The following is a 65,401-nucleotide window of genomic DNA, read 5'->3' on the forward strand; positions in this document are numbered from 1 at the left end:
GAGTAATTCTGCTAGTGATGGGAAGGTTTCAGTTTATGAAACATCTCCTTAATAATAAATTTGTTTATTGTTAGGAAGTGGTAGTGGTATGTTTGCATGCAAATTGACGTAGAAAGGGCAACAGAAAAATACATGCAATAATATCTCAGATTCATTCGAACCACAAGGACAACATCTCTCAGTGAATGGGGTCCTCCTGTGTCTCCCATTAAGTACTGCTGATAAAGCTCCAGGATGTGCTGGGCAAACAAGGCTGAATAACTACCCTGAGGGTATAAAAGGTTTCCAGATTGGAACCCACCCCTAAAAGTGGACTACAGCACCCAAATCTGTCTGCTGTGCAACATCAAAGATTCTTTGACAGATGTTGTCTTTTACTCTCTCTAAACCTAGAGACAACAAGAGGGTTGATAGAAAGGTCACAATAACACAGATTAGCTGAGATATTTTTTCTTTCCAGCTTGATGAAAAGCCATCAAAGAGAACTGATGGAGCCAATGAACCAAGGGAAAACAAGAGTTTAAGGCAAAAGGAGGATTAGCAAACGTGGAGTCTCACTTCCAGTGAATCATACCTGTTTCCATGTGGATTAAAGCATTCAAAACACAACATGGAGTGGGGAAGAATGCTTGTAAAAACAATGTCCAAGGGTTTTTAATCAATGTAGGCCCAGACCTGTACACCGTACATCATTTGGGATATAGTTTTAGTTTTAAAAGTCTTCATGGTGGCAGGTATGCATCTCCTCCATTTAGAACTTTTTTTTTTTTTTTTAATAAAGCTAAGTTTGCCTGGCACTACTGTTAACTTTGACAGAGGTGGCTCTAATCTGTTCTGACCAAACTCTGGAGCCTTGAAAAATCACACCAACATATTTAAGAGCTGGAACTTGTCCAATTTTATTTTTTTTCAATTTTGCCATTGATGCTTGTGGCAATTAGGTCTTCCTGTGGAAACCATAATTTTGGTCTTATCTTAGAAAGTCCTGTTTAATCCAATGAATTTAACAGGACTTTCTGCCAAGTGTCGTAGGATTTTAAGCCAAGCTCATGCATGTCTTCTCAAGTAAATGCAATTGAGTTCAAGTGACCGTGACACATAAATGCAGGGAATTGGTTACTAAAAATTACTGGTAGAATTTCAGATCCTCTTTAGGAAAAAAAATAATTGTTACTGAGTTTGCCATTAAACAGCAGCAACAACAAAAACCTGCTTCTGGTCTAACCTGAATTTGTCTACTTTTAAACTGCAGCCCCGGTGATCCTTGCTTCTAATTTTTATTACTAATATTAAAGTTATCCCTTTTCAATGCTTTTGCTGCAGCCTAGCAAAGGAGTGAGCTTTCGTTCATCATCCCGCTGAAAGCTGGGTTGCTTGGTTTAAATTACCTGCTGGATAGAAGGCAGGCGAACCGGAAAATCCAGCTTTGCGTAACTTCGGAGCGAAAGGTTGCTTTTCTCGATTCGATAGAAACAGCGGGGACTTCCTGTCTTTCTTTATTGATTTACCAGAAGCATCTTGGAAAACGTTTGTCAGACATTACACCGTTTTATTTGTTTTCAAATCATCTTGAATCATGGCAACACTGGAGCCCCACTCTGTTTTTTACTTTCGTTTTCTTCCACTCTCTGTATCAACGTAATCGACTCTGGACATGTAAAGGAAGTCGCTATTTTCCCGTTGACATAGCCTCTGATCCTGGGGGAAAAAAACAATCGGCCATGGATGCAGGGAATGGCCTCGTCCCCGCGCAAAATCAGCCGGACATTGAGTTACTCCGAAAAGACGAAGAAAGAGAGGAAGAAAGCGAGCTTCTGCAGAGTATAACCTCCCCTCCCGTTGCGGTAAGACCCTGCATACTTCACTTCCTCTTTTCGTTTTTTGTAAAGGTTTGCTTTATTCCCAAGATATGAAACAGAAATTACTTTATCAGAATCACGTTTAACGCAAGAAGGAATTTACTTCGGAGTTGCTTGAACCCGGAAAGTTTAATTCTAATGCAATGCTGGGGGAGGAGGGGGCGTTATGAAATCCACTGGGAAACAACGGAGTGTGAATGAGTCAACTCTGTGCCTATGTAGTCGATGCAGCAACTACCCCGTCACCATGTTTACTCATTTCAGGCGTCCACCTGATTTGAAATCAGGGGATATGTATTTATTTCACTAGTAGAATACTGCACATCTTTGTTAAAAAGAGGCACTTTTCTGAGCTCTGATATTTTAAAAATGTTGAACTGTGTGGTCCTGTCAAAGTGAATCTACCATCTGCCATTGACTCAGAGTCCTTCCTCCATTTGTCATAAATAGTAATGATTTGACTTGTGGGCTTAGAAAGGTTATAAGAACTTATACAATTTATATCCCCCTTTCTCTGGAGAGTTCAAGGTGGCTTCAGTGGCAGTTTCTCCTTATTTTATCTTACAAGACCAACCCTATAAGGTAGGTAGGCTGAAAGAGGGCAACGGGTCCAATGTCACCCAGAAAATTGCAGGACAGAGTCAGGACTTACACTTCAGTCTCTTTGCTCTTCATGCCCCCAAGCTTAACCAATATGCTATCCTGGCTTTAAAAGGAATATAAATACATCCTCATTCTTAAAGCCTTTTACATTTCTGTCACTGAGACAGATGAAACTGTATGAGTTCCCAGGCACGTTGTTCAAGAGTTGCAAGACTTTTTGATTTGGATTACACCTATTGTTGCCCAAACTGACTGCAATCAGTTTTTACTTATTCCCAAGAAAAATGAAAGTTGGCTGGAGTAGGTGATATTAACTGTTTGCTTAGATTAAGCAAACACCAGTGTTGGCCCAAGGTGCAATGATTTGCTCAGAGTGTTAGAAGTCTAGCATGACTTCTATTGCTTATTAGGTTTGAAGTTTTGATGTCTCTTTTTGGATTTCTGATTATCTTTTCTCTCTTCTCCCTCTGTCTGCAGGTTTTCCATGAAGCTTTTTGTCCTGTTTTTCATTCTTTAAATCCAGCTTGGTGCATTCTATCATTGCCTGCTGCTTGAAACCCTGAAAAACTGTTACTAGTCATCGTTGATCATACTGAGCTGGTTGGAGTAATGACTTAGTATGACACAGCTTCTTAGTCCCTAAATCATAATGTTCCTTATTGGGGAAAGGATATACCTGGGTAGTACTGCATCTGATTTGCATGCAAAATATTCTAGGTTCCTTTATTGACATTTCTAAGTAGTGGTGGCTGAAACCTTGGTTGAAAACGCAGGAAGTCACCATCAGTCAGCAAAGATAAGTCGAGACATACAGGGCAGTGATTAAGTGGAAAACACCTTCCTTTATTCCATCAGTATTATGGTGTGTGTCTGTTTGAATATTTTCAGCCTAAGAACATTAACATGCTTTTCATTTTTTCTTTTTATCCCTTGCATCTTTAGGAGACAACCAGCTTAAAAGTATGTTCTTCAATTGTTTTTTGGAAATGCAAACTCTGGATGGTTATAACATCTGCTTTTCTATTGTTGATCCTTGTGACCATTTTAAGTTTAATTTTGTATTCAGGTTTGTACTCTTTTTGGATGTGATTTTTTCAGATGTATAACTGGGTCAAAAGATTTGGGGGATGTTTTCCTAATTTAGTGCAGAGTCCTGATTCAGTTGAAGCTGGTGTGATTAAATATTACTGATGTTCATAGAACACTGGAATTTTTCACACATCATGCTTAATCAGAAAGAGGGAATACGCCATGTAATGTATTTTCTATTTCCTAATAGTGACATATATTATGGAAACACAAAATGATGACTATTTTCCTCTTGCTGTTTTTTTTAATGTTTTAATGTTTCTTTCTTTAATTAAGTAAAACAAAACAAAAAAGCAAAAGCAAAGCAAACAGAAATGCATACACACACATAAAATAAACTTTACACTAGAGCAAAGGTTGAAGTGAAAACCTGATGATTATTTTAAAAAAAGTTTAAAAGGCAAAACCAATTAAAGGAAAAAGTATATATATATATATATATATATATATATATATACATACGCACGCACGCACGCACGCACGCATGCACGCACACACTGCCCATCTCACTATCAGTGACTCTCTGTCTGTCTGTCTGTCTGTCTCTCTCTCTATATATATATACACACATATACAAAAGCATTCTAGTACCACCCCCATCTATTTATTAAAATTAAACTAACCTACTGGTGCCATTACTTTAAGTAGCTATTAAGTCACTCACTATTTGCTCCCAAACCAAATTCCATTCTCAACTCTCATCCCATCTCTTTGTAATATATCCCATAACACTAAATCACTATTAATAAAACCAGAAAAGAGAAGCAGTTTCTACCCATTAAGATCCCAAACAATTGTTTTTATTTAGTACCCATACCTCAACAGGACACAGTCCAGTCACAACAAAAAACAAAGACTAAACAGCAATTGCAACAAAATGAATGAAATCAATGTATACCATAATATATTTAAAATCACAATGAAAATGATACTATACAATCATAAAAGCTTAAACCTACCTATCAGCCAACTAATTTTATTAATAAGATTTGCAGTAAAGAAGTCCCACCACCATCATCAGTATCTATGCACAACCACTTCCACTGATCAGTCTGCTTTACTGAATAAGTAGGTTTTTAAATCCTAAAATGCATCCAAGAATGCGTGGAACCTTAAGTGGGAGGGGGAACAAAATTCCAATCAAGGACCCAGATTCTGAAATATATGCAAATGAGAAGGAGCAGCAAGCAAAAAGGGAGTGGAAAGAAGCCCTTTCCATGTTGACCATGTTGTATACATAGGATCATTCCAAGATAGGAGCTGGGAAAGGTAGTGGGAAGCAGCTAACCACATAAAGAACTCTCTCCAATTCATTAGGAAGTCAAACAAGTTAAGTTACCCTGAAGGCTCCCAAAAGGTCAACCCAACTTTGGGTTAACCCCTTCAATACCAAACCTACTATCATGGACAGTGTTCCTTTTTTAGTCAGGGAACAGATAGATGATGCAATATCTATATAACTGGGAACAGCTTTAGAAGACCTGGTCCTCTAAAAAGAGATAACAGGCAATTATTATCTGTAGTGGCTTCTCTTTCAGTCACTACCTATTTGGACAATGGGCAAAGTCTTCCCACATGGCAGCTTTCACTTACAGTAGGGTCTTCAAATTTTAATTTAAAAAGTTTGTTGACTTCTGGCCTGGATGAAATAAGACGCTGAGTTGCTATAGTCACCTTTAGGCTATGTGCCTAAATAACTAATTTTATCCCCTTTTGTTATTTTAGAGACTTACATAGATGAAGATGAATATTGGGATCCTGAATTAATTGCAGGTGGTAAACAACACAATTTCTCAGGAGTAGTAAATATTAATTGTCCAAATCCTAATGCGCTTCTCTCAGAATCTGCATATGATATATTTTCTAAAAATCTTAATAAGAGGGTAAGTTCATTTAGCTATCTAGAACTGCCTTATGAGGGATTGTGAAGTAAAAAAACATTGGTGGTTTGGAATCTCCCTAGACTTATCATCAGGGATACAGTATACTAAGGGATTCTTTCTTCTATCTTTGAACATTTGCTTTCACTATTAAAATAGACAGCTAAGACTTATCTGTAGTTTGGAAAGGTAATAGTTTTGGGTTAGAAATGTTTGCCCTTGGGTATAAGATGTTGTATGGTATTTCAGTAAGAGTACCATTTTACTAATTCTAGCTGAAGCTCTTAATAAGAATACATAGTATCTGTTTGTAGCATTCTGCTAGATAACCATATGCAATGGTAGAGTGAATTTTCTCCTTAGATGAAGAAAAGCAGGTTCTGCTCTAGGTTACATAAAAAGCTGAAAACTAGTTTTTCAAATTGTACTTAGCTATAAGTTAATTGCAGACTAAATGAAAGAGTTCTTTCCATATTGTGTAAGACTGATCATGATTGGGTTTTTTTTCCTTTCAAGCTTAAAGATGTATACAGTTATTCACCTGCATTGGGGCGATATTTTATCTCAGCTGAAGTTATTTCCTTCAGGTATGAAAGGCAAAACAAAAAACAAAAACAAAAGCCACCACATATATTTAATTATGTAATTTTAGGGGAAAGAATTTCATCTTGATGGTCATGTGTGGACTGGGGAGAGTAAAGGAAAGAGGGAATGAAGGGATGAAGATTTTCTGGGCAGTTTGTGGTATGTTGAAATGCAATTAAGGTTTATGATTATAAGCATTTATTTCAGCCATGCAGCCTATCCCCACTCCTATCCTCTTCAAGACTGTAGTCAGACATGCCATTTTATATGAATATGGAAAATGTAAAGAAATCCAGCAGCATTTAATGGTTATTGAATTTGTTCAGTCTTTTTTACCTTGTAACTGAACTTCTTAATGATGAAGTGAGAAGTTTGTCCAATGTGAAAGACTTAGAGAACCCAATTCCTGCTAAGTTGCTCCTAGCAGGAAATAAATTAGGCATTTAAAAAAAAATATTGCTTTCCTTATTCAGCTGTTTTTCCCCTTTTAGAACCATTTCCATTCTGCTGTGTACAGTGAGAGGGAATGTATATCTGATTCACGTATGGCAGCAATTAGATACTATTTGAAGCCATGTCTGTGAGATGATGTCTTTGGTTGCTGCACACCAACAGCCCCTTTGGTTCCTTAAATAATCTCTCAGAGGCTCTAGATCCAAGAGACTTCAAACTCCCAACTCAAACTACCTCCTTAATGTTGGAGTTCTTGTGTCAAAATAATTGGCTTTGGAGGCTGATGCCGGGACCAGGATGTTTGAAGTTTCTGAAATCAGGCTGCAGATCTTGTACAAATGAACCACATCCATTTACCAGAGTCATCCTGTAGATTGGTAATTGTAGCAGCAACTGTAGAGAGTAAGGAAAATTACCTTGACAGATATAAATTGGATCCATTACTAAAGTGATGAGAAGAAAAACATATCTTAAGTCAAAAACAAGCAGTAAGTATGTGTAAGTAACTCAGACACCTCCCTAATTTACATGTGTGTAAGAAGGGGAGGAGGCACAGCACAATCAGACTTGCAGTATTCTGTTGTTATGGCCACTCAATAAAAGTATATTCAATAAAAGTAGTCTAGCCTTTCTGTGACGTTGATTCTTGGTCTATTCTACCTCGTGGAGCTCATAGCAACAAATTTTTGAAAAACACTTAGAACGTGTTAGGTGAAAACCTTAGAAACATCAGTGATGGAATTGTTTATAACCCTTTGGCTTTTCATTCTCTCTTCCTCTTATTTCTTCAGCGGAGAAAACAATACAGCATCATATTACTTGCAGTTCTTGGTGCCACCTGAGAGTGATGACTTCATGAAGTATAGGATGAATAAAGACTTTGTAATGAATATTTTAAGACAAGATATATATGGCCAGCAACGTATTTCTGACTTGGATATACCTGAATGTACAAATGTAATACTTGATCCATCTTCTGTTACAATAACATGTAAGTGCTTAAGAAAGTGAATAATAAATTTATATACTTTTTGGGGAGAAAACTTATTTATTTATTTAATTAATTTCTCACCCGCCCATCTCCCCCCAATGGGGGACCTTTGGTGACTCACAACAAACATTAAAAACATAAATATATAAAACATCAGTTAAAAGCAATACTAAAAAGGGGAAGGAGAGTCCAAGAAGATGAAAAATCTGAGACTGAAAATAGGAGGCCTCTATGGGGCTAGCCATCCCCATGCTTGAGGTATTCCCTCCCCACCCCAGGCCAAGTGGCAGAACCAGATCTTCAAAGCCTTACAGAAGGCCAGGAGTGAAGGGGCCAGTCGCACTTCCAGGTTAAATTAAAAGGCATTTATGCTGCTAATCCATGACCTCTGGTCCAACAATCTAGGAACTATAGATTCTCTCTTCCAAACTTGGTAATGGGTTGTAACCAATGAGGCAATCTCTCACCATCCTGGTATCTTAGCCATTTATGGCTAAGTTTTCAAATGCCAAGAAACACAGATATTGGAGAGCCTAAAAAAGAGCATGGGGACAGAGAAGGGAGGGAGAGTTTTGGACACTGGTTGCAAGGGGACCTATAGTACAGAAAAGTCTGCCTAGATCTGTGCATACCTCTGTTGCAAAGGGAATTTAATCCAGTCCTGATCCTGATCTAATTTAATTCCCTTCCATTATTAATAATAGAAGGGAAGAATTTAAAAAGAAAGACATCATTAAAAGCAGTGAACACTTTGCCTCCTTTACTTCTTACATGTGCTATTGATTTATCTCACCTACTTGCTGAGAAGGTGTTCCTAAATGAATTCCCAAAGTATAAAATAATATCCTTATTTGTTCTCTTGAATGGTCTTAATAATTGCTGTTTCATATTACTGAATAATATTTTATCAGAATTAAGAGATAATATTTTTGTGTTAAGGATCTGTACCTCACATTTGTCTCACAACTGGTTATACTGTATACATAAATAAATATATCTGGGTTGGATGTAATATAAAAATGATATAAAATGATATAAAAATAATGAATAATGAATAATTTTAGAAATGTTTTCTTTTTCTTACTTTTGAAATACACATCTTTTTGTTTTAAAGAAATGTAGATAGTCAATACAGGAGGAAGAACTGAATGGAGATTTCAAGAGTGACTTTGGAGGATTCCTCTGATCATCTTGTGAATTTTTTATATTGCAACAGCAGGAAAATATGACTGTATCAAGCAATTATACATGATGACAGCTTTAGGTGATGGGAACGAACTACCTATCTTACAAATTCAAATTTAGAACAACAGTGTACTCATTGAACAGCAACCATAGCACAAATGACATTTGTAATATACTACAAGAAATTGAAACAACAACTTTGTAAGAGGAGAAATGTTCCAGATGTCAGATAAGTAAAACCCTATTCAGCATAAATCCTTAGTTTTGGTGAAATAGGAGGAAGGACATTTTTCTGATTATTTTGAGATCTAGTTAGGCTTGTACAAAAAATATAATATTTTTTTTAAAAAACAGCAGACCCACAATTGTATAGAAACGTTGCTTTTATTATTGCTTATTATTTTTGATACAGTGTAGATTGCTTTGAGAGTGTTGGCTTTAACCGACTAATAAATCATAACAAAATTGATAATTAGTCACACTAATTCTAATATGGAAAATACATGTAGGGATGGACAAATCTGACAGTTTTACTTTATTTTATATACATTGTGATATTACAATGACTGAATGAAAAAACCTGCACATTTTGGTAATTCCCTAGCAAATATAGCTAACAATATATCTCCAAACAATATAATTCTCAATCCTTTCTACCAGACAAGCTATTTCTTCATGGGAAGGGCCTCTTTTATCTGCTTCCCTATTACTGTTAAAGATGAAGAGCTTGGCTTACCATTTTTTTAAAGTGAAAACTAATTCAGCAATATAAGTATGATTGAATATACACAAGCAATTAAAGCCTGAAGCAGTTAAAGCCTTCTGCTAGGATTGACAAAATTGTTAGTTTTGCTTTTGAATTTTAGATGCCATTTTGGTTACAACTTTCCAAAACTGGAAAATTTCTTCATTGAAAGATAAAGTATACACTGATTTGATGTTTTTCTGCAGCATTTTTTTTAATTAAATGATATTTTACCTTTTTATTAAAAAAATGCAAACTTTGGAAAGCACTTATTAAAAAAGTCATCTAAAATTTAGTTATGCCCTTGGCTGCTGTATGCTGCTGTATTTGAAATCCAAAGACACATGGAAAGGGTTTTAGGGAGTACTGGTTGCCTGCTAAAGCATGTGGCATTGTGACCAAATTCAACATTCCTAGAAAAGGGCAAAGTTGCCTTGCTACCTTAGGGTTGCACTCCTGAGGATTGCCAAAATCTCTCAATCCATGTTCAGGATTGAATCTAGGCATACCCTCAAACTGCAAACATCTATCTCTAAGAGAGGATTCCACATAGAATTCTTACTTGTTGGGTTGACACTGCAAGAGTTGTTTTAACTGGCAATGCAGCATTTATCTCCTCCAAAGTAGGATTGGGTCTCCACTGTGCAATCCCATCATCCTTGCACCTGAAAATGTCAATAGTTTAAGTCCCCTGCACCAAAGAAAAAAAAATTGGCTACATAGTAAACAGAACTGTTTTCCCCAATCACTTGAATGTTGCTTGAATCTTTCCCTCCACACCCACACCCCATATGTGTTTTGTATTTCTGTTCCTTTTGCTGTTCCCAACATTGTGTATCTCTTCCCAGCCATTGTTGAAATGATATAAAGCCTGTCTTCACTTCTGTTATATCAGCCCAGAAATCTTTGGATGACACAATTCATTGCTGGTGAGAAACTGGCTTCTTTGCTTTTCCTGTCTCATAGTTTATGCCCCCTCTCATATCTCCTCAGATTAGCACACTCAAAGTAGACTTTGAATCTTTTTTTTCAATAAAGCTACGGACAAACCCTCTTTCAAAGCTAATATTTCTCTGGGTGGATTTTCAAAGGTGGGAATTTCCTTTCGATGCAAATTCTTCAGAGACAGGGGCTTTCCTTCTATTGTAGCAGGTGAAGCAAGTGTTAATTCCTCCCTTCCCCACCTCCTGTAAACTTAGTAACACCCTTGGCGGAAGCAATTTGCATGCTCAAGAAGCTGAATGTTCAATTCAAAGGTACACCTATTATATGCAACAATTCTAATTTAGAACCTGAAAAGTACCTCCAAACTCTGGGCAATTTCATGGGTAGCCCTTCCTTACCCAGAAGATCAAGCACCGGGGTTGTTATTCATCTATAAGATGGTGGAGGCTCCCTGCTAAAGTAAGAGAAGCTGCCCTGCTTCACCGGACAGTTTTCCCTCCAACCATGATCCAAGGGATGGTGGAGGTTGCCTGTGATGGAGTTCCCTGAACCTAGGAATAATGAAAATGGATGTTTCCAAAACATTACAGGACAAGAACAGAGGGACATTTTTGTGGAATCAAGTAGTTAGCATCTTCCCCATTAAATAAGTTTCTATGAACCCCCATCTTAATGTACTTATTGATAAATGAGAGTCAAAATACACATACCTCATCTTCAAGATTCTGTAACCTAACTCTTTGCTCATTGCAGTAAACATGCTACTTTGAATCTCTTGCTTTCTTGATTGTGAGCTGCTATAACAGACTGACACTGCCCAGTAAAGCATATGTATAGATGGCTATTTACCCAGCAGTGCTCTGATTCTGCAGGTAAAGAGTGATCTCTCCCAGATTCTACCCGGGCTGAAGGAGTGGCAGGGTAAGTGAGTGATTCTGTCAACCAACAACCCTCCGGCCCTCAAAAAAAAGCTGACAGCTGCTGGAAGAGTAACAGAGATACCACTTCACCAAACCACACACACAAACACAGAGTATCTACCATATGATTCAGGCTATTTTTAAATATGGGTTTAGTGCTCTTCCTTCCCACTTCACCTCTCAACAGTCATCTCCCCATCATGTTTGTCAGCTGGTTTTTAACTATTTTTAACTAACAATGTGTTCTACATTCTTCTAAAGAAATCCTACTTCATGAGGTAGCTAACCCCAGGACCTACCAACTGTTTTTCTAGTTGGTTGACAGGTTCTGGTAGGTCAGGACTGATACAGGTGGCAGGAGAAGTGGGGAGAGCAGCTCTTTATCCATGTGATCACCAATCATGTAAAGTTTACTATGGAATCAGAGTTCACCATGGGATCAGAGACCTGGTGGATAAAGTGTCATCTCTCCCAGATTTCCATATAATTGAAAACCTGGCAAATATTAATATTGAGCATTTCATATTAATAACTCACAGTGCAGTGGTGGGGATGTGTTCTCCCTGTGAAAGCTACTGTTTGGACTGATCCAGCTGGAGTCTTGGAAGGTACAGGTGAAGAGCCTGGTTTGATCAGCACTTTGGGGCAGTATAAATATCACCATAGAACACCATGAAATATTGAGGATCCTAGAAACTGCTCTAGTAGTTTGAGGGAGAAAATTATTGACAGTACACACATACGTATCTCACCATCATACTTAAAAGAACTTACAGGAGGATACTGTATATACAGCATGCAAGGATATTTGGGGAATGATAACAGTGCAAACTTTATTACATCATAAAATATGATTTGAAAAAAAAATGCAATCAGAATGGCTTTTCCAAAGAGAACAACTCTAAGCAGACAGCATAAAGCAACTCCTAATTCATTAGTACATAATCATAATCATCACTGTCTTCTTGGCTGGCAACAGTCACTGTTTTGGAAAGAATGGTGATATCATCATAGTCAGTCATTGTGCTTGATGCCTTTATGTTACTACTGGCAGTTTCTGCAAAGTCAATAGTAGTATAGTGTAATTCAGAATGGCTGTCTGGTATTTTGTAAACAGTGTTCTCCTGATAAAAAGAGATTCATGTTATTATTTTTGCATATTACCATTGTACTAAATGCTATAGGTATGTTTCCTACATCTTAATTTAATTACTGTTCTTAATATAACCACAGTTCTTCCAATAATTTTCATTAATGTGACTATCCTTATTGTGGTTACTCAAGGGACTAAATCCCAGATGTTAGTTTAATCTAGACTTGGTTAGTATTAATTAGAATAAATTAAAACCAATGAAAATAAATGTAAAAGAATTGTAAGCTATGTGTATGCAAAACCCAGTCCTCCAGATCTATTGGTTTCATTATGGCTTAAATTGGAAAAAAACAACAGCCATCCTGGGTTGATATTTGCTTGACTATTTTAATACGTACAACCATCCTGGAAAGCCTGGCTGAATATCCTTTTTTCCCCCTAGAATATGTGCTCAAAAGCACTGCTCGCACATCAAATGTAACTGAGTCATTGGGTGAGGGAATTGGTTATTTGATGTCATCAAATGATGCTGCTGAGGCATGGTTCTGTATGGGGGAACTAAAGTAAATGCCAGAGGTCACTATGTTATCCAAATGACTGGTGGGTAGGTGTGGGCTTTAACAGGCTCCTCTGCCTTTGATGATAGACACCTAGGGAGGTATTGTATTGTTTAGACATCTCCGTGGCCACCATCCCTTCCTTCTTCCTCATTTGTAGCAACACAACTATGTAAAAAGGATGCAGAAATTGGTGAGGCAAGAATGCTGGTCTGATCCTGTTGGGACCATTGCAGAGAAGGGTAGAGAGGAAACCAAGAAATGGAAAAAGAAATTCAGCCCTTCTGTCCTCCTTTACAGCAGTTGGGATGGCTGTAAAAACAGATGCTGGAAAACAGGAGTTTTTTTTACTGTGCTAGCAGTGCAAAAAAGGAAGGAAGGAAGGAAGGAAGGAAGGAAGGAAGGAAGGAAGGAAGGAAGGAAGGAAGGAAGGAGTGAGGAGATGTCGGTGTCAGTTGTCTAGGGTGATCACAATCCAAAGCAACTTCCTTCTTGGTTACATTGCCATGAGAATCCATGAGTCATTCTTAAGAACATTTCCAACTGAATTGGAAATGGCATTTAAATAGATTCAATCGAGAGGTCAGATGCACAACATGCCCCTTGTTCTCACAAAATTGTTCCTGTGTTTACTAATAAATTTTCACACTTATAAAAGCAGTTTTATTAATCTGTAAAGAATGCATTTTTTAAAAAGTTGAGTTTTTAAAAAAGTTTCCAATATTAAAGGTTAAAAAAATAGGCAGCTTGCACCAACAGGTAAAAAACAGTAATAAAACAATAAATAATTCACAACTAAAAAGGGGTTTTGAATGAGAAAGTTTAAAACTGTGCAGTTAGATAATGGACAAATAAATGAGAACTTTTCAATCTTTCAGTCTTGAAATTAGTTTAATTTATTTTAATGAATAAATCAGTACCTGATCAGAAAGTGAGAAAATGTTTTCAACCTTTATTGGAAAGAAAATGAGAAATCGAAGCATACACATATTGGAGCCATTTATGCTTTTCTTGCACTTAAAAATACGTAAGGAAGCACAATGCCCACAATAGGTGCAGCACCAAGGTGATCTTACTGATTTTGAAAAGGTTAAGTAGATGATCACTTGGCTATAACCTCACTAGGAAATCCCAAATCTATAAGCTAGACTGGAAATTTAAAAAAAAAAAAACCCAAAAGAAGGCAACAGCTAACCATTTCTCTTTTGTGGTAAAAAACACTCCATGGACATTTCTATGGAGTCTTTAGGAGCTGAAAGAAACTCAAGGGAGGCTTGACTTGAAGAGAGGACAAAAGTGCGCTGATAAGGCCTTTTAATTAAGCACTTTGGAAGTTCTGAAAAGAGTAACTGCTCCAGGGCCTTTTTAATACTTTGGATTGGCCAAAGGCAGAACTTGTTTGACCTTCCTAGCCATCATTTTTTATGTTAATTTTGTTTCATTGTTTTTTATCCACAAATTTGGATAAAATCAATTTAGATGAAATCAATGGCTCAAGAAAATAGAAGTGCACTGGGAAATTCTGAAATAACTCTTGGGATTTTATTTTAACTGATTACTTTTTTCTGCACTAAATGAAAAGTATTAATCCAACTGAACATATGGAATTATAATGTTGAATGAGGCTCATTCCACATGTAGAACCAAGGCAAATATCCCCATTGAATGCATCCATTCCAGGAAAATTTCTGGTCTGTTCTAATTGCACAGTTTACAAGTGAGGGGAAATGTTGCCCACTTCAGAAGTTTATCCTTCAATTTACAGAAGGCTGCAAGAGGAAGGTGACTTGTTACAGAGAGGTGGATTTATTGTCCTAGTAAACTTAATATATGAAGCAAGGCAATAATCAGATAAATAGCAATGTCACAAAACTGGACTAGGCAAAGTATGAAAAGCTACAGCATAACTGAAATAACTAACAAAATCACTTTTATTAGCTGCCTGCAACATAGATAAATATTACATTTCTGGAGCATCTTTCTTTTAAATTGTTTCTCCCATTTCTCACCAACCCAGTCCATGTCTTCATTTTTGTAGAACCATAAAATATGAAGATTGAAGAGGACCTTAAACACCACATATTCCAACTCCTTATCCTATACCAAGTCCACTACTATAGCATCCCTGAGTGATGGCCACCCAATCTTCATTTATATGCCCTCAATGAAGGAGAGTCCGCCATCTCCTAAGCAGCCTGTTCTGTTGTTGAACAATTATAATGTATTTCTTTTAAGTGTTAAAAACATAAGTCGTTTTAAAATCTGCTTTCTTCAGTTGAAACCCATTAATTATTGTCCTATTTTCTGAAACAACTCTGACAAATTATGCTTTGCCTTTGCATGACAGCCTTCAGCTATGTGAAGACAGCTATCATGTCTCCTACAGCATCCTGTTTTCCAGTTGTTCTTCATATGGTTTTCCTTCCAGGCCCCTTCTCATATTGGTTACTGTCTTCTGGATATATTCCAGTTTATCGATGTCCTTTCAAAAATATTGTGGCCAGAATATTTAGGTGTGGTCCAACCAATGCAGAATAAAGATGAACAATTACCTCTCTTGAGCTTATCAGTATATTTCTGTTGATGCCGTTTTGGATTACATTTCTTGCTTGCTTGCTTGCTGTATCTAATTGTGGATTTATATTTAGTTTGCAAGCCACTAAGACACTCAGATATTTCATGCATGTCCAGCTGCCCATATCCTCAGATCTTATGCTCATGCTTTTTCCTACCAAATTGAAAGATTCTGCATTTTTCGCTGTGGAAATTAATTTTGTTGGTTTCTATTTCAACTTGCCAAGATCATTTGAATCTTGATGCTGTTCTCCAATATCTTTGTTATCCCACAGTTGTGTATCATATGTTATAAAATTGTTTTTGTAACAAGCACAGTTTTGTAACAGGTAAAAAAGTACTTGTATTCATATCATATCCCTCTGGAGGAATGTTGTTGATCCTTATAGTACTTTTTTTTTTTAAAAAAGTGAAAATCCTATTGGTTCTAGTAAAGTTCAGATAGTATTTGTTTTGTTAATATTAAACATACCCCCTCTGTTCTCCATAGCAGTTTACATGGGGAATTCCATTTTCTCCCTCTAATCCCAGTCTGTAAAATAGGTTGTGCTGGTCCAAAATCACTCCCTGAATATCCATGACTGGGCAGATTGAACTTGAGTTTTCCAGTTCCTAGTACAATTTCCTAATCATAACAGCAGTATCTTCAAATCATTCAGTATGGCTTCCTAGTGCTGGTATATTCCTCAGCCACATTCCCTTACTAAGCAAGCCTAAAACGGAAAAGTTAAACAAAACAAAAGACTACTTACATCTTTTCTCACTGCATATCTTCTTCTAAAATGAGACCAAGGTCTTTTGCTGCAACACAAATATTAAAGAAACAGCTTAAGAGGGGAGTTCAGCCACAATATTAATGATTTCATTGTTTGATTCAATATTGTGCTGGAATCTCTCTACCAGTTTTCTGAATGTTTTCTTTCCCTATGAATTTTCCTTCTGGTTTTTGCTTGTTTTTGTTTTTTCACTCTATTTTAGATTTCTTTACCGTTTCTTATCGTGAACTTCGTTAGTTTTATTTATCATTGCAATATGGTGGAAATGTGCTACTGTTGCTTCTCTCTCTCTCTCTCTCTCTTTCTCGTCCTGCAAATAAAATCAAGACAAAAACAGTACGGGCATTCTATGCCTCAATTTATTTGCTGTGCAATCTGTTCCTATCTTTTCTTCAATGCTTACAGTTTCTGCCATTTTTAAAAAGCACAGACAGCACCTTTATTAGGTTCTCTAAGTCTTACAAAATAATAAGCAAGCTTTTGAATCCACTGACGGTAATCATTGCTAGCGATGGGAAGTCTAGAGGAGGAAAATAGTTGGCTTTGTGTTAAAGGAAGAAAACCTGCCATTACATACATCTTAAAATAGTGCAGAGGAAGTTATATTGCAATCCTATACAAATGTAGTAGAGTCTCCTTCAAGTGAAACTTGTCTCCTGCTGCCTGCATAAACACATTCACAGAGATTTTTTGGCAATTGTGTTGAAGTATCTTGCTATTGTCTTGTTTTTGGATGTTTTTTCAACTTCCCAGTGTAGTATACAGTTCTGGTATTCCCTGGTTCTCTCCCATCCAAGTATCAACCAGAACAAACTCTGTTTCACTTTCAAGCCCAGACAGCGTCAGGGAATAATTCAAAGATCTCATTTCTTATCTTCATCCATCCATCCATTCTTTAGTCACACACACATACAAATGCAGCATTTATTGACTAGGTGATATGCATATTAAGTGGCACCTAATTCTTCTGGAACATAATAATAATTAATAGCTGACTGTTTATTTTCAAAATTATCCAGCAGTTATTCATATCCGCCTAAGAAACATACATAGGGTAATTATGAGTAAAGGTTATTTTTTATTTAAGCAAAACTGAAATACATTTCCATCAAGTAATGAATAGAACAATTTGAATTGCATTGCTTAATGGTTGGAGGGAAAATAATACCTCTCTCCTGATAAAATCTGAACTGTGGAACCTTATTTTCCTATAGTTTTAGGTATCCATTCTTCAGTAACTAAATCCAACATACTTCAGACCATACAAAATGCATAGGAAGAAGGCATATCTACAAAGAAAACTCTCAACTTATATACTTACAAAAATGACATTTCAGTTCATCACAACTGGAGAAAATGCAACCTTTGCAATTAGCCAAACCTTGGGAAAACTTGTGGCATTGTTTAATTACAGTAATTGGAAGAACTCAAGTTAAAAGGAGGATGGGAAGTTGATCTTGAAACAATGTGGAACTTACCTTTTCTTAACTACTTTGTTTCCCATCTCTTCTGTTCTTGTAACACTAATTTAAATTCCCCTTTCTATCTTCCGTCTTCTTTGGATCTATTATTACAATTGTTCTGTTTGCTGGAAAGACCGAAAGAAAAATCCTGTCAGAAAGCCATAATCATTCATTCACATAGTCTCTAGAACCAAACAAAGTATAGTCACATTGCAGTGTGGAAAAAAAAAGAAGTTCCTCTCTCATATCTCTGGGGGTATAGTTACTAAAAAGAGAAATGACATCATTTCCCAACAGTATAAGGGAACAGACTGCAATATACATTTAAACCTTGGTTTTCTAATAAGTCTTCATACATAACAGCCGTAGTAGTTTGGATTTTTTGCAGGAATCATGAGATAGAAACTTCAGCCAGAATTTGGTTGCTAATATGAACAACCTCATGTGCTTGTAAGCATAACAGAAGAATGTGAAGTCCATTTCTTAGTTTTTGCATAGCATGTGACATCCATACACACTTTTGGTAGAGTGTGGATCCATGCACACTCCACCAAAACCAAGCATATAGAAGAAACCAAAAAACAACTATTATTCAGGAATTACATTTTAAACATAATGGATTAAATGGCTTCGGTCCAATGAGCTACTATTCATATAGTAGCAAACACAAACCTTTATTGTTTCAGGTAGTGGTTAGCGAGACAACCACATTTTTCTTTTTATAGAGTTTCTTGTCAACTGACAGCATGTGGTTTTAAAAGAAAATGGGTTTCATATCTAGAAATAAGCTAAAGTCCTCATCTATCTATAGTGTTAAATAAAGCAGTTCCAGCTGGGAGTAAACAGTGGGATCTGGGTTTGTAGAACTGACAAAAATTGCAATACATTGCAGCTTTGCCTAAATATATCATTCAGATACCATGTATAACTAAGGCAAACCTTCCTCTTTTGAAAGATGTGGAATACGTGAGGCCAATGAGTCTATTGTAACACAGAAGTCATATGCTTCTGTTAAGAAGCCTGGCTGCAGAGTTCTGGACCAACTTTCTTATTTTAGTGAACCAAATAAAAATCTACTTTTCATTATTTAGCAACTGGTTCCAAGTGCTTTGTTTTCATTTATGTTAAACCCTGGGAAATTCAGAATGAACTCTGAATGAACAAGAACACATGACTGAGTTGGAAATATCCTATATTTGTATAACATCTACAGGCTACCCTAGATTGCAGAAAATTCAATCTGGGGCTTGCTTCAGAGTATAGCATTGAGCTGAACATGCATATAAAAAAATCCAGTGTCATAGAATCTGAATTCCCCTAGTGATTTTATAAGGACTTCCCAAAAAAAAGAGGGGGGGGGGAAACACCAGCTTTCAGTTCTCTTTAATAACTCTGTAATAAGTTAAGACTCTAAACGTAACTTATCAGTGTCTTAACATCCCACAGAGTTGAAATGATCTCCACGTTCCTTGTCACCTGTGTCCTTTGGACTCAATACTCTCTAGGTGAGTATTGGACAGATTGTTTTTAGGCAACCTGATGCCCTCCTGATATTTTGGAATACAACTTCCACAGTTCCTTGCATCTGATCAAACAGACGGAAGCTAATGATAGCTGTAATCCAAAATAGCTAGAGGAGAGCAAGTTGTTTGTCTCTGGTGATTAGCTTTATTGCAAGTTAGTATTATGGACAAAGCCATATGATTAAAAGACTTTGAGTGGCAGTTCTATAAGATATGATAAACTCAACAGTAAACATCTCACTGTTTTCCTTGTATGATGCCAATAACAGCAGAGCAGATTGAATGATATTGGCAGATTCAGAAAGGGTAGAGGAAAAGATATTGGTAGCAGAGTAGTATCAGATTGTGGTATTTTACAGGGGGTTCACTAGATTTATTATCTGATGAAATGATGCACAGCTTTGACATGCAATGTTGATGTAGTAAGCTAGAATGCAATAGCCATTCCTCCAAGACACCTTGTCTATGCTGGTCTCTCCTCCATTGCTACTGGCCACTGCTACTAGAGTAGGGATTTATTTCATTTATTTATTTGCATTTATTACAATTTTTTAAATTGCCTAATAGCTGTTGCTCTTGGGGCAGTTTACAATAAAGTACATAAAAAGTTACAATTTTACAATAAAATACAATAAAATCAAATAAAATGCAAAAGGAAAGCACTGTATAAGCTAGGTAGCTGCAAGGCAGTCACCACAGAAAATGCTGTCCCTTTTGTAGAGGCTCACCTCACCTACTTTGGTGGGGGGACCTGGAGGAAGGCTTCATTAGATGATCTTAGGGGCTGGGTAGGTACATACAGGAGAAAGTGCTCCTTCAGGTAAGCTGATCTTCAGATGTTTAGTGCTTTAAAGTTCGAAACCAGCACTTTGAATTGGGTCCTGAAACGCAATGGCAGCCAGTAGAGATGGTTAAGTGCTGGCATAAGAGAACTGTAGTCTTCACTGAATGAAAAAGCAGACGTTAATTTGCACCATTGTTTTTTTTTTTTTAATCAAAAGGTATCTGGGAATACCATTCCAACTAACAAATTGTATTTAAAATTATAAACTTTCATGAGTTGCAGCTCCCTTCATCAAATGCATTGATGAAGGGAGCTACAGCCAATGAAGCTTATACCTTGTAATAAAATTTGCTAGTTTGAAAAGATAACACCAGACTCCTTCTGATTTTTTTTGCATTCATAGACTAACACAACTTTCCTTCTACAATATCTAGATAGGACTTCAGGGCTTATCCTTAACACTGATTCTCAGCATAGGGCTCAGATTTGGAACATGTGCGGCCAAAGTGCCTGAGAAGGACCGTGCTCAGTTTTCTTATGATTTTGGAGTAATTGTCAACAATTCTTATACATCTGCAATGAAGAAAAATATTAAAGAACATTAGATCCCAAGATCTCTTTTTATATTTCTCAAGAAGGTGAACAATATTCAGAATACTGCTAATGCTGGTGATACACGCTTAACTTATTTTGTCATGAAGAATTCATTTTTTAAAAGATCTTCTTCAGAATTTAGTACCTTGAGCTTTCTTTTCAGGTGACACAGAAGTGATTCACAAGCCTGTTCAAACTATCAGAACTGGAAAAAATGTGACTTTGTTCTGTCAGTTGGCCAAACAACATGACATTGTTCAGGTCACCTGGCAAAAGAACCAGACCAACATAGCAACTTACAGCAAGGCTTATGGAGCTAAAGTGCTGAGCAACCAGAGCAATATCCATCTTTCCCAGAATGATCTGACTTTTTCTGCCATCACTTTCCATGCGGTGACATTCAAGGATGAAGGCTGTTACAACTGCATCTTCACTACATTTCCCTTAGGACCTATTTCAGGCAAGACATGCCTCAAAGTCTATGGTAAGTCATACTGTCTTAGGACAAGTCTGTGCTTTTCTAGAACTCCCAACAATTCCAAATCATTTCATGTCAGCAGCATTACCTATAACAGCGGCTCTATAACATTTACAGAGTGCAATAAATACTTTCTCTGAACAACAGATTTTATGTGTGATGTAAATTGATTGCCTCTATTCCGTGCCTTAAGTAAAGTCACATTAACTATGGTAATTTCAGAAAAGAAGTATAATTATGTGTACCTTTGGACTGAGGAAAGGAAGCTTTAAAGATGGTGTTGTATTCCTAGGCAAGACACTGAAGTTTTATTACAGAAAAAAAATATTTACAAAGTAAATTTGGTTGCTAAACTGAATGAGGATTAGTGAGGTACTATGCGTAGTGCTTCTATATGTGGTTTCCTAAAGGCATTAATATCTGTGAGCTTCTTAAAATGATTAGTAATTTCTAAATCTTTCAGATGCAGCTTTGAACTGTCTTGCCCTATCCCTTCCCTCCATCTCTTTATTCACTTGTGATTACCCTCTAAGGAGGAGTTTGGTTTCTTTTTCCACCTCTCTTTCCTCTTTCAGCTATGTTATCTTGCATTCTTATCAGTTGTGTGAAAAAGGCCTGCAGATTCACAGCATGATTTTTAAGCCTGCTCTAGCACCTTATCTGCCCATCGTCCATGATCTTCTGCTTCTCTGGCTGTACTCCCTGTACTCCCTGTTTGCTGGCAGGGAGAAAGAGTTGTAGGAAGGCTGTTGTCTAAGAACTTGTCATCACTTTTTCACCAACTTGTTCATCCTCGGCATCAAACCAGATCACAATAGCTTTCATTGCTTCTCTCTCTCATGTCCTCTGCACTGTCCTTCTCCTCATGGTTGTTTTGTCTCTGGGGTCTTCGGATCAACACATTCCTTCTTTCCTGGGACTTATCTGCACTGCTTGGTCGCCCTGTGGTCAGAATGGGCAGGCAACCATTGCTGGAGAGCTGAAATGGATGATGCCACCTTCTACTAATCATTTACTCAACATCAAAGTGACAAGGGGGTGTTTTTCTGCTCCATTTCCAAAGTTCACTTTTCCATCTGTGCCACCTTGGGTGTTTCTGTCCATTTTGGATTGTGCATTTCATTTTATTACAGGCTGACCTCAGCAGTTCAACAGAGACAGGAATGCCCCTTCAGTCTAATTAGTGATTACTGTAGCCTATAATATCTTTTAGAGTTATACTGACCAGGAGTGTTTGTTGGCTCAATTAACAGAAACCCATGTCAGGATTAGAGTTAGGACTAGAAATCTGAGTTGGTTTGCATAATAGGCTAGGTTCAGCTAAAATAGGATTGAGTAATTTTTAGTTCAGATATTTTTCCTAGGTGTCATGTGTGTGGGCCACCATATGATACTATAATATTAATATAGTTTATTTGGGGGGTTATAGCAAGTTCTGTAAACACCATAATTGTGTTTTGTAAGTCCACATTTAGTTAAATTAGTTAACTAGTTAAATTAAGATTTTAGGTCAGGTTTAATGAAGAAATATTGTGATAACATTTTAACCATCACTCCTTCTCTGAATCAATAATAATATCTAAAGTTGTATAACTTTATATTCATAAATCTCTCTGATACCTGCCTTTAGATAATTGCATTGCATTGCATCTTTTGCAATGTAAATAAAGAAAATAATGCAATAACTTCACAATATGAAAACAGAAATTTTGGTTTACATGTTAAGGTAAAAGTAAAGACACTCTTGATTCCAGCTCAGCTCCTGAAAGTTATATGGACATGTTCATACAGTTTTCCTGGCAATTGTATGGAAATGTTTGCCATTCTTCCAGGATGTTCTTTGACATCCCAGCCTAGCCTACAGCCCTAAAATTTCTTGGTGGTCTCCCATCTAAGTACTAATCAGGTCTTGCTTAGTTTTTCAACAAGTCAGTTAGGTGGATACTGCCATGCACTGGAGTTTTGCATGCTATTACATTGAGACAATATCAACTCTCCTTCCTTCTCTGTAACGATTTCCATGATTGCACATCAAGAACCTCTATAGATGAAATCCCTGAAAACACCCTAATTAAACAATCAATAGTGGGAAGGGGGGGGGCAGGTAATACTAAGAAACAGAAGAGCACTATTATAGCATATCCACTCTTTATCCTTAAACTGTTCCTGTTCTTTGTTCATCCAACTTGAGTCTATGCTGTTTTAATAAAATTTTGCCTGGATTGAGACACTTTGGCATTTTAACATTTAATCCAAATTGAAAGGTACCAGATCCTCATATTGGACAATTCTGCTGCTGCTGTGCCCTCCCACTTCTGTTTCAGGAAAGCAACTGCCAAATCACTTGCCATCCTGTGGGTGGGTTTTAGGTTGGGAACCATAAATACACCTTGTGGTAGTGAATTCTGTAATTTCTATATGTGATTGTGAGTATCTATCAGTTGTGGCTATTACCACTCAATCCAGCTCGCCTAAAAAGAGATGAACCATGCTATGCTACTGATCATATCACTCATGCAGTCAACAGCAATGCAATATATACCATGGTCTCTGCACATCTGTTCTATCAATCTTCTACCTGCACTGGCATGGTCTCTGCACATCTGTTCTATCAATCTTCTACCTGCACTGGATAAGATAGTGGTAGCCCATCACCTCTACATAGTCAATGCCTTCCTAGGGCCTCTGCCTCCTTTCTCACATAATGGTCAGCTGTCAATGAAAAATACTTCCTCCTATTGCTTTCTCCTCTCTACTTTGGCTTAATAAATGAGTAGTTTAGTTAATACTAAATACCACATATGATCTAACTCATCAGAAGCAGGAATAATAGACATTTTCTGACTCCCAACAGCATAGCTGTAAATATTAATTGAATAATATGTTTTAAAGCTCTAACAGAACCTGAAATGAATGTGAGGCATGTTACTAATCCAGATAATACAGAAGAACTGATTGAAATAAGCTGCTCAGTAACAGGGAGACCAGCTCCAGTAATCACCTGGAAGGTCAAGAAACCTCTTCAGATCAAGCCAAAGACATATGTAATCCAGCACTCAAACAAGACAGTAACTATCATCAGTAGTTTTACTCAAGTTTTGTCTGAGACTCTCTCAGAAAACTCAGTAATCTGTGTTATTCAGCATCCAACTTTAAACACTTCGCAAGAGTTGGCTTTACCTGAGATTGTGCGTGAACAAGGTGGGTTTGACCTCAGAAAATCCCATTGTTCCCATTTTCTTTTCTTTTTCTTTTTCATTCTCTTTTATACAGTTCACTATACAGAACAATGGCTGTTCCTTAATTTTATTGCCATGTGTAGCTTGTCTTAGATGCTACCTACTATTTTGCTTTGCAAACACTTTCTTCGTGTGCTTGTTATTTTGTAGAGCATATACAAAGAAGTGAGCCCAGAGGAGGTCCGTCATTCCCTTGATTAAATCTTTAATTCTCTAAAGGTTTTCTTTTTTTTACTAGACTCACCATTTTTACAATAAAATCTTAAAACAAACTTACTTTCCCAACTTGGTTCCAGATGTGTTAGAAATTATAACTTGCAGAATTTCTAATTGGAATCTCCAAAAGCAAGCCATTCCCCTAATTTAGGCAAGTAGATAAAGAATACAATACTCTGAAGATGCCGGTCACAGATGCTGGCGAAACGTTAGGAAACAAAACTTCCAGAACACGGCCACACAGCCCGGAAGACCCACACCAGCCAAAGAATACATATGTTTAAAGAAAGCATTTAAAAATTGTATTTCTGCAATTAGAAAAAAAGAACTCCTTGTAAGATTGCTAGAATACAGACATTTTTGACACTTAGCGTCATTACTGCTCTAATATTGATGTGTCATCTGTATTACAAATGTTGTAATTATATGTTGGTTGTGCTATCAGTAATACTGGTCTCAGACATCCGTTACCCATTATTGCTAATCTGAGAAGCCTATTAGGAATGGATTTGATGTAGTCCCAACTATGCCCCTAGGATTATTTTATTAATCCAGATTTTAATGCAGCTCCCTATGCACCTAATCTTTCCTATTACTCCTCTTCCTCCTCCTCCTCCTCCTCCTTATTATTATTATTATTATTATTATCATTATTATTATTATTATTATTTCAGCAGCCAATTCTTATTTATTAATTTCTCTTACAGCCCAAAACCAATATCAAAGAATTGTCATTGCAGTTATCTATATACTGACTTCCATATTTCTCCTGGGGCTCTTTATTGTTTCCATATACTGGTGCAGGAGACTAGCACTGGTAGCAAAAAAGGAAGATCTTCCATGCTGGGTAAGTCTCAAATCTAACCCTTTATATATATATAGAACAACGAAATCTCCCAGCATAGTGAGGTTAATTAGGTGATGGAAGATAATTACAGCTAATTAAAACTTCTTCAGTTTCCTAGATATTTGAACAATAGATTTTGCTGACCAAGATAAGCACCAAAGAGTCAGGAATAGGAAGTACAGCTGAACACATCAGGATCTTCATGAAGGGAATAGGCAAGGTAAGAACAGACAGACAAAGGGAGAGAGAAGCAAAAATGGGACCAAATGAGGGAAAGCAGATGTACTCCTGACTTTCAATATTTGTCTTTGGTGGGATAGAGAAAGGCAGAATTCTTTTTATCCAAACAGCTAATGGGTACACTGGAGTATGATGGATCTCTGAATGGGATTGTTGGGAGTAGAATTCATGGTTCTCCCCACCCAAGCAATATCAAATGTGATCTCCATTTACATGCTACTTTTACCAGCAGCAAAATAGAATCTGTGAGTGAAAGGATTCTGGTCAAGAGCAATGGTCCCAAGCAATATTAGCAGAATACCTTCAAGTTCTGTAACTACGTGAACAGTAGCCATGAGACACAAGTTGCTCTCATAGTATTAGTTGGTAACAGTCTTAAACATTACTATTAGTAAATTGACATTGATATCATAAACCATAAACCATAAACACATACCTAGGTGTAAGGAAAGTTCATCAAATTCCATGACACTTCTTTAAGGAATTGTCCACAGAATTGCATTACTAAGAACATTTATAACACTGAAATGATCTGTAGAAATAAATGGTAGGCTAGGCTAAGAAGTAAAATAACAACAGCAACAGCAACTGTACTTTGTTTGTAGAAGCCAAAATAAAAATAAGCTGTACATGGTTTTGATACCATTCTGGAACCAATAAGCAGTTAATGTGAGAAAACTTTTCTCAGCTGAAATTGTTGTTCTAAACAGATTACAAAGTTTACATGCTGCAAATTTCAGCCTTAAAAATATGTTACTTCTCTACCAGGTTGTTCCATTGTGTTCTGGAAGGACATTATGTGGAAAAAACTGCTACAGAAAGAAAAAGGCCTCAGTGAAATCGCTTGCTGAAGGAAACTTTCTGGACACATGAAACATCTCTATATAAAACTTTCTCATATGACAATACTTTCCCTACAAAGACTCCTTATTCTGGATTTTTTAAAAACTAGGTATTGCCTGTGTGTTTACAAATAATATTTACCTGCCATATTCTATGCAAGGTATATTGATCAACAGAAATTAAGCTAAATAATATAGTAACGTTCAATAAAAATATTTATTTGCAATTGAGAATGTGCTGTTTTATTTACTACAAGTTCTAGACATTGCAGCAATCAGTATTGGGAAATTATAATTCCTGACAAATGAAATGATCCTTACAGTAAAAATAAGACAGGGCAGTAGTATAACTTTGCTGAAAATACCCCAATTCCATTGCAGAATTGTAAAGGGTGCCTTATGTGGAATTTTAAAATAAAAATAAAATACAAACAACAGAAACACACACAATTACAACTTGAACAGCAATATAACAATATCACTATTGAAATATATTAATTATAAGTTATGTCAATAAAGACCACTTGAAAGCTAAACTGATTCAGAATTGGGGGGGGGGAGTGCAAATAGTCATGAGTGTCCCTTGATGTGTCCATAAAATATCTCTGCTATGTATGCTGTACTGGTTCCCACTGGGCTTCCGGGTGAAATTCAGGATGCTGTTTGTCATCTATGGTTTCAGGGCCTGGCTATTTGCATGATTTCCTATCTTCAAGGCATCTTTTACAATATTGCAATGGAATTGGAGTTGAATCTTCAGCAAAGTTATATTATTGCCTATCTTCAATTATGTCTACCTACCTGACAAGATCTGACAGGGTTGACATGCTTTGGATCCTGTCTATTAAATCATATTATATCACAGGACTAGGAAACATGCCTTCTCTGTTGCCCCACTTGCTCTCTTCCCAAGCCGTATACGACCCTCAGCCTGTGTCATTCAAGACAGTCTTAAATACCTCACTCCTTCCACAGGTACTGGGCTTGGGTGTTGTATGAACTCTCCATTGCATCAGAGACATTTGTTTGAGTCATTTCCTCCTGCAGGACTTCTAAAACAAATAATTATAGTGTTTATAAGGTTTATAATTATATAATTATCCAGATTTATTATTATCCAGATAATTATTATATAATTATCCAGAGTGCTGTCTATCTTGCAGCCATAGGAAAAAAATGAATGAATGAATATTATCCATTGTATATCATAGGTAGTTTGTGAGACAGTTAAGTAAAACCAACAAAAGAGAACCTCAGTAGTTTTTTTTTTATTATTATTATTATTATTATTATTATTATTATTATTATTATTATATTGTTGGTCACACAGTCAGCCAGATGTTTACACTGGATTTGGCATTTTTATCCACCTATCGAGTCCTTCCCAAGGACCTGGGATAGACAGTGTTGTTGTTTGATGGTGCTAAAGGTATTGTTGCAGGATATAGTTTTTTCCAAGTAAAGCTGCCTTTGGCAGTTGACTGATGGTGATTTTGTCAGTGCCGATGGTATTCAAGTGGTACTATTATTATTATTATTATTATTATTATTATTATTATTATTATTATTGTTGTTGTTATTTTAATTGTTTCAGTTATTGGGGTTGGGGGGATTGTATCACTGTTTTTAATTTTATGCTTTATTTTAAACTACTGAAAGACCTTATGTATTGGCAGTATAGTAAATGTTATGGTATTAATAAATAAAATAGTAGATATATAAATAATAAAATAATGATTCATAAAGTTTAGATGGGCATATTACACAGCTCAGCAATAAATAGAAAACATGAATATTTGCAAATTCTCCTGCAGCTCCTATTACTTGAGCCAGTCCCTTTATTTCTGTTTGTTTATGTTAAATCAGTGATTATGTTTTATGCCCATTGTACCTTTTATAAAAACAATGTGATTTTCCTAAAACAAAGAAAACTTCTTTGTATGAAGAAAGTCTTCGAGTTCTCACTTGAGGCACAAATGACCAGGCTCAAAGTATCCTATTTCAGACACATTATTCAAAGACCTAGCTCTCTGGAAAAGACTCTAATGCTGGGAAAGTGGAAGGAAAGAGAAGAAGAGGACGACTAGCAGCAAGATGGATGGACTCAGTTACAGTGGCAACAGATGCACTGCTAGAAGATCTGAAAGGGTTAGGGACAGATTGTCATGGAGGACACCTATCTATCTGGTTGTTAGCAGTTGAAAATGACTTGATAGCACATAATCAATCAAAAAATGAAGAAAACCAGAGGTGCCGCATGATTCTAAGTACAAAGTACTAAGTACTAAGTACAAAATACTAAACTGTAAGTACAGATTAACAGGCCACATCTGTTGTGCTCACATAACATGTTTTGTCCATACAAATAAATTATATGATATTGTAACATGCTGAACCACTAATATCATTTAATGTAGTTTTCTGAATTATGAATTATGTGAACCCAGCCAAACTGTGTTTATTAGGGACATGTATAATATTTGACTGACTCCAAAATGGTGAGACAAAGGGGGCTACTACAGATAAAATCTTGCAGCCATGCAAGGTGATGTAGGATTTCCAAGAAGCAACCTGGGCTGGATAGAAATGTTTGTGAATTATCTGACATTTTTAGAGTAGGAAGTCTCAACGTGATGAATTTTTGTGACCTCCACCCATATTTAGACATGCTGTTAGCTTGTCTGGACAAAGTAGGAGTCTTGCCATGAAACAGCTATGCATATGCAAATCATTCTTGTATACCCAAAGCTGAATCACTGTGAGAATGTTCTCTGGGCACTGGGGATCCTTTCAATGGCCTTTGTGCTTACTGCAACAGGTCCAACCAGCTCCTAAGCACAACTCATAGCAATCCAATCAAGATTAGTTACGTATCTTCCTCTTCCCAAAGGTGACTATATTTGGGGTAGGACTTGGTGCTGAACCTGTATGCTTGTTTCAGATAAACCAAGCATACTGGCTTCCCATCAGAAACCATTGTCCTCTTGCTGTTGAATGACACATGGCTAGAACAAAGCCTGTTGTTCACGTCCTTCCAGCTTGATGTGGACCACTGATTTATATTTCTTGGTTATGACTGTTTAACCAGCTCTGTATTCATCAAATGGTAACATAGTCTAGCTCATTTTTTTCCCATATTTTTTTACCAGAATTTTATGTGAGACTTTGTTCATTGTTTTGCTGAAGTCAAGATATACATACTATATTCACATTTCCATGGTCATCTAAACTGAATGTGCTATCAGAAATGGAGGTTAGTTTGGTTTAGTTTGGACTGATTTAGTTCTCATAAATTCATGGTGATCCCTGAGAAGTATTGCATTCTTTTCTAAATACTTATAAATTAACTCCTTAATAATAATGTTGTTTCTAACCTTAACAGTGGGGGGAAAGAGGACCTAGGTATTATAACTGCAAAATGGTCATCTTGACAATGATATGGACTTTCTTCTTTCTGTACACACACTCACTGGGTTCTGAAGGTCCTCAAAAAACAAAAAAAATCCACCCTTGAGGTACATGAAGGAAAAATGCAGATGAGTACTAATAGCATACTTGTGGCAACTCGTGCCAAATTCATATGATCTTTTCCATATGATCTTTTCTCATGCCAAACTCATATGATTTTTTATTTGTCTATTATTTAAAAACAGTAACAACAACAACAACAGGAAGACAAGATATATGTTTGCAGGATTCACCAAGGGAAGCCTTTCTGATAGCACTCAAAATTATAAGAATGGAACCATTGCAAACCAGTACTTCTCACTTCTGGATCCATCTCTGCTAAAAACATTGTGGTCAAAAATTTCAACACCAGTTTTAAGATATACTGTCCTATCTCCTTCTGGTAGATATTATTCCTCAGAGTGTTCAAGACTATCCGCATAAACTCTCTAACAACTCCCGGAGCTGCAGGACAAATGCTATCACTACCACCTTAGGTACATATGGAATATTGCACATCAGCCCATAGCTCTTAAAATCAGACAGTCATGATTTCTTAAACAAGGGCCTTAGCACATCTTCCTTTTAGTAATGGGAATTCCACCTAGGGAATTCCTAGAGAATTCCAACCTAGTACAGAGAAGTTTTAGTAATCTCAGAAATCATCGATAAGTTACAATCTTTGAGGCCCTAATAAGGTAAGCTAACTAAATAGTAGCCCAAACCCTAATACCTTACCTTGTACGGAGGGTGACCCTATAGGTAAAGTGTTTTGCTCAGGCAGTTTGCTTTGAGGGACAGAACAGATTAATACATTTTAGTTTACCACTATACAACGCAATCCTACACACACACACACAATCTGAGAAGTAAATTCTCTTTTCAGGACATAACATTGCATCTTTCTTTTAGTATTGTTTTTTCCACCCAGGGAGAGGTGTCTGTGAAAATCTGTCCAGCTGGCTAGCTGTTCTTAACACTGGGTCACAACTGTTTGAAGCTGCTATTTAATCTTGGTCCTGTGTTGTTGCTATCATTATTTCAGTTAAGTAATCAGAATATCTGCAAGTTGTCGGTCTTGCATTTTATTAACTGAGTACAGTAACTCCATGTTAATGGTAAGATTCTTTGCTGCCATCTAGTGTTGAAATCACTCTGCCTGCATTATACACACTATACTTGAAGGCTGATAGAAATGGCAAGAAACATTCTTATCATAGACTCTCTTGGCTGGTATTTTTTAGTTTTACATTACATGTCAGGATGTTAGCAATGCAAGAGAGATAATATATAAAAAGACAGATGTATGTTAGAGATACCAGTGTGTGTGTGTTTGTGGAGAGAGTGAGAGGGGGAGAGAGGGGGAGAGAGAGAGAGAGAGATAACAGGCTCACTTCTTATCCATAAAAATGTATGCAAACATAATTTACAAAACTTTAAGATGTTGTAAAATCCTGTATATATTTGTTGGCTAAAACAAACTAATGCTCTGAAATAGTTGTGAAATTTTAAAAAGCAAAATTTTCAAGTTTTAGCAACTGAAATTTAGGGAAGTTTGGGCTGCAAATCACAAAGCTCTCTGGGAAAAACACATCTTTCTAAAATTCTGGACAATCCATTAAAGCAGGGGTGGGCAACTAATAGCCCTGAGTCACGTTAGGTTCTGAGTCCTAGTTTTCAGTTCCAGAATCCCCCAAAATCATACTGCTAAATTGAGGTGGTGTCAGATCAGCTCAAAATCACATCTTTTGAATGTCTGTATCTTTATATATTAGTTTTCAAAAGCTCACTTCTCAGGATGTCTTGACAGATTGCTGCAATAATATCTGAAAACAACAGAGATGAATTTGTAATAATTAAACCCTAAATAACTACAGTAAGTCCCACTAAATTCCTCAAGATTCAATTAAGATGTCATACACTGTATTAGAATATTGTTCTGCTGTTAGAGTCATATTTCATCTAATGAAAACTGGAAACCTGGAATTGGTACCTGGAAGCAATTTGACTTGACTCATTCATTGCATGACTTCATTCAATACAGCAGCTGTTCCAAAGATATTCCATCAGAACTATCTGTATAATGAGACTCAGTCAGGTTTAACTTATGTGCTTATTGCAATTTCTGCCACTTTCTTTTACAACCACATCAGAAATTTAGAACTAGATGACCTTTAAACCTATGAAGGCCATTTAAAAGTAGTCTGCTCCTCCCTGAGTTTTTCATTATTAGATGGCTGGCCGAAAACAATGATCTATGCGTAAGTTTTCTTTTCAAAACCCTACTTGTTCCATTTCATCAGCTTCCTAAAAAAGGCTGTATGCATTTAGCAAGAATCTTCAAATAATTGCTGGTCTATACTGTATGTTCTCTATACTCTTCTGTACTGCTTAACATTTCTTGATTACACAAATTACCAGGTCAGGTCTAGTAATCACTTAATATTTCAATGAAAGCAGAAGTCATTCCAGATCTTTCTGTATTCTAAATATTTGCAGTTCATATCATGGGTGAACAAGAGTTATTTTAGGGTAAAATAGTTTGTTATATTTAGATAATTACTGTAGATGCCTTTTAGGATTATCAGCTGAGCATTTCTATGCAACCTTTTTTAGTAAGAAGCAATTTTTTCAGATGTTTTTAAAGTGATAATGCTTTGAGACACCCCCCCCCCGCCCCCCGGGTATAAGCATTTGAAGAGTAGGAGGAGCATTCCAACTCTTTTATCACACTTCACTGTTTAGCTGAACATAGCAGCTTTACTTAGATGCATTCTGTTTTCCCCACTACAGGAGTATGCAACTGAAGGTAAGAGATATTTTGTGCAATGCCAGAGAAGCAATATTAGTCAATTGGTTCTGCAGAAAGAAAGTAGGGATAAGAGCTGCATAAAACTGGATTTGCTGCTTTGGAGTGAATGTGTGGATTAAGAATTCCCTCTTGAGAGTGAATGTGCTTCATATATTTTACTATGTGTGGCTTAAGCAAGTTGACATAGAGATATGGCTCTGTTATGATGTTGGTGAGCAGTTGGTTTTATATGTGCTGATTCTGACAATAGTAAATCATACAGCCCTTGTACAGTACAGATCCCTGCTCCAAGAAACTTGTAATTCAAAATGTAATACAAAAAAAGAACACAAGAATGGGTGAATTAAGCATAAAACTTTAAATGGATCTGGAATTCCATATAACCATGTCTTTTATCAGCTGCCGTAAGATTTAGGGAATCTCCTCTCTGTGACCTAAATACAATAGATGTACAGCTTGGACGGAGGAGGGGTGTTGCGGGGTAGGCATAAGAGAAATAGATTTTGCTGCTCTTAAGCTGTACAGCTCTTTACTACTGGAAATTTAATTGCCCTTTTTATGGAGTATCACCAGACATTAAAGACCTTCTGACTGAAGCAAGCATTTACTTTATCTGTTGCCTCTGTTTCTGTTTTATTTCACTGAACTTCTTGTTTGAAATTCTGTTTTACCGTTATTTAAAATCATTGTTAGGTGTTCCAGAAACTGAAATATACTGATCAGAGTGTATATGTTTCTATGTGATACGTTTTGAACAGCAACCACCAAGCATTGCAACTGGACAAACTGACCATCCTTACTCCGGCTCAGGATGATGTTCCAGTGGTATCCACTGCTTTATAAAAGTAGTCAGGTTACATATTTTTCTTTTCCTTTTAACACCAAAATATCCTTCAACTCTAGTGTACTTCTGTTCCGATATATTTTTCACTGATTGGATAAACATATTGGAATTATCAGTAATAGCAAATACAACAACAATACTTTCAAATGAAGCAGATTCTTTTCTCCCACATATCTACTGTAAATGGCAGCAGTTCTCACCTTGGTATTTATCTACAATCATTTTGTTTTCTGGTCCCCTTCTGCAGAATTAAAATATTTTACTAAATTATTTAGCAAATTTATTTAACATAAATGTTTACAGTACAGTTTCTTGTACTGGCCATAAATATCTGCACAACAGGAATGGGAGGAATAATTATGTTATTTGATTTTATTATATTTCTTATGTAATCCAAACACTTGATATTCATAAATTCATAAAACAGTAGCAATTATTTATTTGTATTATATCCAGGAATAGGTAGATAAATAGATTATGTGCCAATAGAGGTGAATATGTGTAGCTCACGGTTGAACTGTGGTGGGGGTGCCCCACCAGCACTGGCAGGGCATGCCACAGTATATAAACAGAGAGCAAACCCCATCCCATTTTAGCACTGAAGATGTTACCTAGCTGGGTAATGAAATGTTTGCAAGAAAAGAACCAAGCTCAGAGAACCCCAAGGACTCCACAGATTATGGGCCATCAACTTGTTGTCGATTCTTAGTGACCAGATAGAGAGATAGAGGAATAGAGAATGGCTTTATTTCAGAGAACATCACTTCAAAGATTAAAGCTCACAGAACTTTTCTTAACTTTTCTTTTTCTTTTCTTTTTTGCTGCTAAGGTTATAAGAATGTTTGATTCTTTTCTTACTTTAATCAGAAATAGTGCTCTTCAGTGGGCCTTATCCCTCAGGAAATACAGTTAGAATCAGGTTGCAACAGTGTTATAAGTCCCAGTGAAATTATTCACAAGGAATTTTAACAAATCCTCAAGCGCACATATATATTTTTTAATTCCACATTGCTGGGAAGTGGAATGAAATACAATTCATTTTGCCTTACTTCCTGACTACTGAGAAACAGAAATCACAGTTTAAAATACATTCTAATTAATGGCTTGTAAGGCAGAGATATACAACCTGAAGCACCAAGTTGCAGGTAGCCCCCAAAGCTTTGAGTGAAGTAATAAAAGACCTCCAAAAATGGTTATCAAAATGTACTTTTTAATATGAAGAAGAAAATTATTTAAAACATACTGGGAAGCAATCCCATCAGTTATATTTAATCTTAATTACATGTCATAGTACAAAATAAAAGTTCAATTTGTTCTGCCCCCATCCCTATTTTTAGAGTGTGGTTTTTTCCTGCTATTTCAAGACAAAATACAACCTTCAGGCTAGAAAACGTTGTGTGCCTCAATATACAACAACTACAGACACTGGCTTGTTCAACAGCTGCAGTTTCAGTGTTAGGGTTGGGATAATTTTCTCCTTACAGCATCAGTCAAGAGACTTGCTCCAAGGGGAAGAACCGGGTCAATTGGAATCCAACTGGGTAGTCTGAGGACAACCTTGGGAGTACCATAACTAACATATGAGAATGGAAGCATGAGTTTTATCCCACTCTCCATCTGGGCTAGTAAGGGGGAAGTATGTTTTATGGTGTCCTGATTGGTTTAGTTGCGTGTCTTTTCATGTTCTCTTGGGCAATTTTGCAATGGCTGGAGTCCAACTTTACCTTTGGGAAGAGCCAGAAGATGGCAGTGGGTGTAGTGATGATGCAAATAAGCTGAGAAGGATTTGGGTTTTTCTTGGAGTTGGGGGAAGTTTTGAGATTTTTTAAAAAGCTGTCCTAAGTTTATTTTAAAGTTTATGCTACAATTATCACATATCCTGCCTAAAATAACAAAAACCACATCAGTACTTTTTAGGAATCAGAGTCAGAAGGGTCTTCCTTTGAAGGGTCTCTGGGGCTGCAAAAAAGGACTTGAATCCTGAATGTGGTCCAGTCCACCTCTGACTTAATGCTCTCATTTGGTCTGTGTTACTTTTGGTAGCCTTTGATTTATTTGGCCTTGTTAGAAGTTGGCTGGACTTAAGGGTAAACATTTGAGGGAATATGAGCTAGACTGGAACACTAATAAATAACCATCAAGCAAATGCTGAATTAGAGGACACCCACACTTATTGTTTAAGGTGCTGCTGCCTTGTGCTGATGCTGGCTTGACTTTAAGCCAGTTTAAGAAAATCCTGTTAGGACAGACACTTTGGCTTGCAAAGTATTCAATATAGAGTTCCATTGGAGAATTTTGCGGCCACTGTGCCCTACTACCTTTCTGTTTCTAGAAGGCAATTGCCAATTACTTTCCTTCCTTGGTTGGGTCTTCCTGGACATATACATTTTTATATGCCTGTGTGGATACACCCCACATAGTTAAAACATCAAGATGCACAAATATCATGCAGGCACAACAACTAGGTTTTTTAAAAAATATTTTCTAACTGCATTGTTACTTTCTCGTGTTTTAAGCCTTCCTTTACCATGAAAACTGTAATAGTATCATAGCTATTACTCTTTCTTGTTAATGGAGACTGGTTAATGGTTAAAACCTGGCAGAAACTTTTTTTAAAAAGTACTATTTTTCCTTCTGTGAGCTTACTAATTTTCTGTTTGTTTTTTTTAAAGTCTAGTAATGTATTGCTTCATTGTTTTCCCAGTAACTCAGAGCAGAAGGCTTTCAATCCCAATTTTCAAATAAGTCTAGGTTTTTTTCAAAACTCAAAAAACCTATCTTTTTCAAACTGCCTTAATAGGATTTAATTATTAGTCCTCTGATCATCCTAGTCTGGGCTGAATTGCCCATAATGGATGCTGGTGACCATCAGCTATCCTAACCGAATAGAGTGCTCAGTCCCTTCTTACTCAGTCCCTTGATTTAGTTAATCAAGTTTGTTACCTTTCGCCCAATTATATTTCACATCATGTGTCTTGGATGGTGGTGTACAAATTAGAATATAAAATAAACCATGACTGGTGAAATTTGATTTTATGGCATCTACCTTGGCCCTAAGTATTAAAGTCATCCACCCTTGAAGGCTCTTGAATCCAATGTATTCTGGATATGCTGATTTTTATATAGCTAGAATTGGTGATCCTATTGAGTCCCTGGTTCTACAGTGGAATCGTGGGGTGCAACAGGTCTCCAGTGTAACCTCCCAAGAGTACCTTCTCTGGTGTTGTGAAATATAAGCTTTCATTGGTTTCGCAGGGAGCTCTTAATAATGAAGTGGGTTAGATAGTTCAAGTGCTGATGATACAAGCTTGTGATGATAATGGAATATGTGTTAGAGAACATAATCATGCCTTCTGTTTGGTAATGAAAACAGTGAAGAATGCTTACCTTGCTGCCTTCATTCCATCCTCAAATAGCAATCCAGCAGAATTTTTTAAAAAATGGTAATATAAATAATGTCCTCTGAGTTCTTGAAGATCTGCTGTTACAAATTAGCAGGCCAAGGAATATTGACTGGGTGGGTGCAGTAAATAGTGAAAATATGGTTACACAGGGGAGGGTGCTTCCTACTACTATTAAGGAAGCAGGGAGTATAACCACTCCTACCCCCCCCCCCCCAAAATTCCTCTGGATCTAGAATATTGTAATAACCATTGCCAAATGACAAATGTCCCTTTCTGGTCAAAATGACTGAGAGAATTGGGGCACTCTAATTATAGGTATTCTTGGAGGATATTGATTATCTAGATTTATTGGCTTGGATTCTGGTTTGCTTATATGTAGTATTGTCTTTAGCCAACCTACTGGATTTATAAAGAAATTGACAAAGGGGATACAATTTTGTTACTCTTCCTAGATCTTTCACCAGCTTTTGATTCCATTAATCACAGTATCTTCTTGGGTAGCCCTGTGAATTGAGTTGCTAGTGGTCTTCTACTGAGCCATATTCAGGGTATTGATATTTCTGTATCTAGTTCTAAACCATTCAGGATGGGGTTATCTGAAACTGAGTCTCCAATTATATCAGCCTCAGAGGCATTCACCATCTTGGGGGAAGGTCCTGCTCATTGTGTCATGGCATATAGATGCCCACTTGGTAGGGGACCAGAGATGGGCCTTCTTTATAATGGCACCTCTGCTTTGAGATGATGTTCCTGGTGTGGTGGTCCAACCCTCAATATTGTTCTTTTAAATATATATATATTGTTGGCCTTCTCCATCCATTAATTCTCCTGATACCACTCTTGGAATGGGTTCGCTGTACACTGCTTTAATTTTGTTCATCATTTTCAGCCTCTTCTTATTCTATCTTAGAATTTCTTTGCAGTTTTTGTAAACCTCTTTGAGACTTTCTGGAATGATGTACCATAAACTATTTATAATAAAGAAATAACATAAGTAAATATATAATAAAGTTACTTTTATTGTTTCTTCTCTTTTTCTTCTTACTTCCTTTGCCTATCTCTTGATGGCACTGGGCCTCTTGAAGGCATTTCATTTCATTGTGGCACTGACATATTTCCATTGACCTTAAAAGCAGGAAAAAAACCTCACTTCTGTTTTTCTTTTGAAAAATGTTTTTCTTTCACTATTTCTTGTTACTCCACTTCCAGATACTTCCATCTGTATCCTGTTGCTCAACCCTTTTTCCATCTGACACTTTTTATTCCCATATCAAGTTGTTTTCTTAACAATTCTTATTTCACTAAGCCCATCCTTTAAGAATGCTCACAGGCTGAATCACTGGCATATGCTATTTTAGTGGGATTGAGTTATAATCAGGAAGAACCAATTTCAAGAACTCAAAGCAAGGCTTCTTTGGCTATGCACCCACTTTCAGAATAATTAGTGCTACGGTGAACTGTTTTTTAAAAAACTATTTTTATTCAATTTCTTGGGGAAAATGCTTTTCCAAGGAATTAAAACAATGATGACATGCTACTAGATCAGGTGGGAAGTACTTGTAGTTACCTTTGAATGTTTCCAGATGGATTTTGAAAATTTCAGATGAATTTTTTATGTCTTTCTGACAGCATAATGATCTATTCTGGTATTTATGGAATATCTGTACTATCAATTTTTTTAAAAAAATATTTTATTAAAATTAAATTACAAATACATTATAGCAGAGTGAAACAGCTTGATAGCTATATCTACTCTCTAACATGTGGACAAACATATTATTTCTAATAATTATAGCAGAGAGATACTGAAAGATGGAGATTGGAGAAATGATAATTTTGATTATGAATCAAAAATGCATAACAAGCCTCAAGTTAATCAAGAACATAAGAACACTGTTGTATAACATAGGTACAGAAGAAATTAAATTGAGGATCAGTTATTCATAAATTACTGCAGAACCACATACAATTCAGGGTGTAAAAAGTCTCTCTCTAAATGGTAATAAAACCATCACAGCCATTGGTCACAAAACCCAACTTGGTATGCATCATATTTAGAACTAAGTTTGGTGTGAAACACCAAAAGTGGGAGAACGAAATCTACCTCATACCGTGTACAGGACCAGGATTTTTATTCAACAAACACTTTTCAGGGTGTTAACCCTTCTTTTTGAATAAACAAGATAAATGGATCACTTTATTCATGAGGCAACGAGATAATTTAGGAAAAGAAAATGGGTAACTTTAGTCCTGGGAAAAGCCTCAAAGTATACTGGAGAACCTGATGCAGTGCTAAAGCAGGATGTATGATCTTGGAGACTAAGCGATTCCTGAATCAGTCTTTGATCTGAACTAAAAGCCAAAAATGAACTGAGGTCCCAGACTTAAAAAGAGACAATTAATGCCCCTGCCTAAAAGCAATTATAAAACTCAAAGGAAAGTGTAGACACCGTTTTAAAAAAAGAAAATGACTTTCAGGATGGCTCAAAATGGATAATAACAAAGGAATCAGTAGTATATTCTGGACGTAAGAAGGGAAAATTCATTCTTTTAAACCTTGAACATAGATATTGGGGTAATCTGTGGAAAAATACAAGGCACAACTATGCTTCCAGTTCGAGGTCTCAGATAATACTGTTCCCAGCCTTGTGATTCGTCATCCAAATACCCTTATTATTAAAAACTAACACAAAGCCATACAGAATAAAGAAAAGAAATAAATAAAAAGAGAGTGAAAGGGGAAAAAACAAAAGTGCAGAGAGAAAAGATAAAAAGAAATAAAAAGAAGCTTCCTATTTCCTTTGCAGCAAATATGAATACAATGTTATTTCTCACTCTATGATTACAAAAAAAGCTCACTTTTTTCTGTTATCTATTTTTTTTTCGAATCATCAAAACCACGAGTCATAACTACATTTTTATGTTTCATGTAAAAAGTCTATAAGGGGGTTCCAGTCAGTCATAAATGTAAATATTGTCTTTTCTCTAATCAAGGAAGCCAATCTAGCCATCTCTGCAAGTTCTGTTATCTTCACCAACCATTCCTTTGTTGTGGGTAGTGTCGAACTTTTCCATTTTTGAGCATATAGAATCTTGTTGCAGTTGACACATATAGAAACAAAGTTTAATGGCTTTTTTCTACCCGTCTGCTTTTTTGCATATGTTCCTTAGCAATCACTAGCCAGACACTTTATAGAAAATACAGTTCATGCATAGTCACTTCAGTCTTGGATGGCCAACCAGTTTCTGGTGCATTGGAACGTTAGTACGACACCTCTGGCATGGTGTTCCCCTTAATTACTATCAATACAAAGTATCAAACGGGAGTGTGTGTGTGTGCATGCGCGTGCGCACATGTCTGTGTGCGTGAAGCTGGAGAAGCCAGGAAATCTTCAGGGATGAAGAAATGTGTAGCACTGTGCCAAAGTATGCCTTCACTTCCTCAGAAGCTTTACTCCTGCAAAAGAGGCTTCGGTTTTTTCTCAGAGCATTCAAGAAGATTTTCTCAGTGCATTTGAGAAGCTGTACCCTTTCAAAAAGAGGCTTCCGTGATTCTCAGAGTGTTTGAGAACTTTTCAATTTACCTTGATGGTGGGTTTGTGTGTTTTTGCTCTTTGTTTAGCTTGCTGTTTTGTTGAAGGCGGTGGAGAGTGCTACTGCTGCTGTTTTTGTTTTCATTTTGGTTTTTGTTTTATATATATATATAGTATAGGAAGTGACATAGGCTGCACATTGCTGGAGAGATGGTTAGTTATTTCATTGTTGATATATGTTGCTTTTCTGCCAAGATATGTTCAAGGTAGGTAGCAGTACATAAATAAGTAAGTAAATATGAAATACCAGGGCTGGGCAAATCCTTCAATAAGGCACTTGGCTCACAAATGATGCAGACCCTTCTGGATCTGTACCACAAAGCAGCCATAGCTGCTTCAAAGCTTGGTGGAGTTGATTTAAGGATCCCTTGAGGTCTTCTGGCTCTGCCTACTTTCCACTGAGATATCTGGGGAAGCAAAGTACCTCACTGAAGGATCGATAGAATGAAATCAAAAATGAAAAAAATGAAAAAGATTTGGGGGTCTTTTAAATTATACTAAAGTTTAAGAATGGAAGTGTTATGATTTACCTCCAGGAATTGCCTTGCGTTTGGATACTGAATCAATGTGAATCGTGGTATTTGGGTTCCCCTGTTTCTTTTTATCTGTTAAAGGTCCATTCCAACTCCATGCACTGTGCATTTTCCTTTTTTTATTAATACATACAGATATACGGACCACTTTGGTTAGGAAATCTAACGATCCATTAAAATCACACTGTTACATATTACTGTACTGCGTATCACTGCACAAATACAAGAGTGTGGTGCATTCTGTTGCTTCTAATACTGTAAAACAAGCCAGGTAATTCAGAGAAATTGAACTCTTTATTTGTGTGCTTTCACAAAGGTTTCCATTTCCTTACAAGTTTAAATAATGTTCATATGTATGAAATATGTAAGATGTGATGTCACCTTCTGGGTGTTATGTTCTTAGATTTGGGAAGAGATAGTTGTTTTCTGACCCTATAACTGCTACAATATCATCTTCCTTCATTATATTCAAAACGATTTTTTTTTTTTTTTGGTAGAAAACTGATTTACTAATTTATTTTTGCTTTGCTATTTCTAGAGAATGAAGCGTATTTATTCTACACGGGCTTTGCAGGATCTGGCTTTGTGTATAATAGCTGTAATGTTCTGTTCCACACAGGGTAAGTCCAGCTTGATTAGTATAATGTTATTTTAATATTAGAAAATTGTTAATGACTAGAAGTTACTACCATAGTCATAATATAGTACCTCCTATATAGACCCCTTTCTTTCCTTCCTGGAATTCTTATGGGTGCAAGTACACATGCACGCACACACCTATGCCTATGCTGATCTACAGATACCTATATTCACTGAATAAGTTTTAGATAGAAGCCATTCTTCATTTTGCATATGTCTGCAAAAATTCCATAATGGACAGTAAAATATAATAAATTAAGGACAATTAAGAAGATTGTCATGGATATTTTGAGAGGGATCCGTTTTTGGACCACAGAGTTCTCCTGATGATGTAAGGATAGAGATATGAACAGCGAGAGACAACCCATTAAGCATCCTTGGCTGCTAGGGTGGGAAGCCCAGAAACTCTGCATGAAAACCCAGATGTCCAAAATCTATGGATTTGGGTCACAGGGAGCTTTTCAATACTTTTATTCTTCTAAGACTAAGATATAAATAAGTATAACATTTGATATACCATTCTTTTTCTTTTTTTGTCAGTAGAGCTGGAAGGCTGTACCTTCAGTTTTAGAATAAGGGAGGTACAAGGCAAGAGTGAATGTAATCTAGGCTTACAGTATTGTTGTATTAGAATTAAAATAGAATATAAAGTCTTACTGTATGGATTTTTAGTGGAAGAAGTTATCTGCATGTATAGTTGCCTGCAAAATATTGACACACACATACTTGTCATTGTATGTATCAATGAATCTTTAAGTGAACACGGACTGATGCAATCTCTACATGGTGCAAAATTAAACATGAAATCTTTCTGCAAATTTGAGTTTATTCTGTGTGTGCAGGACACACATACTCTCTCTCACACACACACATTGTTTATTTATTTATTTGATTTATATCCCATCTTTCATTCAGGAGTTCAAGGTAACATACATAATGTTCGGAGTTTTCCCCACAACAAAAACTATGTGATCTATGTTTGGCTGAGAAAGAATAACTGTCCCAAGTCACTCAGTAAGCTTCCATTGCTAAAGGTGGACTATAACCTGGTTCCCCCACTTTTAGTCTGGCATCTAAACCACTATAACACACTGTTTACAGATTCAAAATAAGAAAAATGTGAATGTGCAGATGCACCTGTTCAGTCAGTGCTTTCTAATTCTTCTTCTTTTTCCCTGCAGAATTAACAGCTTCAAAACTTTTCCTCTAGTCACCTTTTGTTCTGGCTTCCATTCCTTTAGGACTCTTCTAGCTGATAAATATTTCTAGGTCTTCTTGCATGCACTGCATGTTTGAGATCTCTGCATGGATTTTCAATAATATTCAACTCTACAGACCATGAAAGCCATTTTAAAACTCCTTCCTTCCTTCCTTCCTTCCTTCCTTCCTTCCTTCCTTCCTTCCTTCCTTCCTTCCTTCCTTCCTTCCTTCCTTCCTTCCTTCCTTCTTGATTTTAGAAGCCTGGTTCAAATTGTTGTCTTGCTGGAATATCCAGTAACTGTTCAGTTTCTTACTAACTGTAGGACATTAGCTTCTGGGAATTGTTGATAATTAGGTGAATCTATCCTTTCTTCAGCCTGCGCAATATTACCTATGTTACTGCTACCCAACCCTCAAAATAATAGAGCCACCCCCATGCTTGACAGTTATCACAGTGTTATTTTCTTCAAATGCTTGAACTCTTTTCTCTTCAAATGTATCTTGTCTAGTTATGGCCATATACTTCAGTTTTTGTTTCATCAGTCCAAAGCATCTTGTTTCCAAACATTTCAGGGTTATCAAGGTTTTCTTTTGCATATTTTGTGATGAGATCAGAGAAGATATTTCCTGTTGACAATTCTTCCACAACATTATTGCTATGCAAGCAATGCCATTTCTTTTTTTTTTAATAATATTTTATTGAAATTTTAAAGTTACAAAGTTAAAAGTTAGAAATGAAAAAGAAAATTGAAAATACAAATTATAAAGAAGAGGAAAAGAAAAGGTGAGATAAAGTAAAAGAAAAAGAAAAAAGATATGAAAAATAGATAACTTCCAATCTATCTCTGGTCTTAGAAATAGTAAGACTATCATAAGTGCTAGTTTTTAATACATTAAGTAGGAGTAATTCTTTGTCAAAACATATCTCATTATATTTATAATCTAATCTTCAAATCCCCATGTAAGCTTCACCCCACCTGCATTTTGCAAATAGTCCAGTGCCATTTCTTAGTAGTGCTTCTCATATTTGAAATGGCTAGCTGGCAGAATTTAGAATTTAACCTTCTTGTGCTTTGTAAGAGTGAATTATCTTCATTTTCAGATGCTGAGAGATGTTCAAAGAAGGCCATGGTTCTTAAAAGTAGATGGTGATCTTATTTTGACATTGTGAGAGCGTAGATATGAAATCTGGAATGTCCCTATTTAGACACCTTGAATTCACATCATTTTCATGGTATTCCATGATATTTTCTTATAGTTTATTGTTTATAGCAAGATCAGTCTGAAGCTTTCATCTTGCACATGAAAGGAATGCAGATGAAGGTCTTGTCACTTATAGCAGAAGTGAAATAAAATGATTGGTAAATTAGAAGAGAATGTACAAAATGAAGAGAGTTAAAAAAAAAAAAAAAGTTTTGGCTAAGCTGGTAAAGACAGCTGTTGATCCTGTGATTACATCTAAAAAATGGAGGATTTCCAGGATGTTTCATACAAGCAGAGTACTCTGGGATCTCCTTGGATTAGGTTGTGTCTAGGCTTATTTAAGTGCCAGAAGATTTTAGAATTTAAGTAGCTGCAATGTGGATTGGTCACAGACATCCTATGCATTGGGCAATTTATTTATACAAATACATTGTTGGCTTGAGATGGGGCAGTGCATCCACCCTGTCCCTCCTTGACTTCCCAATGGCCTTTAATACCATCAATCCTGGTATCCTTTCCAATCCTTTCCAACCCTCAGGAAATTGGGAATGGGAGGCATGGGGCAATTGGGATTCTCCTTTTTCCTGAGTCAATTCTAGTCAGTGTTGGTTGGTGGGACAACATTGAGGCCAAGGCCCCTGCAATGCGTTCTATATGAGGCTGCCTTTAAAGAGTATGAAAGCCACAATTGGTCCAGAATGCAGTGGCATGGACAGATTTGGCATTTCATGGCCCACCCACATGATACCTCTGCTCTGTGAGCTGGGCTTCTTAGTATAATTCAAGGTGCTGGTTGTCACCTACTTGCAAGACTGCCTTTCTCCTATTGTTTCTGCTTACCCCACCAAAGCTGCTGGAATTGGCTTGCTCAAGTTTCCTTCTATTAGGAACTGTCATCTGGTGGGACCTTGGAATCATGCCTTCTCTATTGTAGCACCTGCCTTATCAAACAGCATCTCTTCAGAGATTTGAATGGACCCAGCCCTCTTGGCCTTTCATAAGGCATTAAAGACCTGGATGTTCCATCTAAATTTGGACTGGAAAGTTAAACTAGCCGTGCTGGTGGATTTGATTCATTGATTGAAAATGAAATATTGTTAGACCTGGGCATAGATTATTTTATTATTATTACTATTATTTCTGGATTATCATCATGGAGAAAATCTATCTGTGTGGTTGCTAGGAGTCAAAAATAGCTTAGTGGCACATAATCAATCAATCAATCAATCAATCAATCAATCAATATTTTGGATTAGCATTTTGGTTGTTTATTTTCTCAATTATGTTCTTAGTTTTAATCCTCTGTGTGTCACCCAGAGTCACTATTGTGAGATGGGCAGCTATATAAATTGTATAAATAAATAAATAACCAGTCACAACCTGATATTTAGAAAGGCCAAATATTTAATTTTATAACATATTAAGGTTATATCATCTTCTTTCACTTAGGGCTTTATTGACGCATACAATTTGATCAGGGGTGCTTAAATACTTCCATACAAGTACAATGCTACATTATGATTGTGCATTATTATAATGAGCAACAGCAGATCTCCAGTTTACCTCTTCTCTGTCCTATTGTATGGGAAAAAAATCAAAGCTTTCCACTTCTGTGTTATATACTCATTTATTATTAATTAAAATTTGGCATTTTGTTTGGTCTAAAAACTATGGTTAAGATTAGTGGTTTCAGATTGGCTTTTTTAAAATCATAGTCAAGATTATCCATAATTCGTCAAGTTCAAGTTAAATGGCAAATTGTGGTTAAGTTTAGTTTTTTAAAAATCAGAAGGAAAAGCTTCTGTACTTCTTACAATCCATTCAGAGGAGGCAGGACAGGGAAAACCAAGTCTGTGGTGCACTTAGACTCATTTCCATACATAATGTATGAATCAACTGAAAAGCAAATCAGATGGTCTTTCACAACATTTAAGTGAATGCACACCTGGCTCAAAACTATTCAAAGAGTACTCATCAATGGTTCCTCATTAAATTGGAGAAAAGTATTGAGTAGGATGCTACAAGGATCAGTCCTAGGTCCTCATCTCTTTAACATTTTTATAAATGATTTGTATGAAAAAATGGAATTTGTATGAAATGCTTATCAAACTTGTAGATGATGTGGAATTGAGTGGGACAACTACTACCTTAGAAGATAGAAATCAAAATACAAAATAACCTTGATAGTTTGGAGAAAGTAGCTGACAGTAGTCCTAAGTTCTTCACTCAGGAAGTTTTGAAAAAAAGACAACTGAAAGGGACATGATAACACTCTTCAAATAACTGAAACAATGTTAGAAAGAAGGTCTGTTTAGCTCCGATTGCCTCTTAACCCATCTCACTCAAAAGCCTTTGCTCTATCTTATCTAACACAGATTGCCCCAAGCAGAGTATGGCTGTGATCAATTTGCATCTCAGCTACTTAAACCCTAACATCTTCTGGTACTTAGACAAGCCTAGTAGCAGCCTGATCCAAAAGAGATCCCTAGAATATTCTGCTTGTACTAGACACCCAGGAGATCCTCCATTTTTAAGTTGTGTTCAGAGAATCAACAATTGTCTTATTTCCAGCGAAGCTACAACTCTTTTTTACCTCTTCATTCTGTCTATTCTCTTGCAATCTACTAATCATTCCATCATCTTATCTCTACTATAAGTGGCATAGCCTTCATCTGCATTTCCAATATATTTGTAAATTAAAAGCCTTCAGAATGATACTGTTATAAACAATAAACTATAAAAAAAAATCATGGAACATTGTGAGTTAATGTGTCTGAATAGGGACATTCCAACTTTCAGAATTACATTATTACAAGGTCAGAATAAGGTTACAGATGTGGAGTAATGGGTTTAAATTATAGGGAGACCAATTTGATTGAAACTTAGAAATAACTTTGAAACAATAAGAGCAGTTTGACAAGTAGAACTAATAACCAGAGAGATAGTGGAGTCCCCTTCATTGATATGTTCATGACAAGCCTAGACAGCCATATGTCTGGACTGCTTTAATTTTAATTCCTGAACTAACAAGAAGTTGGACTTGATGACTTCCATGGCCTCTTTCAGTCCTATGAATCTGTGATTCTACATTTCAACTGAAGCCTGGATTTGTAAATATTAGATAGAATTATTTACAGTAATTGATGGAAAAATATTAGTGTTGTGGAAATTAATCCAAGAACCTAATAAAGATAAGCAGAGAACATTGTAACAGTGGCAGGAAACTTTACTTAGCACCAAGGATCAGGACAAACTCCTACAATCATGTAGAGTTAAGTTAAGGCAAAGACATAGAAAATGGCTTCTCTGTTTATAGGATATATGGGATGTATATTCAAAAACCTAGTATAAGGTATTTATGGGATGGTTTTCATTGCATTAAATTGGGGAAATCATGAGATTTAGGTGTTGCAAAACCTAACATTCTTACACATGCATAAATCATTCAAAGTCTGTTCCAGCATATTCTTTGTCTATCATTAGTAATTTTGGCAAGGCCTATATCCACTTACCTATTACTGACCGTGTTCCTGCCTGAGAAAAGATAAAGAAGGTAGCTGTTTGCTTATTTGTACAGACAGTTCTTGTTACCTGCAGACAAGGGAAGGAGTGGCTGAAATGGGCACAGACAATTTGGAATAATAAAGGCAGCTTACTAAAATGGCTTTTAGGGAGAAAGGATTTTATAAAGAATATTAAAGATTTTATAAAGAAAAAGATGTTTCCTCTACATTACATTTACAATTAACAATTATTAACTGTTTTGTGTTCTACCAGGCACAGTAATGACAAATAATCAAGATGTGGAATTGGGTGGCAATGTTACTTTGAGATGTACTTTAATACAACATCATGATATTTATCAAGTTACTTGGAAGAAAATAAAGACTGGAAATGATGGAAATATTGCGACATACAACAAAGATGCAGGTCCAAGTGTTTTAAAATACAAAGATCGAATCAATTTCACAGTTTGGAGCCCCCAAGATAGTGCCATTAACTTGTCAAATGTGAGCACTGAAGATAATGGCTGCTATCAGTGCATATTTCTTTCATTTCCTGAAGGGCCTGCCATGGGACAACCCTGTCTTTCAGTTTATGGTGAGTCTTTCCGAGTTAAACTAGCTTCAGTAGGGGATTTATGCAGCTTTTTCTTTAAATGTGGTATTATTACAATAAATCATATGCTTTATTTGAGTGGGTAGAACACTGAATTATGGAAGAAGAAAATAATCAGTAGTCCTAACTCAATACAAACTAGAATCTGGTAGAATCTTACATAAGTTACATAACTGGTTGAAAAATAGCCTACAACTCAGTATGTATTCATTTTATTTTACAGAAGTGAGTTTTTGTTTTTGTTTTTTTGCCGGTGCAACAATACAGTTGATCTCTTTTATAATATATCTAATTGTTACAATCCCTGTAAAGCAGAAACAGGCAGTTTTCAGTTCCCTCCAAAAGTGTTGCAAGTCCCACAATTCCTTGCAGCTAGTTAGAAGACATTGTGTTTAGGACAATTTGGTATCAACCAGATATTTTGAACAACTCCCACAATCCCTTGGATGTTGTTTAGGTCTTATATGAGTTGAAGTACAAAGCATCTGGAGATCTAAAAGGATTTTAGCTAGATTAACTGGATATTATACTATGGGACACAGGACTGACTTATACTTATTTAGTGCAGTACAACATATACTGGGAGGTAACAGCACACTGTATGATATTTGAGAATGCTACCTTGAAGTTATGTGAATTTTCTATTCAGAAGTCCACTTTCCATTTGAAAGCATGCATATGATCTAGGTTACTCCCTCATTCACATTTTATTGCTCACCCAAGCTCCTATATTATCAAGTTTTGCTGTTGTCATTTGTGTTACAGATGATCTCAAATCATCTATATCCTACAACATCTTTGGCAATCATTTGAGTGCCAACTGTTCAGCAACTGGTTTCCCAAGACCCAACATTTCATGGTTTCCACCAGAAGTTGACAAGAAAGAAACAGATATTGTAAATCCAAATGGCACACTATCTGTCATAAGCAACATTTTTGTAAGCATTTCAAATGTTGAACAAGAGCTGATTTGCCAAGTTATTCACAGAGGAAAAACAAAAATCATGAAGCTGCCTGGAAAAGAAAAAGGTAAGTTAGTATAGCAGGTAGACCCAAGACCAGCACATTTCTAAAAGCTAGTAAAATTGGGGGGGAGGGGGGAAAGGGTTGGGAATCTTATTTAGCTGCTAATATTTTTTTTTCCTGTTAATACTTAGAACTAGAGTTTCTAAGACAGAAAAAAATATTGTCCGAATAAGTTAAAAATGTATGAAATAGTTGCATTCAAAGATTACCATGATGTTTGAAGTTATTCATTAAAATCTTCCTGAGCTACGGTTTTGAACAAAGAAAGAAAAATTCAAAATGTGTTGAAAAACAATAAATTTATTACACCGTTCTTGAAGAAATTGGGGTCTGGTTTGGATTTCAAATCTTTCATTGCAGAACTTCAAATGTATTTTAAAATTGGGCATATTTACTGGAACATATAAATATGGTGGTCCTCTGTTACTGTTGTTGAATCATTCTGTAGAAGATTATCCACTTCTTATTGGTAAATTATCTGTCTGTTTTCTTCTCAAAATTATTTGGTCTGTGATTCCGCAGTAGTAAAAAACAGGTAGAAAAATTAGCTACATGAAGTGACCATCATTCTTTTTACAGAACCAGGTTTCTAAGTCATAAGGTATAGAAAGAGTCTTAAAAATATGTTCAGTGAACTTTTAGAAACCAGAGTAGCCAAATGAAAATTCCAAGTCATAGACTTCAGCAGTCTGCATAATAGGTTTTTGAAGCAGAACATATTATACAAATCAAGCAGATTTCCCTCAGAAAGAATTCAGTTTTTTTGACATGGAATTGGAGTTACAGTAATGTAGATTTTTCTTAAAATAATAAAGAATGCATAGATCCCTTTCTATACTCTTGGCTTCAGTAACATTCTCTTTCTTCCATGCAGATCAAACAAAAAACTCCTTTCCTGTGGTACCCGTTCTACTGGGTGTGATTCTTGTGATCCTGGTTATTGTTGTGGGGATATGCTGCTGGAGACGACAAAGGAAAAAACATAGGGGTAAATTATTCAGTTTTATAAAACAGAATTCCTCAAACATATTTTGTCTAATGCATGCATCTGGGTTTGTGCAGTAATGTCTTTTCACATGAATTCAGAATATGAGGTTGCTTGGACTATATCAAGCAAAGATGTTGGTATGGGGTAGCTTGTCAGCCCCATCCTGCTCCTTACACATGCATTTACTGAATATATGGGAGAACAGAACAATCCATAACATTATATTGGGATAGATATTAATTCCACTCAATTCAATTTCTTTGTTTGTTCTGACTGGCAAAAGTTCTCTGAGATCTCTAAAAGACATTTCAGCCCTGCTGACTGAGATCATTTCAAATGAAATTCTTGCGATTTCTCTGTGTAAATATTCTTCAGAAGCACATTGCTTATACCTTCTCGTTGGTGGTTTGTGGGCGACGGTATGTTAGCCTGCAATGTACTTCACTGATAGGGATCCTAACTTGTGTAGGATAACATGAGCATGCTTAAGGTAAAACTGGGCTTTTTCTGTGCTTGTGGCATACTGGCCAAAATTCACCAAAACAGACTATTAGCATGGAATGTTACATGTGGCCCAGATGCAGCTAAGGCTGGTTACCCTACATCTTTGCTGTCTTATTAATAAGACTTACACGAAAGCCTGGATTAACAAAGCCATGATAGATGGCAGGGGTAAATATCTATGGGCTGATCTAGTTATGACCACACCATGCAGAAGATTGCAACTTGGAATGTATGAGGAGGAAATGGTAAGGAGTTTGAACTGATGAATTAAATGCATGAAAGAAAAATAGATACAATCTACAGTATGTCTGTAAAAGAAAAAGAAAGAGGAAGGACATAGCAGAACTTAAATAAGGTGCTTTGATTTGTAAAGTTGAATGCATGCTCGGAAATGCACATGCATGTTTGTTTATGAATGAAAGGGCTAGGATATTTGGCAGAAAATATTAAAATATGTTATATAATGGTTGTGAATGTGTATAAGAGTAGGAATTCATAGGTCAGTGATAGTTGCATAAGATTTTATTGATTTACCAGGTGGCATACTACTCACCCTCATATTTGGAAAATTAACAACAAGCAAATTGAGCAGCTGCAGGCCTTTCAATATCTTGGCATCTATTTTTAGTCAGCCTACCTCCTGGAAACACCAATCTTCCAAACTTATGCTGAGTGAACAAAAAGCTTCTAACACAATGGCTCAATACACAAACAGGAAGGGAAATAACTATGTGCCTACAGCAATTAAACTTCTCAGAGCTAAAGTACAAAGTCTTTTGCTGTATGGCCCAGTCTAGAAGCAGTCCAGTCTAATCTCTTGAGATTTCTGCTCTTAGTTTCTCGCTCTGTTACAAATGCACTCATCCAGCTAGAGCTTGACAGTGTCTCTATCTGAGGCTCTGCTGGTTCAAATACCGGCTGAAATTAAAGGGTGAGCCTCTAGCCCTACTTGTATTGAGAGATGCAGTTGCCTGTGGAAAAAGCAAGTAATATCCAACTTATTTCTTTATGTATTTATTATTTCAATTTATTTGGCTGCCCATCAAATTCATGACTCTGGATGGCTAACAGCAGTTAAAAGCACCATAAAACAACACATAACAATAGAAATAATACATACCTAATTGGCAGCTGAAGTAAACAAAAAATAAAAATAAATTTAAAAACCCAAAGCAACTTGGTTTATCACTCTCCAGTCCATATCTATGCTGGGTCTAGATAAAGTCTGGATTAAAGTGAAGCAGAGACCCGTTGATCTTGATGTACAAAGGGATAGGCTTAACATATCTCCACAACTCTGCTACAACAAGCTCATATACCCACCATTCACAACTCTCAGCTTGAGTCTAAGCTTTTTCTGGAATGCTTTCCCCTGATTTGATATCACCATCATTACTCTAATCTGTTCTTATTTTTATCTTATCTTATATAGTTTTACTTTTGTACTGTTTTAACTTGTACTTTCTATATGTAAGCCATCAAGAGCCTCTTTGATTGCAGAAACATAAACATATGTTAAAACAAACATTTTTACCATATACGTGTTAGTTCAAATATAGTCCAGATATATGTAGTTCCTGCTGTGACATTTTGTATTTTAATTTTGCTTTTGTTGTCTATGGCTATACATTCTATAATAACAAAACCTAATAGTGTAGTAAGTTTGCTATTTTTACTTATAGACTCATATTTTTAATGTATTCTTTTAACAGTTAATTTTCAATTTATCATAACATTGTTCATTTCTTATTTCTTTGACCATAAATAAATGATGATGATGATGATGAAAGTTTGAGAGAATTTATGAAAGAATCATGAATGATGAGAAGTTCTGAATGTAAGATAGACCATTACTTGGTAGTGTCAAAAAAAAAAAAAATCTTGGGAACAATGGACATGGAAGGAAAGTAAAGAAATGAAAGAAATGAGTGAAAACAGAACTGCAGAAACAGAAGGCACAAGTCCTATATGAAAAAATATTAGAATGAATGAAAAATAGATGAAAGGGGATGCTTGGAACAGAGTGAAAAGTATCATTTACAAAGTGCCATACAACTGTGTGTGGAATTATACAAAGATTCCAGGATTATGCTTCTTGGAGTAATTAAGTGAAAAAGATTGCAGAAGAGAAAAAATACACTTAAGAAAATAATTACTGCAAAAAAAGAGAGAGAGGGAGACAGAGAGAGTGACAGAGAGAGACAGAGAATGAATGAGAGAGCGAGAGGCAAAGATAGTTGCAAAGAATGAAACCAAAGAAGGCAAGGAATAGTTAATAGGCACAAAATATAGAGTGATGGCTGGAAATAAAAAAGATAGTTTGGAGTGGGTTGAAGAAGCCTCCAGCTGAGTGAACTGAATTAAAAGTGAGGAAGTGATTTGGAATGAAACTGAAATGATGGAACCATGGAAGAAATATTTTAGGCAGTTGAATGGTATATCAAAAAGTAGAATTGAAATAAATCCTATAAATGTTAATGTTCAAGAAAAAATGGATGAAAAGGAAATCATAAATGCTGTAAGAATAGTGAAAAATAGCAAGGATACATATTGTGATAATGTAGCTGAAGAAATGTTAAAATACAGGTGTGGTTTGCTTATGAGTGGCTGTTTAACAGCTGTATTAAGACTGTTCCTGATGATGGGGAGAATGCTGTTATTGTTTCCACCTGTGAAGGGAATGGTAGTAAGACTGAATGCAAAAATTATGGGTAGGATAGTTTGCCAAATGGTCTAGGAAAGTGTTTATTGATGGTGACTACAATAAGAATTCTAACTGAAAGATTGACTCTGATCACATTTTTGGAATACACTGTGGCTTTATGTTGGATAAGGCATGGGCAGGCCAGATTTTTGCTTTTCAGTAAAAAAGTTTATCATATGTTTTTTTTTAATTTAAATAATGTGCATGCCTTATTTTGCATATATATGAAAGTGAAGGTTGGTTGCTAGTGCAATAAGAACAGTATATGATAGAAGTAAAAGCTGCATAAGAATGAATGGAATGCTTAGTGAATTGTTCAACACTGAGCAGGGAGGAAGACAAGGATGTATGGCAAACCTTTGATGTTTTAATGTATTTATGAATAATTGTAGAAGAAATGTTTGTGCTGCCACTAGGGGTATGCTGGTTGGGGCAGTGAATATATGTGCATTTTGTAAGTAGGTAATGCCATGTTGTAGGATGAGCACCTGAATGATTTTCAGTGATTGATTGATAGATTACATGATACAACAAGGAGAATAGATCTGAAAATTAAATTAAATAGTTGTGCCTGGCAGGGAAAGTGAAATGAACAATTGCAAGTTATACATAAATGGTGAATAATGGGATGCATGAATTTGTATACTTTGGTGTAAGGTGGAAAAGTGGATGGGGAAATTGTAAGGCATGAAAATACTGGTAGAAGCAGGGGTGATATGTTGTCTTTTACAAGGAACGAATTAAAAAAAAGAAGTGAAAATGACTATGTATGAGAGTGTTCTTCCTTCTTCCCTCTCTCTTCTTCCCATTTTGTTGTATGGAAGTAAGAGCTGGGTGTGTTAGAAGATACATAAAATTAAGCTGACTGTAGTGGAAATGGTGTACTTAAAAAGTGTATGATAGAACAAAAAAGATGTCAAGAATGTTTGGGCACAAATGAATATGAATGAACGAATGTGTATTCAATACAAAAGTGAGTATGAAAAGAAGTACATTGAGGAGGTTTGTTCAAATAGAATAAATAAGCATCAAAGTGCACAATAAATATGTTAAGTTGAAAGGAAGGGAAAAGCTGACAAAGTTGTGGTCAGATTGAACTGATGAATGAGATCCTGAAAATAGGAAGATGGGCAATGTAAAATAAATGGCAATGCATGAAGCAGTGTATGGACTTAGTGAAAGCAAGATGTTTTGCAAGGATATAAAGGTATGAGAAAAATTGGTATTGGTGTAATGTATTTACTATGATTCCTTTTATCTCTCTTATCTCTTGCCTTTAATTTCCTTGATTTACTATTTGTAATGCTTTGCATAATTTTGCTAACTGTGAAAAGGAATATTGTCATAGGCATGTCTATTTGCTAAATTTTAAATATTTTCTAATAAGTCGCTTGAACTTTAAATATTTATTTTAGATATTAAGCAAAACAGCATTTAAAAACTTCAACCAACCTTTTCTTGTTTTATGAATAAGCACATTTTCATCACAGTGCAGAAATCTGCTAAAGTATGTTTGGACCATCAACTTTTCTTAATAGATAGAATTGATAGCATGATCAATGGGGATGGTGGAGGTGGGGGTGTCAGTCTTTTCTTTGGAGAGAGATCTTCTTGAAATTCCAAGAGGTCAGATGAATGCTTTGACAGGAAGGGTTGGGGTGTGTTTTCCTGCATATTATCTTAAAGCCAAATGTCATTAGCAGAGATAATGCCAGCTTCCTTTCACAGATAAAATAGTCTGTTACAAATTTAGAACATCTGATACTTAGATATATTTCCTCATGCTTTTTCTCCCTTCTCTAAGATACATTAGAAAAAGGACTTTACTGCATTTTAATTTCAGTTGCCCTGAAAATCAGCTTGCTGTAATATGTGAACCAAGGAACAAGTCACCCATAATTTAAAGTTGGATTTTTTACATACTAGCAAGGAGATTTGCTTGTTTGTGTTACCGTTTTTGACTTGTACATGACAAAAGAGCAATATGGAAAGATTGAAAGAAAGGCTAATAAAGACCTTTTCCTGAATGTATGGATGGAAGAGATGCTGAGAATTCAGTGAACAGCTTGTCAGTTCTTACAAAAGGGAAGGGAAATCAGCTACTGTTCCAGAGAAATTATGCTGTTTTAAAGAACTAGCAACTCTTTGTGCAAGTCCCATCATTTTCTGCTCAATCTATGTTAAGTTTTTCTTACAAAATGTTTATAACTGTTCATCTTACAAAATGCAAATACCTGTTTGGTTACAACAGGAATCCTAAATATCTTTAAAGGATACTGAACTGATTCAAAGCTTCCTTGCAGGGCCTTGGCATTCTTGGAAGAACATTCAGGCTTAAAACTCAGCTGCAAAAGTTGCCCTTCCTACTATCAAACATTTTGCTTTGGTAGGCAATGAAAGGGAACTTTTCCAAAACAGTAGCATTATGTAATAAGCAGGATGTATTTCTCCAGTAAGAAACCTGACCCTGCCATTCTCTTTTGTTCTACTGATGTTTATATAGTAGCTATTAAAAAGTAAAATCTTTCCCCAGTCACATTTGTCTTCCTGGATGCATGTGACTTCCTGGATACATTCATGTAATTTTCTTTCCAGTTTAGCCTACAGCCCTGGGATTCCCCGGAGACCTCCCATCCAAATATTAATCAGGCTCAGACCTGCTTATTTCCCCAGCCCAAAGTCAGCCACATACTGTACCTGCTGACACTGGCAGCCATTCAGAGGAATGTACTTGGTCCAGAAGGGATTTAGTGACTATTGAAATACAGACCACATACTCCTTAGAGGCTATGGGCTATGGAGCAAGAACAAATGCATTTGAAGAAAGAAGTGCTCCAAGAAATAAGCATTTAAGAATACTTTTCTTGGACAACTATATTCTCTCTTCTGGGCCCATGACATAGGGGCTTCAAAGGACATACCTCTTCAAAATGGTCACAGTTCTATGAAAGCATAGTTTTGCTTAGAATTCTAATGTTAGAGGAGAAAATTTGAAACTAAATTTTATCCTAGCCTCAAAACTGTGACCAATATAGGTATGTAGAGGCTAGGCCATGGGATTAAACAAAGCCACCCAATAAAATAAAACAAAAAACAAAACAAAACAGGAGGAGATGTAAACATCTTTCTGCCGTCACCCTCCAAAACACAGAATTGCTTTGCCAATAATTTGGTATGGTTAACTGCTAATGGTAATATAAGGGAGGGTGGCTTTTTGAAGGGAAGATTTTGTAGTGTAGGGTGGCGCTGGAGATAAAAGAGTGAGGAATGGAGGAATGGATTAGTCTGTTTTAGGAGGAGAAAGAGTCAAAGTCATACAGTTTGTAGAATGCTGTGAATGGAGGATTGGATTAGGAGGCAAGGGAAGGGAGACAGGATATGAAGAAGGGAAGAAGAATGTGGCCCTCACCAGACCTGAAACTGAGTGGAAGTATGTGTAAGGCAGATTCAAGCTGTACTCAGACCACGGTAGAGGCAGCAAAGAGGGATGAAGGTGATGGTGGTTCCTTCTGGAGCAGCAGCCACTGGGAAAAGGGACAATTTGGCAGCTGCAGGAGGCATTATAAAAGTGACCTGGCTAGGAAAGGGGATCCTTGCTGTAGTTGACCAATGACAGAGGGCCAGAAGCCAGATCAAGGACTGTTGAGTGGACAGCACAGAAGTCTTGGGAGACAGCCAGCTGGGAGCAATTTTTGTGAAAACTTCTGAGGCCAGCCAAGTAATGGCAGCGGATAGCCATGGAAGGAAAATTGGTCTAAGTGGCCCAGAAATCCTATTGGCAGAATGTACTGGGACTCTGTAGAGAGTAAGGAAGATGACCTTGGCAGCGAAATGGAACTAGCAGCAGAGATGCATGAGGAAGGTCAGAGGTTCTGTGAAAGTTTGGGGGTAAGGCTATTAGGAAGTTACATAAGTGGGGTAGAAAGTGAGCATTGTAGGTGATTGCAAGTGTGACTGTGGTGGAGAGTAGTAGATGGATATTTGGGTAGTGATTATGATTGACAGTGGAAGGTGACTGATTACAAATTGGACTTAGTGGTCTTGCAAAAGTGCCCTGCGTATTGTGGCCAGAACCAGGAAGGACCCATAGGTGCAAAATGCTGGGATCACTGTGGGGGAGGGCAGTATTGAGATAGTGGTGGACAAAGGAAGATATTTCAGGGAGCACTGCAGAGATGATTACAGGAGACGGGAGACCCACACATTGGTGCAGGTCTGTTCTTTTTAACCAGTTGTTCCGACCATGACTAAGATATCTGAATCATTGGACACCTTGGACTTAAGTTGTGTTGTATGTGGCATTACCTTTGAAGACTACTCAGAAGCTAGTTGGTCCAAAATGCAATGACCCATTTATCGGTTGTTGCTTGGTGCCAAAGCAGCTCAACCCCCTGCTTTTTACCTATTTACTTCTGGGTACAATTCAAAGTACTGATTTTAACTTACAAAGCTCTATGTGTTTGCCACTGAAGTATTTTCAGGACTGCCTTCTCCACCAGAATTGACCCACCCATTTGATTTGAATGTCTCAGGAGAAATTTCTATTGATTCCCCATTTTTGTGAAGTAGATGGGCTGAGGATCATAGGTGCTGTTTTTCAATGGCAGTGCTTGTGCCCTGGAATCGCCTCCAGGAAATCAGACTTAGCTTTTCTGGAGCTATTGAATATAGCATATAGTATTTCAGAGAGCTTATGGGAATTGAAATAACTCCTGGGTGATTGCATGATGCATTCTACAATGTTTTGTCTTACTTTTTACCATGGATAATTGTATCGTTGTGCTTTGTTTCTTATGAACCACTGAGTCTTCGCTGATTGTGGTGGTGTATAAAATAAATTAATGAAGCAAGCAAGCAAGCAAATCAGCCTTGGTGATGGTAATTCATGCCCTGATCACCACGCAATTGAACTACTCCAATATGCTCTACGTGAACTGCTTTTGAAGATGATATAGAAATGCCTGTTGTTACAGATGCAGTGACTACAGTAGGAGGGGAGACCTGCAACTGCAATTTGGGTTGTTGCACTAGATGCCAGAGGCTTCCAGGACAAAGTCAAAGTGCTGATTATCCTCCATAAGGCAGTGGTGCTGCTGGATTACACTAGGAACCTCCTTACACAACCTGATAATGCCTGTCCTGTTCAGAAATCTAGAGAGGGTCTGTTTAAGTTTGCAAGAGCTCGGAGAGGTATGGATCAGAAGGTATGCCATCCTGATGGTGGCCTACATACCATGGAACATGCTGCTCCCTAGAGGCGCATGTTGAAAGACACCGAAAACAACATTTTCAGTAGGCTCTTGGTTCCTCACAATGAAAAATGGGCAACATTTCAGTTTCAATATTATTAATGTTTTCGTATTTTAATGATGCTTTTGGGAAACTTATTTCTGTTGCTCTTGTTTCATTGGTGATTTTATTTACACTGCTGATTGAGGCAGTATAGAAACATTGAATAAATATATAAGATTGTTATATATTTTTATAAGAAATATAAAAATAAAGAAGGAAAGAGATGGCGAAAAAGTAATTTGCCACAGGGAATTTAGCTGGAAGATCAAGGGAAAAAAGGAGTTTACAAAAGTAGATGAAAAAGGTTTAGAAAAGTGAGGAAGCGAGAAAGCTCCACTTACCTTAAACAAGAGGAAAAAGCAAAAGCAAAACTGAAATGTATAAAATATATGTCTGTTCTCTTCTAGGATTCTAAGGGATTCAACCAAACCAGTTTCCTCCATGGAATCCAAAAATGATCAACTGTGGATATTATGAAGGAAGCAACAATTTAAATGAATATCTGGTCCAAGCTCTGTCTTCACTTGCCTTGAAAGGATGCTTACATTTCTCTGTAGAAAGCTCAGCCTTCCACAGTGCAGTGACCTCCAAATGGATTGGCTGTCAGCTCCCATAATCCCTCAGCTAAGTACCAATAGTGGCATTGGTACTTAGAACTAAAATTGTAGAATGTGTTGTTTTCAGTAAAACTGTTCAGTGGCCTATTGTGATCATCCCTATTCCTACAGATGTGGACGAATGGCTAGATGATCAACCCAGGACAGATGATCAGATTCATCCTTGGTAGTCAAAGGAAAGTCTCTTTCTCTCTGCCCTCCCCTTCCCCCTCCCCCCACCCAGTACACAGTCAAATATAGATTCACTACAGTTTAATGGAGGAAAACTGCACAATATTTTTTCAAAAAAATTAGGAAATTGTTCTACATTAAGTTCTATTATGGGAGGTAAAGCTTTTAATTCTTTGCCACCATGGGTACTCCCAACCCATATTGGGAGCCCACTGAAAATATACCTTGGCAAAAAAGAATACTTTGAAATACCACCCAAAGTAGGTTCAAAAAAGGAGCAAATGTTTAATTTCCTCTGCCCACGTGCAGTGTTCCAGCTCTGGCTTAGTTCTCACTTTATCCTTGAGCAAGGAAAACAATGCATTTAACCTAACACACAGTTTAATAATATATGTGTCTGTAGAACCTCTGCTTAATTTCATTTTGAGGTTTTTATGTTGTGAAAGGTTCTGCATTTATGCATTATTTATAAATAATTGCCCTACAGCTATTTCTCACATTACTTTTCTAAATTATCTATAGAATACTTTTTTACACATATAACCATATAATATTTGAATGGTATTACCATGCTGCCTGTATACATGCCTGTTAAGAACATGGATGTGCATGGTTCTCTACTAAATACACAATGGTCAATGATGCTGCTACTATAACAGGCAGAAGACAACTGACTGGGGAAGATGTCATCCATCAGACACACATGGTTGACTTCTGTCTAATGACAGGAGGGAAATATTCACCCTCCTAGCTAGAGAATTCCAGATATATTCTGAGGTCCATTTTCAGTGTTCTGCCTAACACAACTTGTGCGGCTGTACTGAAATGAGGAAGGAAATGTACTTTATGCTTTAGCTAAAGTACAGGTGGTCCTCATTTAGCGACCACAATTGGGACTGGCAACTTTGTTGTTAAGTGAACTGGTCACTAAGTGAAACTGCACTCTCCTTATGATCTTACTTCAGTTTTCTTTTGCTTTACAGACCTGCAAAGGGTTGTAAATGTGAGGATTGGTCGTAAAGTTACTGTTTCATCATTGTCATAACTGCGAATGGTTGCTAAATGAGGCATTCACTAAACGAGGACTACCTGTACATTTCCTTGCACAATTCAAAGTGCTGACTTTTGTTTATTTAATAAAATAAAATATAATTTCTATGCAATTCCAAAAATTCCTGGATGAACTTGAGAAAGTGCTTTCTCTGTGATTGTGTTTACAACATTGGGCTACATCATGGGTTGTTTAATATTGGTTTGTTGAATAAGCTACAACTGATAGGTTGACCCATTGCACTAAGCCAGACAACCTATATTATAGCTTCTCATTGGCTTTGGACATCACCTTACTGACTTGTCCTCTGTTATAGAAGTCCATACCTCTCCCCCCCCCAAAAAACCCCAAAACAAAAACAAAAATCAAGTAGCTTTGTCTCAGATAACCTGCAGGCAAAAATATTTTAGATACCTTTTTGCTATAAGCTGACTTTGTAAATCTATTACTTATAGGTTCATCTGCTTGCTTTGAATGTGTTTGTATCTTTTAAAATCTTTTTTAACTTCATATATTGGTGTTACCATGTTGTATTTTATATATATTTTATTATATATATGTTACTGCTATTAGTAGCACTGAGTTTATTACCCAAGATATTAGTTTCTCTTACATATAATAGAAGCAATTCCACAAGAACACTGCCCTTTCTAAAAATGTCCCTTTCTGTTAAATTCCAGTTTATTGAAAGTGTCTTTAAACGTTATTGTTCCATCATACATTCAGTGATCCCCAAAATGCAGGATATTTAGGACATGATTCTGTACAGCTTTCACACTAAAGCTTATTTTCACAATCTGCTGGACGTGGTAAGAAACAGAAAGGGTGGTTCAGTGAAGAGTAACTGAAGAGTAATGATGATGTTATAGTGATTTAAAAAGAAACAGTCCTAAACAATCAGTATCCTAAAAAAAAAAGGGACATAAGCAAGCTATTAATTAAAGTGACAGTCAGCTTAAAGACTAAGGAACACTTGTCAATCCATGCTCAAAAGGGTGATATTTTCACTGCAGTTTTAAGACCATCAATCAAAGTTAATATCCATTTTAGATTAATTAGTTTTGAGTATCCCCCTACTGCAGTGCTACATGGATATATTAATTATGACTTCTTCTGGGAAGGTTATATAAATTTGCACTTATATGGAAAGATTTGCTGCATTTACTGAAAAATATTAAATACAAATTTTACTTTCTACTAGGTATTTTTTGTTTTCTTGTTTTTGTTTTTTGCCGTAATGGGAGATATAGAGAGAAAGAGGAGGAATTGTTGCAGGTGATTACAGCTTTAATCTTCTTTTATGTTTCTATGGGTATCTATATATATATATATATATAGTAACCCATCTTAAAATTTTAGAGTTTCGATATTAAGTATATAAATAAAATATTGATAGTCCACACAGAAAACAATTAAACTGTTATAGCAGTAGGCTTTTTTGATTTAGGTTAATTTAACAAAATACTTCAGTGCTGGCACTAGAATATTCATCTAATTAGAATTAGAAATAAAATATTCCACTATCCTACTATTTTACATATCCTACTGATTAAATGTACTGCAGAGATAAGTTAATGGAATAAATCAATCACTGTTCTTTTAAATTACATCATTTAGTATAAATGGGTTGAAATGATAAAGGCAGGAAGTTGAGAATTTTGTAGAAATTCTTTCCATTTCCTGGCCTAGATCTGAAGACAAGTTAGCGTCAATGTCAATCTGCATATATCACATTTTTATTTGCAAAAGCAGAACACAGATGCAGAGCAAATATTTTTCATTGATGTGTTTCAGAATTCTACCAGTGAACTGTTCAGGATTTGCATCATATGTCAATGGTATTTAAAATCTCTGTTAGAAGATGCATTTTGCTCTACTTCCCTGCTATACGGGCTTGGTACATGCCAAAGATTCTCGAACATTTTGTATCAGCTAACAAGCTCCTGTGCATGAACTCTGTGTATGCAGTAGTACACATCCAACATGCAAGAGGAAGTCCAAACATTTCATTATGTTAGCTGACATTAAAAATATCACCTTTTTTGTAAATACAAAATAAATGAACAAAAACAAAGAACATACGTGAGAAATTTTTAAAAATCCAGAAAAGGTGACGCTATTCCAGGCATCTATTCTCCAAACTTTGGCTCAGAAAAATATGTGCAAAAATGTTTTCAAGTTCAAAGCAAATATCTTTTGAAAGCAAAAGGAAAAATAGGCAAATTATTATCCAACTAATGCCAGAATAAGCAAGCACTTTGGAATTAAGTGATAAAGAAGATTAAATAAAAAGAGCCCAAGCTTGAGATGCAATCTCTTGCTGTCCTGTTTCTCTGTGAATGGTGAGGCAGAAAAAAATCACTCTGTCCTCAAGAAAGTCATGGAGGCTTGTTTTGGAGAGATTGGATTTTCACAAGCAAAGATTTCTTCCATTCCACAGCCCCTACAAGCCTTTGAGTCTCCAAAATAGGAATGGTGCTCCACTCTTCCATATTCTAGTCATGACACTTACGACTTTAGGCATGCAGAAACTGTGGATTATTATTTTCCTCAGAGGGCAGAGCCAGTGATATTTCAGCAAAGCACTGTGTCCTAGCACATCTTTTAGGAATAGATGGTTTACAGAGCTGCTGCTTAATGGAGCTGTTTACAATTTGTAAAAAAAGCCAAATCACTAAAAGCTGCTATTCTTATTAAAAAAAAAAAAATTGTACCACTTGTTGAGGTTAGCCACTCTCACACAATGTGAGAGTGGCTAACACACAATTCAGAAAACCAAAAGCAAACCTCCTACCCTGGGTAGTAACCAAATGTGTACATTTCATACAGTCTGGACACACTCTGGAACTAGTTCTTCTTTTCAAACTGGGAATGCAGAAGATTTTCTCAGCATTTTTATGTTGGACTCCAGTTGCCAAAGTTCATGAGAAGTTTGCACTCATTCTGGCTCCTTTCCTATGTATGTTTATTTCAAAGCAAATACCAGCAGATATGAACATGCATTATGTCAATTAAGAAAACATGCCCAGGGCATGATTCCTTCTAGGGCACAAATAAAACTTGGGGGATATTCTATGTTATTGTTGGGCTTGACATATACTATAAATTTGCAGCAGCATATTAAAGTATAAAACCTTAAAATAGATGAATGGTATGTTTCTAGTCTGTGGTTTTCCCCCTGAGCATTGCCCTGAGTATTTCCATTTTTAGAAGACTAGCAAGACATGGGAAATATCCTCCCACTGGTAACAATAGAATGAATCTATCAGGTTTCAGAAAAATGTCTTCCATTTAATTCACAGCAGTTCAATGTCAGTTTATAGCTGATTATACTTTACATTGCAAGAGGGTTCGTATGTCTCTTCAGAAGTAAGTCCTACTGTAGAGCTATCTTCAGATGTCAGGAGTTGTAGACTTCTGTACCCCTTTGCTGCCACCTAGTGGGCATATGGGATTTTGCAGTCCGAATCTAGTAAACCTACTGAAAGGGTTTAATGGCACTTATTCCCAGGTCAATGGGAATAGAATAGTTTCATCTGTCTTAATTCAGTTTACATTTGAATTTACAGTTGACAGTGGCAGCTCTTTTTTAGTGAAACTTTAAAAACACTGTCTGCAGTACTGAAGCTTTGGGAAGGAATATGTCTTTCCCCTACCCCTGTCCCATATCCTAATGGTTTTTGAATTTTTTACATTGCTCACATCATTCCATAGGTATTCTGGGGTACTGAAGCATATGGCTAATGAGCTCTAGCTAATAGTGGACAGCAAGTAAACTGCCGTGTTATGTGTCATCTTAAAATAATTCTGGACTTAAAATCACACCTTTATATTGGAGAGACAATATTTTCTCATATATTTCTCATATTTTTTTGCATAGATATAATCCATGTATTTTTTGAAAGCTGGCAATGGTTCAATAGTGTCTTCATAAATCAACAAAGAAGCAAACAAAACCAATATTAGCATTGATGGTGAGAATATGTGGGCACTTCTTTCAAGATGTCCTAGAGAAAGGACTTTTCCACCATCTCATCTTGCTTCATGGAACCTACTAAGCCGCAAAACATCAGCCCCACACTACCAAAGGTGGTTTCATGCATCACCACAAACTAGTCTTAAACAAACCATATTATGCCTTGGTGTGCAACACAGAAGTCCAGCTACACCATGAGGCATCTCAATCCTGGCCATTTTATTTTTGATCCTTTATCTAATAAACAGCCTAGATTTCCTTTTTTGAAATGCTGTTGCACACTGAATCATAATCTTCTTCTAAATTAGTCTCTGCTAATTCAGACCCATTAGCATACATGTGAAGTGAAATGTTTTATGTCCCAACATGTTCTATTGTATCTTTGTTTATACGAATCCCATTTGTATTTTATTACCCATTTAACAAATTTGGGGAGATATGTTTGGATTTATTTACCAATAGAATAGAGATTTATAAATATTCCGTGTCCTAACAGGACTTTATTTTTGTTCTTTTTAAAAATGTTTTTGAAGAAGGATGTAGAATAACACTAAATGATACTGTAAACCATTTTGCATTTTATTATTACATTTATTAAAAATGTGTATGTAAAAAAGCAATACTTTTGTGGCTTTCTGCATCATGTACTTCTACTGTTTATATTTCTGTGTACATCAGTATTTTCAAATGTTTTATAACTAGCATAAACTGTCCCTTGACTCACTGAGATATTAGATATAAAAGGATATGGCCTTATAAAGTCATCTCCTGACATCCGAAATTTCATAGTTTTGTTT

General features: G+C 36.4%; 3 protein-coding genes and 1 long non-coding RNA gene across 9 annotated transcripts; 3 read left to right on the forward strand and 1 right to left on the reverse strand.

The window, feature by feature from the left end:
• The first annotated feature begins 1,510 nt into the window (after positions 1 to 1,510).
• CUNH3orf52 (chromosome unknown C3orf52 homolog) lies at positions 1,511 to 9,117 on the forward strand. Its single transcript, XM_015887319.3, has 6 exons — positions 1,511 to 1,844; positions 3,405 to 3,528; positions 5,277 to 5,434; positions 5,948 to 6,018; positions 7,261 to 7,460; positions 8,575 to 9,117. Coding segments are annotated over exons 1-6 (678 nt in total). The 5' UTR covers positions 1,511 to 1,721; the 3' UTR covers positions 8,577 to 9,117.
• An 807-nt stretch (positions 9,118 to 9,924) lies between these two features.
• Positions 9,925 to 18,140, reverse strand: LOC112540143 (uncharacterized). Of its 3 annotated transcripts, none has more exons than XR_015796747.1 (4): positions 17,734 to 18,140; positions 16,232 to 16,280; positions 10,734 to 12,379; positions 9,925 to 10,055 (listed from the first exon to the last, which is right to left on the reverse strand). It is a non-coding gene; the product is annotated as an uncharacterized LOC112540143 (long non-coding RNA). The 3 variants fall into 3 exon arrangements; XR_015796746.1 differs by lacking the exon at positions 9,925 to 10,055 and having other exon boundaries at positions 10,583 to 10,886; positions 11,046 to 12,379; XR_003084211.2 differs by lacking the exon at positions 9,925 to 10,055 and having other exon boundaries at positions 10,583 to 12,379.
• CD200 (CD200 molecule) lies at positions 10,208 to 26,829 on the forward strand. Of its 3 annotated transcripts, XR_015796744.1 has the most exons (7): positions 10,215 to 10,319; positions 19,165 to 19,223; positions 20,783 to 21,103; positions 23,990 to 24,298; positions 25,260 to 25,399; positions 25,510 to 25,619; positions 26,408 to 26,829. XR_015796744.1 is itself a non-coding variant. In XM_015887317.3 (6 exons), the coding sequence occupies exons 2-6, from the start codon at positions 19,172 to 19,174 to the stop codon at positions 26,510 to 26,512; spliced, it is 927 nt and encodes a 308-aa protein (XP_015742803.2). In that variant the 5' UTR covers positions 10,215 to 10,319; positions 19,165 to 19,171; the 3' UTR covers positions 26,513 to 26,775. The 3 variants fall into 3 exon arrangements, 2 of the variants coding, with proteins under 2 accessions (XP_088000641.1, XP_015742803.2); XM_015887317.3 differs by lacking the exon at positions 25,510 to 25,619 and having other exon boundaries at positions 26,408 to 26,775; XM_088144515.1 differs by lacking the exons at positions 19,165 to 19,223; positions 25,510 to 25,619 and having other exon boundaries at positions 10,208 to 10,319; positions 26,408 to 26,770.
• A 5,838-nt stretch (positions 26,830 to 32,667) lies between these two features.
• Positions 32,668 to 64,325, forward strand: LOC103066429 (OX-2 membrane glycoprotein). Of its 2 annotated transcripts, none has more exons than XM_007423795.3 (6): positions 32,668 to 32,737; positions 41,653 to 41,734; positions 47,934 to 48,257; positions 49,041 to 49,304; positions 50,176 to 50,289; positions 59,197 to 64,325. In XM_007423795.3, the coding sequence occupies exons 1-6, from the start codon at positions 32,726 to 32,728 to the stop codon at positions 59,202 to 59,204; spliced, it is 804 nt and encodes a 267-aa protein (XP_007423857.2). In that variant the 5' UTR covers positions 32,668 to 32,725; the 3' UTR covers positions 59,205 to 64,325. The 2 variants fall into 2 exon arrangements, with proteins under 2 accessions (XP_007423857.2, XP_015742804.2); XM_015887318.3 differs by lacking the exon at positions 32,668 to 32,737 and adding an exon at positions 40,379 to 40,579.
• The last annotated feature ends 1,076 nt before the right edge of the window (positions 64,326 to 65,401 follow it).

This window comes from Python bivittatus, unplaced genomic scaffold, assembly GCF_059951505.1.
Source record: "Python bivittatus isolate LINGU-HERP-01145 unplaced genomic scaffold, Pbiv_v1 ctg000350_np1212, whole genome shotgun sequence".
Classification (NCBI taxonomy): domain Eukaryota; kingdom Metazoa; phylum Chordata; class Lepidosauria; order Squamata; family Pythonidae; genus Python; species Python bivittatus.

What these genes read in the sequence shown, in the direction of transcription:
- CD200 (XM_015887317.3), top strand. Translation starts at nt 19,172, where the DNA reads ATGATCTCCACGTTCCTTGTCACCTGTGTCCTTTGGACTCAATACTCT. An exon ending in TGAGATTGTGCGTGAACAAG is followed by an intron (nt 24,299 to 25,259) that starts GTGGGTTTGACC and finishes TTTCTCTTACAG; the next exon opens with CCCAAAACCAATATCAAAGA. An exon ending in AGGAAGATCTTCCATGCTGG is followed by an intron (nt 25,400 to 26,407) that starts GTAAGTCTCAAA and finishes CTTCTCTACCAG; the next exon opens with GTTGTTCCATTGTGTTCTGG.
- CUNH3orf52 (XM_015887319.3), top strand. Translation starts at nt 1,722, where the DNA reads ATGGATGCAGGGAATGGCCTCGTCCCCGCGCAAAATCAGCCGGACATT. An exon ending in AAGTTTAATTTTGTATTCAG is followed by an intron (nt 3,529 to 5,276) that starts GTTTGTACTCTT and finishes TTGTTATTTTAG; the next exon opens with AGACTTACATAGATGAAGAT. An exon ending in GCTGAAGTTATTTCCTTCAG is followed by an intron (nt 6,019 to 7,260) that starts GTATGAAAGGCA and finishes TTATTTCTTCAG; the next exon opens with CGGAGAAAACAATACAGCAT.
- LOC103066429 (XM_007423795.3), top strand. An exon ending in ACCCTGTCTTTCAGTTTATG is followed by an intron (nt 48,258 to 49,040) that starts GTGAGTCTTTCC and finishes TTTGTGTTACAG; the next exon opens with ATGATCTCAAATCATCTATA. An exon ending in GCTGCCTGGAAAAGAAAAAG is followed by an intron (nt 49,305 to 50,175) that starts GTAAGTTAGTAT and finishes TCTTCCATGCAG; the next exon opens with ATCAAACAAAAAACTCCTTT.